Source organism: Typopeltis vanoorti, chromosome 24, assembly GCF_054136105.1.
Source record: "Typopeltis vanoorti isolate ZY-2024b chromosome 24, IOZ_Tvanoo_1.0, whole genome shotgun sequence".
In the NCBI taxonomy this organism is placed as follows: domain Eukaryota; kingdom Metazoa; phylum Arthropoda; class Arachnida; order Uropygi; family Thelyphonidae; genus Typopeltis; species Typopeltis vanoorti.
This window is the reverse complement of record NC_143572.1, coordinates 84,948,948-85,020,296: the sequence shown is the minus strand read 5'-3', so window position 1 is coordinate 85,020,296 and position 71,349 is coordinate 84,948,948. Positions and strand designations below refer to the sequence as shown.

The following is a 71,349-nucleotide window of genomic DNA, read 5'->3' as shown; positions in this document are numbered from 1 at the left end:
ATTGTAACAAGATCCTTATCCTTGTATGCTGTGGTTATCGGTTCTCTTCTTGGTAACTAAGTAATACAAGGGTGCCATCTAGAAGGATATCATTGGATTATATTCCTCTGATGGATTGTCCGTCTATTGCTTCGGTTCTTCTCATCCAAACCCCTGTCCAGACTGAATAACAGAAATCATCTTAACAGGAATGAAGCCTTTCATCTCTTATTCCACTCGAAATTCTCAACCATCATCAAAGCCGTGGTTCATAAAAAATGCATCAAAGCTGTAATAGAAAATTATCTTTGCATATTATGGATGGGTGAAGGCAAAATCTTCTGTTTCCCACTCTGCTTGTTCTAATCCTTGCAAAACACAAAACACCACAACACAAAACAGCAGCTGCAGTTGATGAACGATTACCTTAACTCCAAAGTCGTTCGACTCTATGGTATTTTCTTATAGTACTGTTTACACTTACTATGCCCTACCCTGACTGTTCCTTCAAAAATGAACCTTTTGCACAGATGACTCAACGACATGCTTTCACATACCCTTGGTTTGTTTTTACAAACATTTTTTCTATACCAAACGTTAAGAGTTAAAGTCAGGTTTTGGGTTAATTATCTGGAATGTCTCTGTAAAACAACCAAATTTTAACAGTTCGAATTTTCAATTATGTGAACGAATTGTTTTCAGATAACCCAAACAATGTCAATAGACAGCATTTGCCAATTTCTAAAATATTCAATACATGGATATCAGTTTTCGACATCTTTTTTTTCCCCATTCCTGTTATTAATTTCACAGTTGTGATTTTTTTTTAAATAAATAAACAGAATTGTATTAAAGTATAAATTTGTGGATTGAAATATCAAGTTCTAATCAGAATAACTGAGTAAAAAATTCACTGTGGAAAAACACAACAACAAAAGCACACATCTTTGTTCATTTAAGTTTACAAATGCATATTTTATTTTGCTAAAATACTATTTACAAGTCACTGAGAAAAATTCGAAACATGTAATTACCTATAAATATTTCACAATATTTAGTTTAGATTCTTAACATTTTCCAAAGAGTTCACTGAATAAAATTTTTGTTACTCACTGTTTCTTGGTTACATTACATCAAAATAGCTGGTCACACAAAAGGGTTTTTAAATTGGATACCATGGTAACCACACTTCCATACATTTGATATTGTGTCAGTCTGGAAATGACACCATGCCTCCCTAAACATTCTGTGTATTCTTTTGTCAGCAAATATATACAAACAGTTTTTGTAAAATGTTCGTAAATATCCCAAAATAAAGAATCTTTATTGAATTGGATAAAATCTTAAAAGTCTAATTTTACGACATTGATGAATTTAAATGATTAGCGATAATTTTCCCCATGATACGAATACATTGTAATTCAGTTTCCAAAAGTAGTAAAGGATTATCAATGTCGTATATTTTTGGTGAAAATCTCTCAGTTTCTTCATAACTAATAGAAAAAACTTTACTTCCATCAGCTCCAGTATCATCAAGTATTAGTTCCCCATCTTGGCATTTCAGAATATAACACTCACCGAGGTCCATTTCGTAGTCAACTCTTCTTTGCAAGTAGCTAAGGATATCAGACCACTTCCAGTGAAACTTTCCCCAAGTGGTCCTGTATAAATACATTACAATGTACGTGTCTTCTAAAATAACAATTGTTTCCATCCTTTTAGAGCTATGTGAAGAGTTTTGTCTCGTTCTATTTTCCTGAATAAAGAAAATTTCAATGACTTTTGTGGCTCACTCATTATTTTACTTTACTTTCCTGGATACCAATCACCACAACACAATACGATAGTTGCACAGTTGCACGGGATGAACGAATTGCCATAACTACAAAGACACTTGACTTGTTTGTTTTTCCTTATAGTACTGTTTACTTGACCCTTAACCCTGACCGTTCCTTCCAAAATGAAACTTTCATGCAGATGATTCACGGACATGTTTCTACATGCTGTTGGATATGGTGAAGATGTGAGATTATCTTACTTTGAGACATCATAGGGCAAATCTTATCTCTGTGGGTCGAAGGGTGTTCTATATTATTTGTCCTTATTATGTTAAGTATTTTATCCTCAAAAAGTGTTTTTGATGTTAGGCCATGTGACTATATCTCTCACTCATATATCCGAAATTGTTGGGATGGGAAAAAAAATCATTAGGTGGTGGAAGTGAAAAGGTCGTCAAGAGGGTGTCAGAGGTCTTCCCTGCAATGCTCCCCTACCCCACCATCATAACCTCATCCCCCCTCTCCCCCAGAAGATGTCAGCTCAGTCTAGTGGAGATGAGGGAGCTCATTATTTGCAGATATCTTTTAGTGATGTTACCTCCAACTGATACTGATAACTTTTGGAGAAAAAAAAATAAAAAAACGCTTTTTTTTTTACCCTAACACTTATCCTAAACAAAAAGGTGCATAGACTTTCCCACCAAGCTTAGGAAAACATAGCATGAGCAACTGTGGGAAGGAATTAAACAGAGAACCAATCGGATAGTAATCTAAATTAAGTAGTCAACTATAGAAATTGATAATACTGCGCACAACATCAAAGGGAGAATATGAGTCATGAAAAAGATGACGTTTGGAATGTATTATCAAACCCTTAAGAAAGCCCAGGAGAATTCAAATCCCTCCCAGCCAGAAAAGTTCAGAAGTAGAAACAACAATTACCAATCGCTGCCAGATATATTAGTGAAAAAAAGACAGAATGACCCAATGCGAAGGAATAAATGTTGTACCAAACGGACAGAATATCTAAGGAACAAAAGTCAAATAGTTTTTCAGGTTATTACAGAAATTTCGTTCTTTCAACCTTGTGTGTGTGTGTGTGTGTGTGTGTGTGTGTGTGTGTGTGTGTGTGTGTGTGTGTGTGTGTGTGTGTGTGTGTGTGTGTGTGTGTGTGTGTGTGTGTGTGTGTGTGTGTGTGTTCTGCTGTGGATAAAAATTCAACTATTTTGGAAAATCTATTTGCATTAAGAAGAATCATTCTTAAAAGCCAGTAAGTAAATTTAAATTATCATTAGAATTTCTAGACTATATACAAAAAAGTTATTGTAAGTGTTTAAGTCTCCGTTTATTTTTAATTTATTTTTTAAAATACCGTTTGGTTTTTTCTCTTCATGGAAACTAAAAAAACACCATTACCCAAACATTAGTAAACAAGATAACGTTAATTCGAAAAGAGGTTGTCATTTGCCAATAATCTTTTAGTGATGTCACCTCCAACTGATAGTGATAACATCGGAGCAAAAAAAAAAAAAGAAAAAAAATTGTATGCTTGAGGGACACCAGCATATAATTGAATTATTCTTCAGAAAAGTCTAATCACAGCGGCCACTACTCTACTATACTCTAAAAATTCCCATCCTTTAACAGGAAAGAAATACCTCCCCCCCAAAAAAATATACATATAAAAAAGTGTGTGTTTGAGGGACACCAGCATATAATTAAATAAGGGGTCGCCAAACTTCTTTGACCGTTGACCCCTTCAAGAGTTTTTGACGTTTTATCGATTCCCTCTATTTTACTATTACGTAATTATAATAGGACAAGCAAAAAGACGCTTATGTGAGTTTTTAGATTGTTTATTTTATAGTTACAGTGTTTATTGTATGTATAATATAGTATATGTTATTATACTGGCTTAACGTCAAAGGCATACGTTTTTGTTTTTGCCGTCCTTCTTAACATTACATATTTGATAGGAGGGATAAATAATATATAAAATTTAATTTAGATAACAAAATAATAATTCAATATTCCTATAGGTATATATAGGATGTACAAAACTACCAGCCCTGCTCAACTCTTTAACATAGAGAAATTTCGTTCGTGAATGAATTACGATTGAATTAAAATATGTATGTTGATGAATTTTAGAACATTAACGCTCACTTGTATGTCGATACGCAAAAATGAGAACTGGGATCGAATACGTGTAAGTATAAGTAAATAAGCAACCACGCACGTGTTGCAATCTCGCTCCCACTGCGCCGGAACCACCGACATCCATTTATTGGTAAATACGTCATTTTGGCCTACGTGATTGGCCTGCGTAACTATTTTCATGACCTTGCTCCATCTTACAGGTCCTATTCATGTCAATGTTCCCACGATTCACTCTTAATTGCATTGTCATTTAGGATGGAAGTAGTTAACCGAATTAAATATTACACGTACAATGATGTCTTATATTTTTCTATCGAACCCTGAGCCTGAATCGACCCCTAACAATGTTATATCGACCCCTGGGGATCGATATCGACCATTTTGGCTACCATTGAATTAAATTATTCAGAAAACCACAAAACAGTGCCGCCAATAGACTCTACTCTACTCTAAGAATTCCCACCCTTTAACAAGAAAGAAATACCCCAAAATGTATTGGAAAATTAGTACAGCCATCTATAGACAACCAAGCACAAAATATGACAACAATGAAGGATGTGTATCACCCTCTGAAAATTCCAAGATATCTTATCTCGAAAACATCGCCCACTATTCCATAGCCAAACCAAAACAACATGTGATATCACAGAGAGACATATGTTCCCCAGAAATTTTCAAACACATAACGTCAGGATTCTTCTCTCTAAATAACATCCACAATGCACTAAGTGAACCAAAAACACCACATCATGTCCCTGAGTGACGAGGGCCTCAGCGAAATTCCGAACATTCCAAACTCGATAATTACAAACATTCACGTCACGATTCGTTGTCTTATCTTGATCTGGTCAGAAGTGTCCCACCAATCACGACACGATTCCTTATACACTAATATATCTTCCTTTTCCATTCAAAACAATAATGTCACTTATTTACAACTAACAAATGATGTCACTTTTTTACAAATAACAAATGATGTCACTTATCTTCATCTGAAAACAACAAACATTCACGTTACGATTCCTTATCTTATCTTGATCTTGATCTGGTCAGAAGTGTCCTACCAATCACGACACGATTTCTTATACACTAATATATCTTCCTTTTACATTCAAAACAATAACGTCATTTATTTACAACTAACAAATGACGTCACTTATCTTCATCTGATAACAACAAACATTCACGTCGCGATCCTTTTCTCATTTTGATCTTGATCTGGTTCATAGTGTCCCACCAATCACAATACAAATCCTTATCTCTACTATCACCCAATAATTCCATACGCAAACCAAAACACAAGAACTCACGTCACTGACACAAACAACCCCCAGGGAAATTCCTAACATTCCAATCTCAAGACGTCACTCTCACAACAACGTCATCAAATCAACAACCAATTAAGTCACGATTCCTTATCTTATCTTGATCTTGATCTGGTTTAAAGTGACTACACTACTACTAACGTCAATATATGGGTTACTATGTTTTTCTCTTTAGTTCTGCTTATGTTTACCTACTCTACTTTTCCTTAAACTATTCATTTCACAAGAGAATCAAGAATCACTGATCAAGTAAATGAATAAAATTATTCACTGTCCTCGATCCTGGAAATTCCTGACATTTCACGTGGATGGTCTGGATGACACTGATGGTGAAACTAGTTGCCCTTTCAGCTTTGCTCTCTTCAGGATTAAATCAGCACGTGCTAGTCACTCCATCAAATAAACAGCAGATGGCAGCACAAGAAAGTCTTGATCACATTTCGCCATCCGTTGTGACACTGACGACGTAAAATTCGATAAAAATATTGGAACAAAAATGAAGCAATGTTGAGAAATTGTTTATGCAAATATTTCCTTTGTATGAAGTTCTTGTTAATAATGAATTGCAAACCATTTCACTCATCTCCGTCATTTGTTCAAACTGCTAGTGTTACAGTTGTTGATAACAAGAAAACTGAAGGAGGAACATCCAAATCAATGCAATACAGCTAATATCCATATTCATGTCCATATGGCGACCATTTTAATCAGAAGTAGCATATTTCAATCAGCATTTATTTCCACGTAGAACTATTCGAAATTTCCCAGTCATCATTTGCTGATTGATGTACTATTGGGGGAGAATTCAATCGCACTTAAACACCTACAACTTTTGACGCTTCAGACATTGATTTAAGACTAAAAATTCTTCAAGTTAAGTGGCTCAGAAATCCCTGTTTCCAAAGGTGAAAATATGTGAACCCTCATTTATAAGACATGTGGGAATGAGAAATGAAAGGAAAGGATTAAGAAACGAATTATTAATAATTAACATTAGTGACACGTTTGTCCTATAACTTCTTCGGTATAGCAAACGGCACTGTCCTGTAAAGTGTCGACATGAATAAGTGAATTTATGATGGCATACTTTAAATAAAAAATCTTACGAGGAGACGGAGAGTACGGAAGGAATAAATATGGTTTGATGGAGCAGAACATCACCTCGTAAAATTTATTGCGCAAGTTATGTGTATTTCTCTGGTTTGTGTATATGTCGCTCCGTTTTCTAAGAATTTTCTTTTGTTTACTGAGACTCAGTATACATTTTATGCAAAACACAATACATAATATCCGATTATTTTTGGAATTATCCACACTTTCGTGGATAATTCCAAAAATAATCCCTACATTCATTAATAATTCCTGCATTCATTAGTTTTTTGTTTTATTTATTTATTTTTTTAGTATTAGCTGTTTTTCTGTCTTATTAATCTCCCATATGCTGTTATTTTGTTGTAGGTAAACAACGTCTAATAAATACACAGAGGTATTCATTTTAATTAATGAATATTTAAATTTTTACTGTTTGTTGTTTCAGAAGACTAGAATAGAAATGTTTCCATACCGCTAAAAAAATCTTTCCAACCTCAACAGATGCTATACTGCACAAGCAAGAGAAACGATTAGCTTTGTTTATCATTAAATACAGTAAACAGATTTTTAACATCTGTACTTATTTAGAAACAATTAGTGTAGGACAACTCGAACGACACACTTAATGGAAAAAAACTCCGCTCCTGCAGTGTATGTTGCATGCATCTGTCAACCACTTTCGAATTTTCAGTTCCAGAAAACATGTGTAACAGCTGTATTTGTAATGCAGCCAGTGGATATAGAAAGCGCTCAATTTATGAAAAGCAAAATGAATATAAAACTTGAAATCAGTTTGAATTGCATTTCAGATATTCGATATCATTCAGACACTTCAATGCTAATTGTATAGAACTAAAGCTTTGTGTTTTTATGATGTACGACCCCTCGACGGGTAAGCACAGAGACGCTAAAAGCTAGCACCCAACAGGAAATAAGGGAACAACAAACACACAGGTGCAAACAAGACGTGTTAATATAATTTTAAATATGGAAAGCATAAACGTCAAATGAACGAAATCCTTTAAATGTCTAAAAGAGGATCATACTCACGCAGCACATTTAAAAATTCTATATAATTTCCTCGATTAGCTGAAATTTCAGCCTCATCATGACCTATCAAAGGAAGCTCTTGCTTAGCCAAATAACATACAACATCAATTAATCTTTTTAAAATGTCTCTATTTTTCTCTTTACCTGTTCATTATGATGAGTAACTTCAATTTTTCTTTGTCAAGGAGAATGTCAATTTGTATTCTAAACACATTAAGATTTAAAAATCATTGAAAATGTGATGGGGAGATAGAAAGGCCAACAAAAAAGTCTTGACTGCACTTCGCATCCACAGTTAACAATTCTACTCTACTCTGTTCAGGGCCGGATAACTCGGGGGTGCGATGGGTCCAATACACCTGGGTCCCACGATCGAGTGGGCACAGTCGGAAACACATTTGCAGAAACGTATTTTTTATTTTATTTTATTTTTTCTTCTTCTAAGTTTGCTTATAACTTTTCATCGACAGGACTTTAGGGCCCCCGGTAATAATAATATCTCTGTGTTTCTCTAGTATATTAGGGTTTTTGTTTAACCCTTTTGATGCAGTGTTTAAAAATTAACAAACATGATTTCGTTTTTACCCTAAAATGTCTGATTCATCATTAGTTTTTTCCTAATCTGTTACACATTTATATCATTTGGCTCGTTATCCAAACCGTTGAAAAAATATTTATTATGTTCTTTATATATGGTTAGTCTAGAGCAGGGATTAATTGAAATCCAAAATTTAAGATCAAAATTTACCACATTTTTAGACGACGCAAAAATGATAGCACGAAACTTGAATATTTCCGAAGACTTCCCTGAAAAAAAGAATTCGAACAAGAAAAAGATTATTTTCCAAACTTGCAGAAGATGAAGTTTTACTAAATCCGGTAGAGGAATTTCGATGTCACTTTTTCAACGTTGTGATTGATACTGTTATTGTACAAATAGATGAGAGATTTAAAAATATACCCAATGTTATTTCTTATTTTAAATTAATCACTGCTATAAAAACATTAGAAAAAAATGAACTAGAAAACCGCTCAAGGGATGTTGTAAAATATTATAATAAAGATGTAAATGAAGACTTAATCCAGGAAATTGATTTGTTACGAGAATTGATCTTGGACCAAAAAAATATAAGACATATTGAAATATACAATATTTAATCAAATATACAATATACAATATTGATACTGTTATTGTACAAATAGATGAGAGATTTAAAAATATAATTTAAAAATAATAAAGATTTAAAAATGTTTATTAAAGATTTAATAAACATAAAATACATAATAATAGTTATAATGAACTGTTTCTAAATGTGCTAACAGTATTGAAAATTTTCTTTACGTTCTTTTGCGTTACTGCACTATAGCAAGTGCAGAGCGTTCTTTCAGCAAATTAAAATTGATAAAGAATTATCTTCGGTCAAGTATGTGCGAAGAACGCCTAAACGCACTTGCTATATTAAGCATAGTAAAGGAAATTGCCAAAAATTGTAATTTTTCGGAAATGATTAATGACATAGCAAAAAAAAATCGCATATTTAAATAAATACATAGTAAGCAATATACGTGTTAGTAAAAATAGGCCCCTCAATATTTATTTATTATTTTTTTATGTGCTTAAATTATTTTTTTTTTATTACTTTAAACAATAATTAATTGTAAATAGTTTTTGTGCGCTAGTTGGTGAGCCAGGTTAGAATTAAAATAAATAAATATTTAACACAAACAAAAGTAAGTGTTAAATATTAATTTATTTTAATTATTTAATACTTTTGTTTCGTGTTCAGTAAACGTTACGTTAACCTGTTATATTTCGAATGTGTTTTTTTTTTTGTTTTCCCGTGCCAAAATCATTTGCAGGTAAGAGGTTTTATAATACGTTTATTTCGAATCCTTTAATTTTTACCTTTGAAAAATATTTTAGGGCCCCCAAGGGTTTATTGCATTCGTGTCTCTTTTTAGAGAAGCTCGGCCCTGACTATGGTAGTTTTGATTTCGCCTCTACAGAAAGGACAGTATGGCATCACCTGTTGGGGTGGAGATTATTACAACAATCTGCTTCCATTAATACTAATACAAAACATAATAATTAGAGCCATAACCACTACTCACTTCGCACATTCATAATATTCTACCACTACAGAAACTATTTCTCTATGGTTGTCTATTATACGTAAAAAGGAACGCTGCAAGTTTCTTGGTATATAATGTAGACCATGGATTACGGCCGGAACATGCTAGTAGTACCTAATGCAAGCAAAGAAATTTTACATAAATCCTTCGAATTCCTAGCGACAAGCAGCTACAATAAATTCCCAAATGAATTCAAATCTATAAGCTCAGCATATGCATTCGGAAAATGAAATGACTGAGAGACTACCTCATGGGACTAAATAACTTTGACAATTACTTTAAACATAACTCACATTTATATCCAATTAAGGTACCAATACACTAACTAGTTCCTTCATTTAGGAGATTAATATATTAACAGGCACATCAAATCAAACCGTGTAAGGTGAGCTCTCATAGATATGGTCACTGGACTCGCAGTGATTGTTTCGTGCTAATTTAATTCTCTAGTAACCAATATAGCTACGCCCCATGGTTATGCATAGATACATAAACTAATTTACTTTTTCACTAAAACTTATTATAACCTACGAAACTTATTATAAACTGCGAAAACTATCTGAAATGTATTTTACTCTACTTGTATACAAAAGAAAACATTTATTAACTATAACAAACTAAATAGCCAAAAATAAGTGTAATTGCCAACAGAAAATGATAGTAATATTTGAATCTTATTGTATAATATTACATTGTACATTGAATTGTACAGCTTGGAATTGTATAATATAAATATTTGTATACGTGATGGGAATGATAATAATAAACTGAAACTGAAAAACAACCTCTGGTAACTCATTCCACAAATTCACCACTCTGCAAGCACAAAATCTAGTCTTACCTTGTTAACTACATTCGTACACAATCTCGTTCTCTCCCTTCCTGCACTCTTCAGAAAAAAAGTCATCACTATCAGTCCTCTAAAACCCCTTCAATAACTTAAATGTTTCTCCCATATCCTCTTTCTTAATCTTATCAGCTAGTTTTCGGAGACCGCAGAGCTTCCATCTTTCCTGATAGGAAATATTCCACAGACTTCTAACAATCTTTGTAACTCGTCTCAGGATCCTCTTCACCCTTGCTTCATCCAAGTCCCGAGATCTGTTCGCAGTATACCAGATGTGGTCTTATTAACGCCTTATAAAGTGGAAGAATTACTTCCTTATCCCTACGCGCCAGTGTGTTCTTCAATAACGATGTCATTTGATGTCATGTTTTGGCAACCTTTGCAGTAAGCCCTCTAAACTTAAGTTCTCTGTTCACGATAACTCCCCAGTCCCTTGCCTCGAAATCTTCTTGCAGTTCAGTTCCATTATTATAGTACACAGCATGCGATCTCATCCTCCCGAAATGCATCACCTTAACACTTTGTCCCATTAAACTAACAGTCATTTACATTAGGTCACATTCGCAGTCAATTTCAATCATCCTACAAGATATTTACATCATTTGAATTGACTATCGCTCTTCGCAGTTTTGCATCATCAGAAAACAAGTGGATATTTCCTGTCAAATTGTTTTCAGTATCATTGATGTACAAATTAAAACAGCAGAAGATCTAGTACCTAACCCTATGGTACACCACTAGTCATTTGTCTCCTCATGGACTCAGCTTCTCCATAAACTATCCTTTGATATCTGTCTATGACCATCCTGTAATCCAAATCACCAGCTTTACCAATTTGTTTCCAATTTATGCAAAAGAATCCCGCGTGGAATCCTGTAAATGACTTGGAAAAGTCGAGCAGTATCACCGAGTAAGGATTAATTACCTTTATCCAGCCCTGCTGTTATTATATTACAGAAAGTAATTTCCTAAGGCAAGACTAACCTTTCAGAAAACCATGCTGTCCCTTATAAAGTATCATATTTCTGTCCACTCAGTAATGATTTCTAATTTTTGAGGCACTTCTACCCTTTTGGCTTCAATGCTTCGTCTATAATTAGCAAAATTTACCCCCCAACTTTCTGCCCTTTTCTTGCCTAAAAATACTCTATGCCTTTCTTTCTATCCCTACTATAGCAATGTGATTCTTACTTAACCAACTCTCACTAATTCCTCTAATTTCTGAGCATGTTGTCTACAAGGAGAGCGGTAGTCTCATCCATAGCGACATTCGGGCACATCATTAACGCATCGAGATGTGAACTTACAATGATTGAAGGTTAATGAGCACAGCGCTATCCTCTCGACCACACAAACTAGCTTTGAGGGAGTGCAGTAACCGTAACAAAACTTATCTCAGCACGTCTACTCATATTTTATAACAAACGAAGTAGAAGTGCTTAACTTAGTTTGCAATAGTAATAAAACTGTAAATAAAAACTGTACAAAATATCACCTCCAAAGAGCGATATTATTATTATTATTATTTATCATTTATATCATTATAAATGTTACACACACACACACACACACACACACACACACACATACGCACATATATATATATATATATATATATATATATATATATATATATATATATATATATATATATATATATATATATATATATATATATATATATATATATATATATATATATTTTGGAAAACATGGGAAGAGGCCATTTGTGGAAGCCGAGAATGAATGCAATCCAGAAATTAGTGTTTTCTCTTTTAGAGTGTGGGATGTGTTGACTCCAAAGATGGTGGCTTGCCTTTGGAGGTTGCTCGTGAAATTAGCATGAATGAATTGAAGAGAAAGTATGGAGTACTTGTGAGTAATATGTGGCCTCCCTCAGTTAAGCTCCTGATTCTTGGAGGTCTGCTATGAAATGAAGTATCGCAAACCTCAGTATGATTAAGAAAATTCTTATGTTCGTGCAATTATTAAGCGAAATCTTATGTAATTCTTGCCTATTTTACCTTAAATTTGATATTCTTCTTGGAACATGTTTCGGTCCTTCTTCGTAAGCATAACTCGTGAAAAGTAAACAAACATAAAATAGAAATTTGCATAAAATCTAGAATGTTTTATAAACGCTTGCGATGAGCAGACCCGCCTAACAGCTTCAGTCTGTTTAATTTCTAGCAAGAGATTGATGAAATTGGGTATAGAATGTTTCTTTAGAAATTGATGGCAAATATTCATTTAAAATTAGTAAAGCAGTAGCAAATATAGTATATGACATTATTTAAAATAAAGAGCCAATAGGCTTTATTTCGGCGATAAAAAAAAATCAGCTAACTCCTTTTTATTCACGTATATACAGGGAGTAGGCGAGGCCGTTGTTAGCCCTATCTAACTTTTGGAGACTGAGCAGGGAGTTCAATCTCCACTGGTACCCAATCAGAGATAGCTGGCCCAAGGCTATCACCAATTAAGCGGCGTGCAGTGAAGAGAGACGGCTCTACAAGTGCCGCCATCTCGTGGTCCCTAAACCTTACACGATATATTTAATGTCTGAAATAGTGTGGGTTCTACGGTCGATTTTCTTGAGTTTAGGGGAGAAAAAACCCGCTTGTCCGTGCCAGAGATCGACCTACTCGAGAACCGGTCGAGAAAAATTTCCTCTAGCGGCCGACGGGATTCGAAATCAAGTCTTCCTTCGTGCGGCCAAGCGCCGTGGTGTGCAAACGCCACATCCACTGAGCTACATATTAAATCCCACATTGTTTTAAAACCGAATAAGAAACTCAAAGATCGGAATCAAAGAGTTTTATACCGAATATAGTAACTATAAAAGTATCGGCGACTACTAGAATAAGCTAAAGCACGTAGTTCAAATACTCAGTACAAACTAGGGTAACTCGTAGCAAACGTGGTGAAAATTCTGATCGCTATTCTTAGTATATTCCATAATGTAAAACCCATCTCCTAGGAGATGTATGATGTTATACGTTATGGTGGGAGATCACTACCCAGACCGGTTTCGATCTTTATTGAGGTCTCATCAGTGAGTAGCTAGACGAAATATAATACTAAGGGTATTATATCTAGATAAAGATAAAGATCGAAACCGGTCTGGGTAGCGATCCTCCCCATAACTTTATACATGCCCACAAGGAGATGTGCTTTGCATTATGGGATACCCGTTTGCCTCCTGACTTCGGATAAACCCTTTGTCCGAAGTCAGGAGGCAAACGGGAGGCATTCCACTGCTGAACATTGGTCGCAGGCAAATGAGTTACCCAGCCCTGACATCAGGCAGCTACGGCATCGCATTAATTTTGAAATTTGCATGTCACGCAGTCTCTTAACTTGAAGTTATGACAGCGCAACCAAAGACAGGTTGGACTCAACAGTACATTTTTAATTATTCCATTTCAAAAATCGGAATCTTTCCCATCAGACGGCCATTTCATTAAAATGGGAGACTACTGGAGATCGCAGCGGACGAATAACTGCATAAGAGGGCAGCTTGACTTCGTTCTCAACTGGATTTGAAGTCACAGGAGGGGGATGAAAAGGAAGTTTCGCATTCAAGCATTAGGTGATGCACAGTTCTGCCAGAGGAGGAGGACAGCGGCTGGCTAGTCGGATAATGGTGCCGTTCAAGCAGTTAACTGTTTTTCCTTAAGAGGAATTATGCTGCTGCCTGTTTCTTTATTATGCAACCGTGTAGACGGCATACATTTCGTATTTTTTTAACTCTTTCAAATATTTTCCTTTATCCTTTACAATGGTGCAAACTGTAGAAGCGGCAGAGAAATTTCTCAGAAAGAACTTTAACTGTGTTGCCCCTTGATGGATGGTGATAATTTCGTATTTTTTTCTCTGATGTGCTTTTCTTTGTTTCTTTTTGGCCATTTTCTGGCTTTGCAATGTTGCGTCTTTTTGACATTGTTGGAAAAGTGAAAACGTTATAGTTAAAAAGAAAACAAAATAAAAAATCAGCTGTAATTGAAGAAAACTATGAATAACACATTTGCGTCGCCAAAGCTAGTAAGTGACTTAACTTTGTTCATTACGTCATTAAGTACATACTACTTAAATCCCCGTATACGTCCCTAATTAGCTTCCCCTCATACTGTTTAAAATAAAAATTTAAAATTTAAAATTTAAATTTAAAATAAAAGAGTAACACACTCGCGTCGCCAAGGCTAGTAAGTGACTTAGGTTTGTTCATTATGTCATTACATACTGCGTAATTCCCAGTACACATCCCAAATTGCCTTCGTCTCGCACAATTTAAAATAAAAATTCCAATAGAGAAAATGCATAAAGATAAATTCGTTAAGCGGGAATTCGTAAAGTGAGAACTATTTGTATTTTTTTTAAAATGGAAAATTGACTTTGAGCGATACATATATTTCCCTCCTAACTGGCCAGGACGTACGCTGCATACATCCAGCACAATCTGGATACGATGCGTGCTCTTTTTAAAGAACTCGGATAAGAAGTGCAGTTTGGCCTTCATGTTTATTAGAAGGTGCGATAATCCTTCATACAAAGAGAAACCTTAACCAGATTATCTCGCGATCATAGCTTGGTTCCAGTTGCTGATAACAAAAAATGCAGTTCCTTGTTGCATGCTGGGTAACTGGCCTTTTACTTATATGGGATAGACAAAAAAATATACAAATTATTTTTATTATTTTTTTCTTCTTTTATTGTACAAGTTTTAATGAGAAAACCAAATAAGGGATTCTTGCATACTTTATTCACTTGAATATTGCATTACCTTGGAAAACTCTCATTATAATAGCTCGGGTGTGCTTTCAAAATACATACACCTTTGAGCCATTTGTAAAGATGTAAAGAGGACTCTGCGTGTCAAATTCTTAGTATTCTAATATTTTGAAACCGCTCAGAAGGCGAGGGTGGGTGAGCTCAGAGACAAGAGCACCTAGCGGCTGTGATAGATTATTGTGTCAACCAATCCAGTTTAACGTTGTCATTTGTCATGAGTTGCTGTTTTTGTTTTCTGAGTTTCATCTGTTTTGCTTGCGTGAATTGTGAACTGGCGCTGTAGGCTGGTTTTTATACATAATAAACACATAGACAAGTTTTTAATAGAGAATTTTCTAAAATTTTTTATAACTTTTTTGTCAATGTTTACAATGGGAAACAGTGTTGACGATCTACTGAATGTCCCGTTTTTTGCCAGAACTTTTGTGGATTGTATGACGGTACTCGAAGGAGGTAAGCCTCGTCCTTCTCTTCTAAATTTACTGAACAAGCACAAAGATGCAAAAACGGAGAACATGAGACACTTTTCTTTTCCACAATTCAGTAGAGTAGAATGGTTAACTGTGGATGCGAAGTGCAGTCAAGACTTTTTTGTTGGCCTTGTTTATTATTCTCCAGAGAGAAAGGCGTTTGGAATAATCATGGATATTCTGACCTTAACTATTTGACCGCAGCAGTGCAAAAACATGAGCCCTCCCAATTTAATGTTCAGTGATTTTTAAATCTTAATGTGTTTAGAATACAAATTGACATTCACTTTGACAAAGAAAAATTGCAGTTACTCATCATAACGAAGAGGTAAAGAGAAAAATAGAGACATTTTAAAAAGATTAATTGATGTTGTACTTTATTTGGCTAAGCATGAGCTTATATATATATATATATATATATATATACAGTATATATATTCATTTTGCTTTTCAAAAATTGAGCGCTTTCTATATCCACTGGCTGCATTACAAACAGCTGTTACACATTAAGTTAAGTTTAAGGGAGATGGTAAATCTCGCATTATTCTATAGCTGGGTACGAAACTCGGATCGAAATCCATCGTAATCCTAGTTTCACGCCGAAAAACTATCGGCGAGCCCAAGTGTAAGTAATCATTTGGGTAGTACAACACCAGGGCAACTCGGAGCAAAGGTGGAGCAAATTCCGTCACTGTCCTTAATATTCTCTCATAATGTAAAACACAGGTCTTCGGAGATGTATTACTGTTTTACATTATGAGAAGTGGTCACTACCCAGACCGGTTTCAACCCATTTTGGTGTCTCATCAGTGAGTAGGTAGACTTGGAAGATCAAGGTTTTAAATGAACCGAACTTCATATACCTCTACTAACGAATTGCTAAAGTAGTGTACTTATATATTGTTATTACTACTATCTCCCTTAAACTTAATTTATGTCGCCGGTATTTCGTAATTAACTACTACTCAAATTGAATCAAAGACAACACTAAAAAAAATATAAATAAAAAATAGATAGAAAATCAAGTTAGAGAGATATTTACTAAATTTGGGATTTTCATTTCTGTGACTAATACATATAGTTAATATACAAGTGAGGGCAAGAATTATTACCATCCTTGTTAGGAATACAAAATAAATTATGAGGTAAAATTAGCTGCGCAGGGCAAAGGGAATCCCCAAAATTTTTCTCTTTCTTGTGGGTAAGAGGAAAAGTTATTATAGAAAGATATCTTTAAGCAATGCTACTGGAACGAGAGTAACCCAACGCAAAGAAATAATTCCATTTGGGAGTGGATATTTTGCAAAGGTTTTTTGTCAATTTGCACTAACTCAGTTCCCAATGTGACACACATTCATGTGAGCTTTGGGAGACGACGTGATGGAAATATAGGAAATGGAAGCGCATGCAATGCAAAATCTCAACTGGAATTCTGCCATTTGAGGTTTTTCACCTGATGGCTTTTCACCACATGTTTCGGTTGAATAGGCTGTGCAGTTAACGTATTAGATCTGGTACAGTTCCAGGAGAGTGGGTGGGAGGTACTATACTGCCATTATTTTAAGCCAAATCAACACCAGAGTCTGAAAATTACAGATCTTTTAGTGAAGAGGTGATTAAAGTTTAAACGGTTAGTTAAAGCCCGAACTCAACAATTGTTATATCAGAATATGACATGTAATAGTGGGCATTATGTCTGTGTACATTGAATGGATTTGGTGTAAGGTAAAATGGATAGGAAGATGGTTGGCGGAGACAAAGCAAAGAGCAATATATGGTGGTGTGTCGCAAAAGCTCCAACTTTAATATTTCAGTGAGCAACTCATCCCTGTTTATTTTCTCCATTAAAATACTGAAGGTAATTTAATGAGTGATAATGCTTGATAATGCTAATTTGAGGATGACATGAGTATGTAAAACAAACATAGATCTTTCAAGATGACTTGAATAAGACGAAATCGTATTAATATTACAATGGCTGATCTATCAATGTGGAGATGTGAACTTTCGGTTGAATAGGGTTCAACCTGTACACTATATTAATGAAATTTCATTTCTGGACATTGATCACACTGCAGTTATGTGGTTGGTGACTGAGAGGACAAAGAATTTCAGAGACGCATATTACAAAAATTCGCAAAACAGGAGAGAAGATTATTTAGATGCTTTCAAAGAAGAATGATGAACTATTTTTCTAAAGAAGAATAGTTCATTATTGTTCTTTAGAAAAGTTTGAAATGCTCGCCTCTGGCGAAATGTTTGAAGATTGTCACACATATCAAAATGAGATGGAAAAAAAAAAAAATCGCTGGACTTCGAAGTTGTGAGTAAAGTCTACGGATTTATCAAATCACCACTGTCAGAAACGAGCGAAAACCTAGTACAGGAAGTTCTCACTTTAAGAATTTTTTGGAATGGGAATTTATATTCTAAATTTAGTGCGTAGAAGGACGTAATGATCTTAAGAACGTAATGATCAGGTCTATTCCTCAAAGAACGCCTAAACGTCACTTAATAATAGACATTAATCCGAATACACATACGCGCCTCAGGTCCTAACTGGCGAATGCATGCAGTATGTAAGAACGAAAGTCGGTGGTGTAAGGTTCCCCTGTTACGCGATGTCCTTGGCGAGCTCCCAACTCATCCATTGCTTCTGCCAACTCAATACCACACATAAAGAAACCTTGCAGTTTTTGATATATGTTATTAAAAGTCAGTATTTAATACGACCTATTTAGTGCATATCCACCTTTAATGAACGCTCATGTTAAAACCTGTTTTTATTTTATTTTTTCTACTCACTTCAGCGCCCTTGAAGAAGGCGCCGCTATGCGATACATTTCCTGCTTACCGTGTGATGCAGAGCTTGCACACAAAACATAATTTCATCGCATAAAGGTACCTTTTTTCCAGTCTTCTTGACACACAAGAGTCTTTGCTTACACCCTCGCCACCTTTTACTTGGAAGTTGAGCGGCTTTCTCTTAGGCACACGTAACTGAAAACCCAATTTCTGAAGTTGTCTCAACATCGTAGATTTAGACACATTCGCTCCTCGTTCTTTCCATCTGCTGTGAAAATACATTACCCATCGGAAGCGGTTTTTCCTCGACATTCTTCAATCTCCTCTAATCTCTTGATGTAGTGATTACCTTTCGATCGCTGCAACAGCAGTTGAAAGGTAATAACGGTGCGAAATTGGAAATTTCGTTTTTACTTTTAGTAATAACGAAAGGTAATAAAGAAAGATTTGAAAACTCCGATGATTAGAATACTTTCTCAATATTCTAGTCACGCTTGCTTGACAACATTTCAATTCCTTAGGTTAAAACTGTGCAGTTTGGTCTTTGCGTAGAGACCGTACGTAACTTCTTAGCTTCCAATATGTCACTCGTTCCATCCATGTTCAACGAATGATTAACTGAAATCCACACAGGAACGATTCCTCAAGCACGAGTCAGTCCTGCAACTACTGAAATATATGCTATTCCTACGCTCTCCTCAAAACCGATCGAAGAAATCTGGAATATTTTAATACTTGAATCACATTAAAAATTAATCTAATTTTTTGAATATTTTCAAATAAGTTTCTTTTAATCAAAATTACATTTTTATGTGATTAAACGGTTATATAATCTACAAAGTAAGTAGATTCAGATGATGCAAAGTCATCTCATCTCATCTTCCTTTTTTATTATTTTTTTTTAATTACGCTAATTCATATTTTGTAATAATTATTCTTTGCAATAAATTAGAATTGCAAATAATTCAAGACATTTTCTTTGATTATTCTAATTTTTTTTTATTAGAAGGCGCGTAATCTACAGGTGGCTTTCAAGTAGTGACTGTTATCTCAGTAACGATCACTACTTAACGTAGTTGAGAGAATGCAGTCCAGTATCTGTCATGCTGATATGGTTATTCAGTAAGCATTGAAGAAGTGTTTTAACATTCATGTGCAGTGCAAACTGGAGTTTTAACTTTAGCAGTTTGTGTTTTGTCTTTGCGGCCAGTAGGACAGTCTTCTTCACTTCCAGAGTCGTAAATAGACAGTTGAGTCACTCATGGCTGTAAGATGATATTCTTTGTTTGCTTTCTCCAATCATCTTGGTCTCTTGTTCTTGATGTCAGTTGAGAATGGAAGGAATTTGCCTATTTTTTTGCTGTTATCAGTCCATTTTAATCGAGGTCGGACCGTAATCCTTAATCATGGAACGATTCCTCAAATGTTTGCTTTGGAATGACATCAGTCCTCTCCACATATCCGAACCATTTCATCTGTCTTCTGATAATTGTCAGAAAAATTTCCCTTTTTCCAGTCTGTTGGCTCAATCAGTTTTCGAACATTTTCATTGGTTTCGTGACCTGTATTGGGAATTCTGAAAAGTCTTCTGTAAGTTTTCGTTTCAAAACACAGGCGTCTCCTCTCATCTTCCTTCATAAAGTCCAGGGCTCACAACCATACAAGAGGATAGAATTCACCAAAAAGTCAATTAGTCTTAGTCTGGTTGTGATTGCTATTCAGTTATCTTTCTACGATGGTTTTAACTTCGGTAGGGCCACAGTTGCCATAGCAATTCGGTATTTCATGTCGGTTTTTTCGAACGACCGTTTTGATCAGTGTGCTTCCTAGATAAGTGAACTTGTTTACATTCTCAATTTGTATCTTTAAGGGTTCAATGACTGATTTTGAGGTTATCGTTGTTTTTTGCAGGTTTATGTATAATCCATATTTTTTTAATGTTCCAACAACGCGGTTGGTTATTTCTTGTAATTCTTCTCCACTTTCTGCCAGATCGATATCGTCTGCAAAACGTAAATTGTTTATTCTTAGTCTGCCAGCTACTATTCCATTGTCATATTCATGAAGAGCCTCATTTTTGATATATTCCATTAAACAATTAAAAGAGGAGACAAGATGTATCCCTGTCTTATCCCCCTTTCCTGCTGTTGTTTCTCAGCTGTCATTACTTTCTTATTTCCTACTCTGACGGTTTTGAAAAGGGACGAGGGTAATATGGCTACCTAAAATTGTTTTGGCAGAAATTTTTCATGGTTACTAGATATTAGCATGTACAAAATTCACCTATGAGTGCTCACAGAAAAAAAAAAAAAAAAAAAAATCAGTGAGCTGAAAATTTTATTTTCCTAGTGCCCTGTACGAAAAAACTGAGCTCTTCACTTTTTCGAAACAGCTTTTTTGTTCTCTTTTCATCGTCAAGTGCGAAGCCATCGATTTAATTAAAACATGTGAGAACCGATCGAATACCATAAAAAAAATGAAAGAAAATCGCAGGTATTCAATCAGGAAAACAGTGTATCCATTCTTTCAAGAGAATTTTATTTCTAAATTAGCAACAAAAATTATGGAAAAAAATATTGAGCCATTCAAGAGACTGGAAGATCCCTGCTTGGTGTCAGCAAGTTCATGATACTGCAAATTTCTTCGGCGCATAGCAGTAAACAATGTTTACAAGAGTTCAATTTTTGTGATATTAAAACCCATTCGTTGGCAGTTTTTATAAATTTATGATGAATTCCCTTCAGTCCACGTAATGATACTTTTAAAACTCAAGTGACACTTGGAAAATCAGTGCTACTCACAACGAATACTTTTATGTTGTGCTTAAAAGGGCGACTTCGATAACTGCAATAATAAAATTGTTCATATCGAGGCAAAATGTTCACCCACAACTTATTAGCTGTGTTGAATTCTTCAGAGGGCCACCACAGGTTCCTTTCGCAAAAATGTTTTCCTGCACGCTGTGTAAGCGAAAGGGTTCTGAACAGTATGTACTCTTAGAGGTCTTGAGACGAACTCCCAGAAAATCTCGTTTTAAATTTCATACGAAAAAGGTTTCGCTCTGGTGTGAAAATTTTCGTGTCATTTCAAATGAGACGACTCGAGAAATTTTTTGTGTGCGATTTTGCTTGTGAAGGAGTAATCTCTTCTGTGCATATTCATGTGATTTTTAAGACAGCCTTATTCAGAAAATTGTTTCCCACATTTTACACGAAAAAACCTCTTTAGTCATATAGCGCTTTTGGTGCTATTTAAGGGACTGTATAGCCGAAAAACTAGTTACACACAGGACAAGTAAAAGGTTTCTTCCAGTATGCACTCGTAGATGTCTTTCCAGATTCGAACGGTCTGAAAACCTCTTTACAAATTTCGATTGGAAACGGTTTCTCTCTGGTGATAACTCTTTCGTGTATTTTCAGGTTAAACGAGTCGAGGAATTTTTCATGAAAAATTTCGCATGCAAAGACGCAACCTGTGGGTGCATTTTATGAGTTTTTTTTTTAAGATAGCATGATTAAAAAATTGTTTGCAACATACTTTACAGGTAAAAACTTTTCACCAATCAGATGATAGGGTTTTTGGTGCTTTAGGATTCTATAGCTGAAAACCTACACCTACACACGAGAGAAGTAAAAGGATTCTCTACAGTATGAACTCTTAGATGTTTTTTCAGACTCCAGCAGTTCAGAAAAACCTTTTGTCGCAAATTTCGCATAGAAAAGGTTTCTCACCAATGTGCTCTTAGATGACTTTTCAGACACGAACTGAATGAAAACTTCTGGTTGCAAATTTCACAGAGAAAAGTTTCTCACCAGTATGAACTCTTTGATGATTTTTCAGACTCGAACTGAATGAAAACTTCTGGTTGCAAATTTCGCATAGAAAAGGTTTCTCACCATTATGCACCCTTAGATGAATTTTCAGATTCCATCTGACAGAAAACATCTTTTTGCAAATTTCACAAAGAAAAGGTTTCTCGCCAGTATGCAATCTTAAATGAGTTTTCAGACCAGAACTGCATGAAAACCTCTTGCTGCAAATTTCGCATAGAAAAGGTTTCTCGCCAGTATGAACTCTTAGATGACTTTTCAGACTCGAACTGAATGAAAATTTCTTGTTGCAAATTTCGCATAGAAAAGGTTTCTCACCAGTATGCACTCTTAGATGCTTTTTTAGATTCGAACTGACTGAAAACATCTTGTTGATATTTCGCAAAGAAAAGGTTTGTTGCCAGTATGCAATCTTAGATGACTTTTCAGACTCGAACTGCCTGAAAACCTCTTGCTGCAAATTTCGCAAAGAAAAGGTTTCTCACCAGCATGCAATCTTTGATGACGTTTCAGACTAGAACTGTCTGAAAACATTTTGTTGTAAACTTCACAAAGTAAAGGTTTCTCACCAGTATGCAATCTTAGATGACTCAGACTCGAACTGCCTGAAAACTTCTTTCTGCAAATTTCGCAAAGTGAAGCTTTCTCACCAATATGAAATCTTAGATGACTTTTCAGACTTGAACTGCCTGAAAACTTCTTGTTGCAAATTTCACATGGAAAATATTTCTCAAAAGTGTGAACTCTTAGATGACCTTTCAGAAGCACAACTTTGTGTATCTTCAAATAATCTTCTGCTGGAATAAAAAATAATCTTCAACTGGAAAACAGTCTGTTGCATTTTACATGTCAACAGATTTTCATTGCAGTTCACTGTACCCTTCTGCCTCTTCAGGTGTGTAAATGAGGAAAAGGTCTTGCTGTAATTTTCACATGAAAATAGTTTCTCGACTGAGTGTTTTCAGATGGCCTCGAAGATTTGCTGAATCAAAGAAATTCTTCTGACATGTCATACACAAGGAATATTTTCCCTTCTTCCACATGCATTTTCTACAGCCTTTTTATGCTGACATGAGGATGAAAGTTTTTGCCACAATTTTAGCATGGCTCTTTACCTCTGAAGTCTATTATTGCTCTGATTTGTCTCGTGCCTTTTAAGTTGATATGATCGCTTAAAGGATTTGTGGAACACTTTGCAGTTTTTTTATCCGACTGATTATTGTGCATTTCCTGATGTCAATTCATACTACTCTGATACACAAACTGCGTCTTGGATGATCAGATACGAAATACTTTTCCCGATTTTCTTCTCAGTTAAGATATTTCAATAGGAAATGCAACTGAGCCGTTTTTGCAGGAAGAGATTTATTCATTGTTTTTTGAATTTGGGTCGTCAATTCGATTCTCATTTGATGCTTTTCCATTACGTCACTAGAAGAGCAACCTCTTCTGAAATATTTGTTATTTCGCAAATCCAGCATTAAATATATACTACAACTTAATAGTCTTCATACAATGCGGCTTATGAGCATCGTTTTAATGCATTAGTAGACAAAATGTCTCATGGGAGTATTCCTATTCACAATCTGTAAAGAGAAATTATGTAATTAATATTAAATTCTCAACATATTATCTAATATTTAATCGCAATTAATGTATGAATTTTATTCTAGAAATTTAATATTTGTAATGAATAGTGAAAACAAAAATAACGATAAAACATTCAATGGAAAATAACAGAGTATCGCTCTTAAAATGATGATTGTGTTAACAAACCTGAATTCGTTTGCCAAACGCATCATCACAAATTAATAAGCTAAGCAGAGAGCTACGGGGTTGAATATATCCTGAGCAATAACTCTGAGGATGAAGATAGATATGAACGTATTTGTTGCACACATGGAAACTGTGAAATAATGGTCTAAGTTTAAAAACGGCTTTTCAATCCGAGTGAATTTCTTAAAAATACTATTTTATTCAGTTGGTTGTGTGTCAATTATTATTAGACAAACAATTGTGATTCACAGCTGTAGGTAGCATGAAAACGGCCATTCTTCTGTTGATATTATTCTTTGTTCTTCTTTCTTTGGATTTCCTTCTTTACATCATTCTAAGTGATAATCCCTGTGGAAATGCAAAGATTCCTCCTCCAGATCACCCTATTTCTGGCTTTCCTCTTCCAACTAATGTAAACATTTCCTCTAAGAAGGTGTATCTCGGCTGTCCCCTTCTTTTCTCGTGTTTCACCCCTCCCAACACGTCTATAATCCATTCATTGTCTCCTCATGTGTGCCACAAGATGACTGTCTTATTTCTTGCAAAATTTATTCGTCAGTTTTATTTTCTCCATGTCTTTACTAATCTTAGTTGTATTAAATGATATTTTCTTCAATACTTATTTTGCCATAGTAATTTTTCTTCATATTTTCAGTGTACATCTTCGGTCATCTTGGTTAATTCCTCCAAGATATGAGTGATGTTACTTGGTCATTATTTTTAACTGAAATCACAATTATTTTACATTCCTTTCTATTTATTTTTGACACTGTTACCATTATTTTAGTTTTTGTATCATTTTGTAGAGTTAATGATCAGATGAAACCTCATCCACTTTCTTTAACGACTATTTTAAATCACGTTGATTCTGAGCTAATACAGCTACAACTTTCCTAGAAATCGAATACTTACTAGCCCTAATCCATCAAGCGGGAATCTGGGAAGACGAAATCCTGCAGACGCAACACAATTCTTACAATTTCAGAAGGTATTTATTTCGTCTGTTGCATATCAGTGTTCCAGATAGGAAATTCATTGATCTCTCTTTAAATTTCTTCATGTGCTTTTCTGGTCAATTATTTCTTGTTCGGTAAGTTCACTATTCATGTTTATTTCACTGTATAAGTCTTCAAGATATTCCTTCTTTCTACTATATCTCTGTTACCAGTAACTTTCCTCTTTTTTTTTTATCTTGTCCTTTACTTTTTTTGTTTCGGGACGGACTTGAGGTGTGAGTAGCAATTATTCGAGATTGCTTATAACCATTTTTTCTCATTTTAGTTTATATTTAACTTTTTTTATGTTACTTTGCACAATTCTCCTTTGTTGTTTTCTTGAAGCTTTCTTTAATTTTGCTTGGTAGTCTTCGATAGCGTTCCTTGCTTTTCATAATTTTCTTTCACTTGCCTTTTTTCGTTCTTCTGTTAACTGAAGTAACTTATTTGTAATAATAAAAGGGATTCGCAGTGGTAATTTTGTAAATCTTAACACTTTTTGTGCTGATCTTTTATTTATTTCTATAGGTTTTGACCTGCAAAAGAAAACTAAATATAATTTATTACTTCATTATATTTTGCTCAATATGTCAAAAACTTCGTTCAGGGAGAAGACAGAAAAACTGATAAAAACATTTAAATTCTCAATACAAGAATGATTCATATATCATGTGTATAATATCTCATGTGTGGGTCGCAGCTATCCAGTAGAAGAAAACAGTAATAGAGTTCAGTGACATAGGAATAGATATACCATTAAGAAATATTAATAAATCATTTAGAAATAATTACATAAAACATTAAAAATTACAACCAATTAACAGAAATCACTTCTCGCAACTTAGAAACAGGTATAGTCTTTCCAATTAAGATTAGGACGGTGGCATAGAGCTTAACTTGAATAAAAAAAAAAATAGACAATCAAATTTCAAACCTACTGTAGTGTAGCATCTTTTTACGGTTCCAGTGAACTGTCTATCTAGTGTCGATTGCATGAGAAGCAAGGCCTGAACGTTCAAATCCAAACATCTTATATACGCTTGATGGTCTTCGATTCTAATAGTATCAAAACAGCCAATCTGTCCACAGCAGCAAATATGACAAGAACAGAGTGTTTCATAAACACCAGGCAAAGATAAAGGTGATAATATGTCTTTGATAGGTTGTACAAAAACTACAACTTACTGGCTAGTTGTTTGAAGGTGGTGCACAAATTATATCTGTGAAATTTCCTTTCCGTTTGTTCAGATGATCCTTTAAGGAAGGGAATTAGAATCCTTTTAACATTAGATTGTAATCTGGAAAGGGAATGATAACTATTATATAATTTCTCTCCCAAGAGCTCACTGTATCTATTAAGTAATAGTGCTTCCCCCTGGTGGATAGATGCAATCGACAACGTGATTTTATACGCATGTTGCACGACTCATACTTGTATTCAGAATTTAAATGTGACCAGCTTTTCTGTCTTCTCCATGATAGAAAAAAAATGTACATAGAAATATTCAACATGTCTCTATTAAACAATTTGCAAATTAATTTTATTTATTTCCTTGTTTACGTCGACTTGTCCACTGTTATTTGCAAGCAATCTCTTTAAAAAGAAATTTTTTTTATGTGCGGGTTGCAGTATTTCAATATTCTATTTTATTCTCTGCTTATTCAATGTATTTTCTCATTTTATTTATTTTTTTGCAATAACGAATGTTTAGTCACTTTCTATTTCAGCTACTGGGTGACTATAGTATGATTTGAGTTGGTTTTTGTATCAATTCTTTGAACATCTCTTGGCGATTTCCATGCATAGCGTCTTCGTTTCGGTATTTCCAAAAAACGTATCAAACTATAAGGTTTATAGTTTGTATATTATTAATAGAAATGTAGAAGTCGTTCTCCTCTTGCATTCTTCCAAATCCTTCTTTTATTTCACATTCAGTGTCCTCTGCAACCACCCCATTAAAGCCATAACCAACAATTGCAGTGTACTGAGGTATAAATAAGCATGAAGCGAGGACCACTTACATTCTGTGAAATGGTCAAGTATTCTGAAATACATTCGAAGTTCTAATACGAATCATCGCACTATGACTGAAAAGAATATTTGTAAAAAAAGAGTTTCGTTAGAAACCTTTATATGTTAAGAGAAATGCTTTTGGCTTTTGAGCGAATCGTAGTTTATTCAACATCTGGTATGGATTTGCTTTTAAATAATGGTAATACCTTACTTTCCTTCCACTCTATCAGATCAAACACGCAAATTGCACATCACAGTCAAAGGAAACATGAGGCGATAAGCTATCAGGTGCAAAATCTGAAATGGCAGAATTCCGGTTGAGATTTTGCAATATTGCAAGCACCTCCAGTTCCTCTATTTCCAGCTATTCGTTTCTCCAAGCTCACAAATATGTGTGTCACATCAGGAACTGAATTAGGTGCAAAATATCCACTCCCGAATGGGATTATTTCTTTGGTTCGGTTACCCTCATAGCAGCGGCATTTCTTAAAGATATCTTTCCATAATAGCATTTCCTTACCAACAACAAAGATTAAAATATTTGGAATTCCCTTTGCCTTGCGCAGCTAATTGTACCTCACAATTTCTTTTGTATTCTTAACCAGGTTGGTAATCATTCTTGCATGTACTTCTTTATTAACTATATGTATTAGCCAAAGAATTTAAAATCAAAAGATACAATAAATGTCTAATATTCAATGCATCTAAAATTATTTTAAACATCGTTAACAAACAAATTGAAAGAGCCATAAGTGGTGAATTGAGTGAACAACAGAAAGACTTCAGAAGAGGAATGGGAACTATTAATGCTATCCTGGAACTAAAACTGCTAATAGAAAGATCACTTGAAAGAAATAGGAACATTTACATATGCTTCATGGACTTTCAGAAGGCTTTTGACAGGGTAAAACATAAAACGTTCAATATATCAGATAAATTAGACATAGACGATCATGTACTCAAGATTATCAAAATGATCTACACCAAATAGAAAATGCAGCTGTTTAACAATGAGACTTCTGTAGTGAAAATAAAAAGGAGTTAGAAAAGATTAATCAAATCTATTTCATATCTATAGTGACACACTGATGAAAAAGATTGAAAAACAAAAAATAGGAATTAGTATTAATGGTATAAAATACAACAATCTTAGATATGCAGATGGTATCATTCAAATAGCAGAAAACAGAAACAAATTAATGAAATTATTGCAGCTACTAATTGAAGAAGGTAAAGAATTTGGATTAGATAAAAATGCAGAAAAGACCAAATTCATGAAAATCTCAAAAGAAAGCAGATCCGAGCCAGAAATATTCATAAACAATATGAAAATTGAACATAACAGAATACAAATATTTAGGCACCTACTTTACTGCAGATGGAAAGCAAGATAAAGAAATAAAAATAAGAACAGCCATAGCTAAAGATGCATTCTGGTAAAATAAAGATCTGCTCAGAAGTTTTGTGAGAAGTGAGACAAAGAAAAGAATGATAAGAACATTAGTGTGGCCAATTTTCACATATGGAAGTGAGACCTGGATATTCAAGAAGAGTGTAAGACAACAGATAATGGCTTTTGAAATGTGGTGCTATAGGAGAGCTCTGAAAATCCCATGGACAGAACAGAACATGTGACAAATACAGATGTCCTACAGAGAATGAGAACACATTATTACAGAAAACGATCAAGAGAAAGATGAGTTTGGCAGGACATGTACTGAGAGATTCAGAAGGACAGAGGATACTAACAGTCTTAGAAGGAAAATTATTGGAAAAGGATCAAGAGGCAAAAACGAAGGACATGGCTTGAAGATATAGGATCATGGACAGGATCACATGGCTATGCAGAAACAAAAAGGAAAGCCACCAACAGAGAGAACTGGAAGGACATGGTGCTGCACCTTCTCACTGAGGAAGCTACATGATGATGATGATAATAAATGTCTCTTTAAACTTGATTTTCTATCTATTATTTATTTAGTGTTGTTTTATTCGATTTCAATAGTAGTTAATTATGAAATTTTAATCTAATATATCATCAGGTATTTATATCAAAATAATCAATAATGAGAAACTTAAAAGAACAGTATTTAAGATCTTCTCGAATCAACATCTGTCAGGATGCCAGAATTATGGAATTGATGCTACAACCAAAACACTACTTAGGCAATTTTTCCTTACACTGCTGTGGTTTATGTTGTTCCAGTCTGGTACTGACGAACACGTGTGTTAAATTTATCTGAGCTTGGAAAAGCTGAGACTATCCCATGCCATTGTTAAACCTCCATACTCCTGAAAAATCTATTATCTGAATCGTCGGATATTCATCGAAATTCATCCCTGGTATGAACCAAAAATGCGGACAGACATCAAAATGCCTAAAAAAAAATCGTAACTAATGCATACAATATTAAACCACAAACAGAACTATACCCAGAGAAATATGAATCGCTGAAACGTCATTCAGAAACAAAAGGTATGACAAAAATTTTCTAGAGTCAGATCGAATCATTAATAGAAGGGCGTCATAAACTAAATAACTAACAAATTTTATTGACACAGTTGGTGACATCCTAGCTTCTCAATTACCACTGTCACATTCTGTGCGGCCTCTGTCACCAATCATTGCGCTCTTAGATTGGTATAATCAACTACACCCATTCTTTAGACAAAATTGACGTTTTACGGAACGGCTTAAAGTCACCACTCCATCCTCGTTTCCAAGAAAATCTCCCTAGAAATGAATAGATTATTTCAAATTATAAAGAGCAATTTGATATTTCCAATGAAATTATCCCAGTTCTTGTTTAATACGAACCTAATACGCATACTGATTTATGTGGAGATTTCAGAATATGGTAGTGCTGTTATTCGATATTATTGTATTTAAAATGAAAATGTCTGATCTTTTGTCCTCTGAGAACTCAATTTTTCTTCAAAATGAGATATATTATTTAAAGAAAAAATAAAACACAAAAGGACGAGTTCATTCAAACGATGGCATTCTAGCGAGTTTCATTTCGATTTGCCATTTGTTAGAAGAAAGCAATCGTGTTACTTTTAGCATATGTCACCACGCATGCCTGTGCAGAGCGCAACTTGTCAGCTACGTAATACGATGGTTTTCTCAATACTAATTTGACAATGAAAATATATTCAATGCAGATTTGATAAATGCGTACACGATTAAAACTCACTATATTGTAAGGTAATATGCTTTTGAAGTGTGAGTGTTGTGAAGCCGTGTCCATTCAGTTTGAGAAAGCAGATGGACTTTTAGAGTTGTAAAAGGGCTACTTTTAATTATTAAAATCATTAGAATGTGAAACGATTAATATTGAATAAGAAATTCAGTACAATAAACGTTACTCAATTTTAAAATGTGAAAATAGATGTTATTTAAATATGATTTGATATTTAAAAAAAAAAAAAAAAGACTCCACATAATATTACGGGGAACAGGTCAAATATCCTCAAAGTATTCAAAATCATTTTAAATAGCATCATTTAAAACCATTCGTACTTTTCAGAGTATTTCTTTAAAATAATCTGCTGACTGTTATTCTTGCTTTGCGTTATGATGCCCCATTCCTGTCAGGTAAATGAAATAAAAGAGGTTCTCTACTTTCGAACATGTTGCGGATTTGTTCAATGCCAATACATGTATCACGTTGTATTTCTCTTAAGTTCTGCTTGTTCTACTTTTCCTTAAATTATTCATTTCACAAAAGAATCAAGAATCACTAACCAAGTCAATGAATGAAATGATGAAATATCCTTGATCTTGGAAATTATTGAATTTCAAGTGGATGTCTCTAAGATACTGATGGCGAAAATAGTTGCACTTCCAGCTTAATCTCTTTATTATCAAATCTAGCCACTCCATGAAATAAACAGCAGATGGCAGCACAAGAAAGTCTTGATCACATTTCGCCATCCGTTGTGATACTGACGACGAAAATTCGTTAAAAATAATGGAACAAAAATGAAGCAATGTTGAGAAATTGTTTATGCAAATATTTTATTTGTATGAAGTTCTTGTTCATAACGAATTTTAAACCATTTCACTTCTCTCCGTCATTTTTTCAAGCTGCTAGTGTTACAGTTGTTGATAACAAGAAATCCGAAGGAGTAATATTCAAATGAATGCAATACAGCTAATCATGTCCATATGGCATCCGTTTAAATCAGCATTTATTATACAACACATACAACTATTCGAAACTTTCCAGCCCTCATCTGCTTATTGATGTAATATTCGTAGAATTCAATCGCGACACTTAAACGCCTACATCTTTCAATGCTTCAGACGTTGGTGAAAGAAAGAAAATTCTTCATATTAAATTGCTCAGAAATCCCTGTCTCCAATTTATTAGCCATCTTAAATGGAAACGTACACATTATTCCCTCTGACAATATCAGATGGTACTAATTGGTGAATTCTCAATCTTTTCACACGGTTTGGAATTCAGATCTTTACCATTGTATTTTCAGATGTTGCATTACGCTGGAATCTTTCATTAGATTAGTGGCAGTCCTACGGGGAAAGGAAAAGAGAAACGAGTTCGAATCTTACAGAGAACATGGGTTTGAACCCGAACGTTTGGGAGATGATTTTCATTTGCCGATACAAGATCTCTGCAGGGCTAACTGAGGGGTTGTGATGTAGCTTCAAAATTTTCCATTTCCGCTATCTAGAACACTGGGTTACAAAATCAATCAAAACCCAACAGAATAATAATAATAATAAACAAACAGGAAAAGATAACTGGGTAACGCAAGGTAAGAAATTACTACAAGTTTAATTTCACGTTACGTGGGCAATATAAAAAAGTGTGAATACTTCAAATCGTGGAATCATAAACTGGAAAGAGGAAATAGCAGGATAGAATAAATTGACGGTATTTCTCGAATATTCGAGATAACACAGTTTCATGCTGTTAGTGATGGTGGTAATGCTGCAGAAACGGTCATAAATTCGGTAACCACGTTGGATAATGAGAGGGTAGACATTATACCACCTTTTAGATGGTTGCAGGAAACATATGAGATTAAAGGAGCTGTGTCCACCCTTCAGACAGAAGGCTATAAAATACTTGAAAATCAACTTGAAGGAATATTATGAGTAAAAAAAAAAAAAATTCAATGGAAGAAATCAAAAGGTAGTGGCTAATATTTGATTAAGACAGCAAGAACTCATTATAAAACAGGAGTCGGTGTGAAGTGGATGAACAGAGAAAATACCCAAAGCAATAAAACCACGTAGTAATATTTGGCAGTCATCTTATTATTTCTACATAAGCATTCTGTGGGATTTGGAGAGGATACCCCATGGAATACTTGTACACAAATTAGAACAAATGGGGATGAATAATAAATTGGTGGTATGGTAAGACAATAGCTCATGGACAGATACCAAAAAGTAGTGTATGGAGAAGCAGATGACCAGTGGTGTATCTCAAGGCTCTGAGTTTGAACCATTATTGTTTAATTTGTACATAAATGACACAGGAAATGTCTTGAAGAAAGATATTCAGTTGCTTGCTGATGATTCAAAGTTGGATAGCACAATAATTAACCAAGCTGATGTAGAGAGCGTGAAAGGATGATTTAAAGAACCTGGCAAATGGACAAATGTTAATGGATGTGAGTTCAATGTGGAAAGGTGTCAAGTTATGCATTTTGGGATTAAAAAATTACAAGCAGTGTAACTGACGGAATTCTACTCCGAAAGAATAACAAGGCTAGGAATTTGGGGGTGTTGGTAAACAGGTAGTTGAATTTCAGAGGTCATCGTAAACCACAGAAATAGTGCGAGTTCTATGGTAGTTTTCCTTCCAGAATATCCTGGAATGAAAAAAAAAAAAATCCTACTTGCCTGTGCTGAAGGCCAACCAGCTGGAGAACCACCTTAAAAAAAAAAGGATAGAAAATCCTACTCAGCTCTTATAATCATCCAGTGCATTCATTGCCGGCTCTAGGTGCTCTGTCGCACGGATTAATTTTAAGTTGTGCGCCACTTGCCCCCCCCCCCTTTTTAATGTACTTAATGTTTAGTGGCTAAAATATCCAAACATATATTTTTATGTAAAATGGTGTACTTTGAAAAACACATATATTATCCTCCCCCCATGGCCAGAAGTCTATATCCATCCAGCAAAATTAGATGCATACTGTCTTTTGAAAGAACATGGATAAATTTGGACGTCGTATTTATTTCAATGCATGAAAAGCCTTGATACTGAAGAGAAAACCTAACCAGATTATCTCGTGATCATAGCTGTCTGAGTTGCCTATAACAAAAAATACAGTTCCATGTTCTATGCTTTGTAACTGGACTATTAGTTGTATTGGAGAGACTACAAATATAGAAATTATTTTATTTTTGTTTTCTCCTCTTATTGTACAATTTTTAATGCCAGAACAAAATCAGAGATCCTTGCATACGTTATTCAATTAAATACTGCATCACCTTGAAACATCACTGTGATAAGCTGCTTCCATCCAAGGTTTAGCAGTGTGGCATGCATATTTCCGTACATCGTAGTAGCGCAAGATGAAATAAAAAGTATTATTCAAACCTTATTTAATGCAATAAATTTTGCTTGATATAGCATTTTTTTTTCAGAATATTTTAAAACAACTGTTTTAAACAAGCACAGAATAGGGCAGGTAGCCCCCCCCACCCCCAAAAAAGCTGAACGCTTCAGCAAACACCTGCACTATTTTTTTTATTTTAAATTTAAGTTTTTGATAATAAAATTGAAATTATGGTTATTACAAATTATGAAATTATTTCAAATAAATTTTATCAGACACTGTAAGAAAAATCAGAATTTCTATTTAGGACTTTAAAACAAACCAAGACTGCTGATGTATTATGCACTACTGCTCTAGACCCTTTAGTATCACTTCTAAAGAAGGTGGCTAACTTTCCCAGCAGCTTTTAGCCTTTACCTACTATAAAGGAGATTACTGTTAAGACAAAAGTTATTTTCATTTCCAAGCAGTAAAGATCGCCATATTTGGAACTTTTTAAGAAAAAAAAATAACACTATTGAACTTTCTTTTTTTGTTGCATAGATGTAAACAGTTTCTAAATGGTGCAAATATAGAATAGAATTTCTAAAACTTTGAATAATGTCAACAAACAGGTGAACAAATGACTGTAGGGTGCAAAATAAAAAGTTAGTAATTAGAAGTATCTGCTTCGTTGGGTACATCAATATTACTGGCTTACTTCTTTTATCAAAAATGATACAATGAAATAATATATATTGAATACTGTCTGAGAAAACTTTCAAACCACTGGAAAAAAAAATTGAGTAGTTATTTGATTAATAAATAACTTAAGGAATTCACAACGTATACTAGAATTTAATTTAAATTAAACTTTAATATATATAATTCCAATATATATTTACAATATATCGGCAACGTCATGCTGCCATCTTCATGGGAACTTAAGATAAAGACTTGTGCACAGGCACAACAAATGAGAACGAAACGAGAAAGGTACTGTTTTTCCTAAAGTCTTGATGTTCTGCCTAGCAGGCTATATTAGGTGTTCTTGGCCATTAGGCTGAATTTCTCCTGATGTACGTCTCCCAAATTTGGGGTAGTCTCAAGCATCCAAATTTGTTGAGGTTTGGCATGTTTCTTAGGGCTGAGGCTGATTCCATGAATAGTCTTTCAAATTCGAACTTGATGCGGTGTATTATTGTGACTTTCTTCCAACATATTCTGTGGCATGTATATAGAAAATACGTTCTATGGACACAATTAAAGCAATATCCAAATAATGCAACTTTAAAAGTGGCTGTACTGGTGAAACCAGATATAGTCCTTGTGTTGTGAAATTCTGATATTCACTGTCCTGCCTGTTTGGTCAAAGTAGGACAGCTTACAGCTGCAAGGGACCTGGTATACACCAGGTAGGTCCAGGGAGGATGGGTTGGTTTTTAGTGGAGCAGATAAGGATGCCAATATTCTATATGGTCTGTAACAAGAGGTCAAGCCATGTTTTTTTAGGATTTTGGTAATTTTTTTGACGTGCCCCAGATGCAGGGAATGGTGATTAATTTAGAGTAATCTTTGTCGTGAAGGGGAGGGAAGGTTGTGGTTTACTGGTTTTCAGTATTTTTTGGATTTTTTTTTTTCAGGCGACTAGTGTGTCTAGGAAAGGGAGGCTATTGTTTTCCTCTTTTTGATTCTGGGGTGTTGGTTGTTTAAGTGTTAAGGAGAGAGGTGTATCAGAGCCATGTGGCCAAAGAGTGAACACATCTGTGTAGCGAAGCCATATGGTAGGTTTTTGAGGGGCAGAGTTTAAGGCTTTCCTCTTCAAGTCTCCATAAAGAAGTTGGCCAAGGGTGGGGAAAGTGGAGAACCCACGGCTGTCCCCTCTATCTGTTTGTAGAATTTTGCCGCGAAAAGAAATAGCATGAGTTCATTGTAAACTGAAATAGGACTGAGATATCGGAAGGAAATTTGGCTTGAACAAGCTCTAAGGTTTACTTGAGTGGGACATTTGTGAATAAGGAGGAGACTTCAAAGCTGACCATTATGTCAGTACGTTGAAGTGTAAATTTTTCTACACTGGCTTAGAAGTGAGCTCAGTTTTTTTTATGTATGATGGTGTGTTGCCAGTATAGTGTGTGAGCACTTTGGCTAAATGTTTAGCTAAGTTTACAGTGACACTGCTAGACCTGGCTAAGGCCTTTGACAGGATACCAAATGGAAGTCTAATCTGTAAACTGCAACATATGGAAATGGATATAAGTTTGGTGACATGGAGAGGAGGGTGGTTGATGGAGATATACCAGAGAGTAGTTTACTCAGGAATAGAGTCCAAAAGATGGCCTGTGACTTGTGGTGTGCCGCAGGGTTCTGTTATTGGACCACTGCTGTTTAATTTGTTCATAAATAATATAGAGAAGGATCTGAGAGGAATGGTTCATTTGTTTGCTGAATGATACTAAGTTGGATAGGGCATTAGTGAATACATAAGATGTCAAAATTTTGCAGAATGATTTGGATAGATTGGAGGTATGGGCTAAGGACAATGGATGTTAATTTAATGTGGCAAAATGTAAGGTTATGGATTTTGGGGTGAAAAGATTAGCAGCAGTATATCACATTGGTGGAACTGTACTCCAGGAGATTGATCAGGCCGGGGACTTGGGAGAGTTGGTGAATAAGGAGTTGAAGTCTAGGGGGCACATCGCAAAAGTGGCTAAATCAGCTCATCCAATCACATGGATGCTGAAGAATACTTTGACGAGCAGAGATAAGCAAGTTATTGTTCCTCTGTATTGAGCCTTGATAAGGCCCCATCTTGATTACTGTGCCCAGATATGGTCACCTAGGTTTCTTCTTAATCTGGGCACATTCACACAGTATCTATCATATTTTGGCTTGAACCCATTCACTGTCATAGCACCCACAACAGACTCTGGCAGCTTATTCCACTCATTCACCGCTCTAAAAGTAAAAAACACATCTCTTACACCTTACTAACTACACACTTTCCCGCTTCCATGGATGTTCCGTAGTTCCACCACCAGTCCTGTTCTCAAAAATATCCTCTGAATTAATCCTATAAACCCCTTCAACAATTTGAATGTCTTAACCATATCTCCCCTTTTTCTGCCTATCAAACAATTTCTGCAACCAACAAATCTTCAACCATACCTGATTGAAGATTTGTGGGTTGCATTTCTGCAACCCACAAATCTTCGAATGTCGTGAATGTCGAATAGTTTTGATGGGCATGATATTTAGGGCCTCCCTCGATGAGTCTAAGGACTCCTTGGAGTCGCTCATAATAATAATAATAATTTGTATGTGGGGGGAATCAATGTCATCCATTATGGGACATAATGGCACATTCTGTTTATGTATATTTGGGAGCCCGTATATATGGAGGGGGAAGGGTCTAGAGTTAAATGGTTTTAGTTTGTTAGTAAGTTCCACAGCCCCCCCCCCTCACTTCTTGGCCTGTGGAGTTTTCTAATTTGTCAGTTGGTGGGGTTGTATTCAATAGGGAGGTAAGTAGTTCGACTAATAATAAAGCCTTAAGCTTACCTGTGCAGTCAGTTTAGTTGAGTATTTTATATTTTATTTACATAAATATAACGGATGTGTCTGCCATACAGGCAGATACATTCACCAACAACCCCACCTCCCCCACACACACGACAATATGGAGTTATCAAGACTCTATACAACAGGGCTAAACTAATCGATTCAAATGACAATGCCCTAATCACTCAACTAAATCACATCCTTAATTCATTCTCAGCCAATGGCTATCCCCCCAAAAAAATATTGATACCAGTAAACCACAACCCCCTCCCCCCCAGACAACAAAGATTACTTTAAGCCATCACCATTCCCTAGAAAAAATCCAGGGCACCTCAGAATAAATTACCAAAATCCTAAAAAAACATGACTTGACCTCTTGTTACAGACCACATAGAAAATTGGCATCCTTATCTGCTCCACTAAAGACCAACTCATCCTCCCTAGACTTACCTGGTGTATACCAGGTCACTTGCAGCTGTAAGCTGTCCTACATTGGCCAAAGGCAGGATAGCGAATACCAGAATATCAGAACACAAGGACTACATCCGGTTTCACCAGTACAGCTGCTCTAGACTTGCAGACCATGCTCTGGATGCATGCCACAGAATACGGTGGAAGAAAGCCACAAGAATACACTGCAGCAAGTTCAAATTTGAAAGACTATTAATGGAATCAGCCTCAGCCGAAACATGCCAAACCTCAACCAATTTGGATGCTTGAGACTACCCCAAATTTTATTACTATTATTACTGGCAACTCCAGGGAGTCATTAGACTCATCGAGGGAGGCCCCAAATCATATTCATCACAACTATTCGACATTCATACAGTATCTATCATACCTCGCCTTAAACTCATTCACTGTCACAGCATCCACCACAAACTCAGGGAGCAAATTTGGGAGACATACATCAGGAGATCTATATTAGAATCCTCAATGTCTATCATGAGCAGTGACATGAACTCTTAACTCATAGCTATATTCCAGTGGGCAAGATTGTAAGCTTTAATGCCACCTAAACTCAGTTCTGTCTGATCTCTCACAGGAAAGAGCGTGCATCATTCCCTCTTACCTTCAGTAATATTGAGATATCCATACATGATCAGATTTTTCTTCTTGGACTGAATTGTACATCCACCCTTTCCTGGCACAACAACATTTTAACTACAGCTTCTGCAGCCTCCAAAATAGTTAGTGTTTTTTTTTTTACACAACACAATACTCTACAACCGTCCTCTCATAAATGTTCAGTTTCTGCCGTGTGCCTCTACTAGATACTTTCATGCACAGTGTAATGCTGAATTGACATTATTATTCCTCAGTCTTTTTCAAAATCATTAGAACAGCCACTGCTGATAAATATTCTTTTACAGTCCATCTCGACACTCAACAAACCAACTTCACTGCCTCTTCTTTCATTCCATCTGCTTCTATCCTTTGGAAAAATCTTGCTCACTATGACTTCTCCAAAGATTAAAATCCTCAGCTGTTCACACAATATGCGAAAAGTTGCCTCCTTTCTTCTATTCCTCTTGCCGATACATGCTGCTGATGTGCTGCATCTTTAGGCCTTTCATTTGTGGATCAGATATAAAAAATTCCATTGGATTTAAATTTAATTGGCGATTCTAATTGGCAACCAATTCACACATCGGATTCCACTCATTCGCCACTCATGGCAAAACAATCTAAACCTTACATCTGTACTAACTACAGTTACTCAACTTCCAACTGTGATCTCTTGCTTCTCTGCCTTAGGAATTTCTTCCACAAACCTGAAAGCATCTCCAGAAGAATTGCCATGGAATGTTCTCAACCACTTCTACATCCTGAAGCACTGATCAAATCTGAACACAAAATTCCATATTTGCATGCATTAAAGCTTCATAAAGAGGATAATAATTATTCGTGCTAGTCAAAATGCTTTAAAGCACCCATTTGATTTGATATGTGGTTTTCCCGATTTTTCTAAGATTATCTCTGAAAGTCGGAACCACATCAGACATGATCTCCTTATCCTCTTCGAATTGATGACGATATCAATGTTGTTATTAATTCTAAGAATTGAAATTTCATCAGTGTAATATGCAGATTGAAACTTTTTCAATTCAAAAATAACTCTACCTTTTGATATATTTAACAACCACTCTCCTTTGCCCACAATGACGTTTATTCAAGTAATCTTGAATGATTTTTATGCCTATTTTATTCGACAGCATTACTATAACTGAATATCTATGACTGACTGTGGTATCTCCGCTATTATTAATGTAGTAAATAAACAATAATAGATTAATCAAGAAGAGCACTGGATACACCACTGTATCCAGTGCTTAATATTTGATGTACACTATTCTTTGATTTCGCCCACAAATTCAACATCATTTGCATCAGCTTACTTAACATATTAACATTTGATAACCTACCAAATGCTTGAGCAAAGAACCACAGTAGTGTAGTTTATGATTTCTCTTTTACAAATAACTTTTCTCGATTAGTGAATAATGAATTTAATATAACGAACTTTACTCATTTTTTTTTGTAGATCAACCTTATCTATTTGCATAACAGTTTTCTTTCTTTCTTTTTTTTTTTTTAAAAATGAGCATTTAAAATTACAGGGTTGATTTTAGACACCTCAAAAATAAAAAAAAGATATTAGGAACTATTTTAAATACCATTATTAAAAATTATTTGTAATTTACTGTGTTATACAATAGTAAAATACATAAAGTAAAGTGAATAATATGGTGTATTTCTGTTCCACTCCCCTGTTTGGGGGAGTGCGATGGGGTCGAACAATGAATTAATCAAATTTCAGTAGATTTATATGGGAAATATTATCTCACAATTCAACATTAGTTTTGGCGACAGATTAGTGTCGAATTGCGAGGCACCACTGCAATCTGTAGGAAATGCCTTAGGAATCTTCACTCTACAAAGTTCCTGCCTTTCTAAAACAACCTAGCAACTTAAATCTAATGCAAACCATTCAAATGCGACCATTGTCTGCTTACATTCAACACGATAAGCAGACAATGGTCGCATCAATGGATGCTAAAGTAACTAGAAAAAATGAATCAGCTAAAAAAATTAGTTAACACCTTTTTATTCCCGTATAGGGATCAGACAAGGATGTTTCTACCATATCTAACTTAAAAAAAAAAAAAAACATTTTAATATTAGCCTTTATTAAATGTGTATATGCACTAAATATACTGTAATAAATAGTGTGCCTGTTAATAACATTTTTAGCAAACAATACAAGTTATTTTTCGCTATGAACAGTATAGAGATGGCAAAGCCCTAGACGAGCAGGGCGCATATCAGTGAGATCGATTCAGGGACCAACTTTTTTTTCCATCTGGTAAAAATAAGGTTTTTATTGCATTCCACCAAATTTGGTAAATGCCAAGATATTTCAGGTTGCCATATTTTCGTTTCGGCATACTAAGCAAGGAACGGAACAACTGAAGAACAGTGAAAGAAGTCTGGATGTTGTATTTTTTAAGAAGTTTGGCCAATTTAGACGAAACGGAGCTGATATACGGTAGGAATATGTAGCCTTTTGCACTATTTCTATTTTCAGTGGCGAGGAGGTGGATTGAAAAGTAACTTATTAACTGTTTCTTCTGAATAAACATTTTGCCGAAAGGTAGTAAGAAGAAACTGAAGCTCTTTGTTAGTATCTTCTTCACACAGGAGTGAGGGAGCATGTTTACCTAGCGTAGAGATAATACCGTATTTGAGGTGGATAGAGATGGGACTGTGCTTTGAGATATCTGATGGTGTCAGTTGGTTTTCAGTAAATTGAGATTTTCAGTTTCTCAGAAATGCGAGTAGGTCTGACATCCAGGCATGGGGGAGAGAGCCATCAATTCCAATTCAACAGTAAATCTGATTTTCAGGTGTTCACTGACATACACAGTCATCCCATGACTTACGTCCATGTTCCCATAATGGAATAAATAACATTTTCAACTATACTTTCGGATTAAGAAGATGACATCGATATTTCTCTTCTACAATTTTGATTTCAAAGGAAAGGAGGAGATAGTTTTTCTTCTAAAGATTCCAAATACAGATTAGCTAGTATGGATGATAATGGGTTACCATGGCTAAACCAGATTTTTGTTTATTTATACAAACAAAAATGAAACAAAATACAAAGAGCTTCAGTTTCTTCTTACTACCTTTCAGCAAAATCGTTATTCAAAACAAACAGTTAATAAGTTACTTTTCAATCCAACTCCTCGCCATACTAAAGAGAGAACTAGTGAAAAAGGCTACTGTCCCTGCCCATATATCAGCTCCGTTTCAACTAAATAATCCAAAGGTCTTAAAAAATACAACTCCAGACTTCTTTCACTCCTCTTCAGAAAAACTTCGTTCCTCACTCAGTAGGCAGCAAACAAAACATGGCAATATGAAATATTCTAGCGTTTACCAAATTTGGTGCAACTTCTTTAATAAACCTCAGTAAGGCCAGAAGGAAAAATCCATTGAATTAAGTCTAGAAAATCATAACAGACGTCACACAAGGGAGAACCAGAGCTAGTACTCGGTCGAACTATGTCCTGAATTCTGCTGACACTAATAAGGAAAACCTCATTCATCCAGTCTCATGGGAGAAATCTGAAAATATCTTTTGCTTCTACAGTGAACTAGAAAAATTTGCGAAATCCAAAGAAGAAATTGTCCTCAATCAAATACATCTTAACACCAACCTCAGTAATAATTTCTAAGACTGCCATTCAAATTGGTGTTCACAAGGTGTTGAATGCATCCCACACCCAACAAAGAGGAGATACCCAGATCAGCTTCAAATGTCAATACGCTGATGCTTTAATGTATAGATTTTAATTCTTTCACGATTTTTCGCTGATTTTTCTCTGATTTTAAAAGAAGTCTTCTATGAAGAAGAAATTAATTAACAGTATTTTTCACTTCTTATGTCTATGTTTTCAGTCATTTTAATATCTTCTTAAAAATATGTCTCTCAGCCAAGTAAATCCGTTATGCCATATATATAATGCCTGATGTGTGTATAAAAAGAAATTCAGCAGACATACACAGTCATCCCACGACTTACATCCGTGATCCCATAATGGAATAAATAACATTTTCAACTATACTTTTGAACAAGATGCAAGCGAGCATAAAGTACACAGGTTTCTAATTAGCAACAATGCATCCTGCAGTGTGGTGACAGCACATGTTTTCAACAGCTACTTTTTTTGATTTTGTGTTGAAGAAATATATTATTTGTGTATTTATCGTTAAATATTTTGTGCAACAAAATATTTAACGATAATGTCTCTCAGCAGAGACATATTTATCCCTATACACCCAATTGAAAAACATATTGAAGAATCACAGAGAAAGAGACAAGCAATTGATCTTGAAACAAAGTTCCAAGTTCAACAATAGAGGACCTGACGACATCACGCATAGAGGACCTGAACCAAAAGCACATACCTCTTATCACTATGACCATAACCGCTAAGGCACTAAATCTCTTCAATGTGTTGAAGAAGAAAGCAGAATCCGATTACGACTACGAATTCAATGCTTTTTCTGGTTGATTTACGAGATTCAAGCAGCGATTTGCACTGCATAATGTGAAAATGTATGGTGAACCTGCAAGTGTCGATGAGTAGACTGCGAAGGAGCTTGTGGACAAATTGGATAAAATTATCATGGAGGAAAATTATTTGTCACAACAAATTTTTAATGTGGGGTGCTTAAGGGTCAAAGCTGTATAACTGAGAGGAGACCTACACATAGCCTTTAAAGGAATGCGGAGAACCGACCAGGGCTTCTGACCTAATGTCCAATCCTCACCTTCTCGTGGTGCACCCTGTTGAGTATCTACTTGGATACTGAACGGACGAGGATGGGCTGGCAATTTGGGATTTAGCCGACCAAATTGTATTCTTATTGGTTAAACCAAAATATAGAATGATGGTACAACATGACAAAATTTCATGCCGGCTGGGGCGTCACCCGGTTAAACAAGGCCCCCGTTGTTTTCGCCAGGGAACCAGGGCGAACAGCGAAAAGTCAGCTACTGGAACAAATCTGAAAATAAACCCCAACTCAACGTCACCAGAGTTAAAGATCGGTACAATCAACGTAAGAAGCCTTAATGGCAAAGAAATGGAGCTAGCTGAGGAATTAGATAAGTACCAGATCGATATAATAGGGGTGACTGAAACAAAAAAGACCAAAACTGGTGAGATCTTTCTGAGCAATAAATACAAAATGTTATATTCAGGCAATGACAATCAAGGAAAAGAAGGAGTAGCCATAGTATTCAACAGAAAATACGAGGCTAATCTTCTTGAATGGCAGTCAGTCTCAAGTAGAGTAATGTGGGCAAATATGAGAATGGGGAACTGGACAATGAGACTTATTTGTGCCTATGGTCCCACAGAAGGTTCTACTAAGGTAGAAGTGGAGGAATTTTTTGAGGCTTTAGAAAAAGCAACTGACACAATGAAAAATGAAAAGCTGGTCCTTGTTGGGGATCTAAATAGCAGAGTAGGAAATGATTGTGAGACATACAAAAATATTTTGGGAAAATTTGGAGAAAAGAGCAAAGCTAATAATAATGGCAAATATCTGTTGGATTTCTGCTCAGGACATGGACTGGTTATTACTAACACCATGTTCCAACATAAAAATGTGCACAAATTCACATGGAGAGAAGAGGCAAGGAATAAGAAAAGTCTCATTGACTATGTTATTGTTGATAGTGATGTTTTCTCCCTGGTGCAGGACACCAGAGTGTACAGAGGATTTGAAATTGGAAGTGATCACTATTTAGTCTTGAGCAGGATAAAATTGAATTTCATATCGAAAAGAATAACATGTAAGAAAGTTTTAAAGCGAATAAAAGTTGAGCAGCTCTCAGATGTGAGCTGTAGACTAAAATACACAAAGATTATTGAAGGAAAAATGAAAGAGTTTGAGAACAGGAATCAAACCTTGGAGACTCAGTGGCAAACTCTGAAGAAAACATTGATTGATTCTGCCAGAGAGGCATGTAGTGAGGTTGTTTGTAAGGATAAAAAAATCAGAACTCCTTGGTGGACACAGGAGGTCAAAGAGGCAGTGAAGGAAAAGAAGAAAGCATACCAAAAGTTCCTGTCAAATAAGTCAGCTTGTGCTCTTAGAGAATATAGAGACAAATGCAAGAATGCTAAACACTCTGTAAAACTAGCTAAACAAAAGTCATGGGAGGACTTTGGCAAGAATATAGAAAATAAATATCAAGAAGGTGGCAAAATATTCTGGAGGTTGTTGAAGAAGCTTAAGAATGGAGGAAAGAGTGCTATAAAAGGAATTAGAGATGATAAAGGTGACATGAAAACGGGAGAAAAAGATATCCTTGAAGTATGGAGTAATTACTTTGAAAAACTGCTAAATGAAACAAGCAGTGATAACAGCACAGTGGTAAAAAACACTGACCAGGCATTCAGTCAGGAATACATATCCATACTTGAAGTAGAAAAAGCCATCAAAGGCTTGAAATGTGGAAAGGCAGCAGGAGTAGATGATATTCGACCAGAAATGCTGAAGTATGGTGGTATAAGAGTCTTACAGTGGCTGCACTGCATAGTTCAGAAAGCCTGGACAGAGGGACGAATTCCCGATGATTGGAGTAGAGCTCTCATAGTACCCATATATAAAAAGGGAAATAAAACTGCATGTGAGAATTACAGAGGTATTTCCCTACTTAGTGTTCCTGGCAAGATCTATGCAAGTATACTTGAGAAACGGTTGAGAAGAATTGTGGAAGAAAAGCTTGGCGAAGAACAAGCTGGATTCAGGCCAAATAGAGGCTGTCAGGATCAGATCTTCACTTTACGACAAATAGTCGAGAAAGCATGGGAATATAACAAAGATCTGTATTTAAGTTTTGTCGATCTGGAAAAGGCATATGACAAGGTGCCAAGAGAGAAGCTATTCAATACGCTGCAGTTATATGGTGTCAATGGGACATTATATCAAGCAATACTTAGTCTTTATTTGAGTTGTAAGTCAGCAGTTCGAATTGAAGGAAGTACAGGAAGATGGTTTAATGTTAAATCTGGTGTGAGACAAGGATGTACATTATCCCCTCTGTTATTATCTATATGGATCACATTATGAAGGAAAGTGGTATTAAACATGATATCAAAATTGGAGATGTTAATGTCAGCTCTTTGCTTTATGCGGATGATGTTATACTTCTAAATAAATCCGCTACAAGTCTGCAAGATTCTCTGACTAAATTGAATAGCTCTTGTAATAGATATGGTATGAAGGTCAGCAATAAAAAGACAAAGACAATGAAAATAGGCAGAATCATTGAAAATGTCAACTGTGTTGTGAATGGAGAACCTGTGGAACAAGTAAAACATTTCAGCTATTTAGGCACGATTTTTACTGAAGATGGTAAATTAAATATAGAAATAGACAACAGAATCAGCAAAGCTGGTATGGTGGGAAGTCAATTGAATAAATTCATATGGAATAAGAGAGAAATTAGTCGGAACACTAAATTAGCTGTATACAAGACAGTGTTCAAACCAGTTTTAACTTATGGATCTGAGAGCTGGGTCAGAAGTAAAACACTTGACCAAAGACTAGAGACTGCAGATATGAGAGTCCTGAGAAAGATTATAGGCGTGAACAGATGGCATCAATGGCAGTATCATATTAAAAACGAGGATATTAGGAAAGAACTTGACATTGTCAGCATCCAGGAATGCGTGCAGAGCTAATCTCAGGTGGTATGGTCACTTAAACAGAATGGGCGAGGAAAGATTAGCAAAACAAGTGTTCTCTGCCAGGTTGGCAGGAAAACGACCGAGAGAGGAAGACCAAGATATAGGTGGATTGATACGGTACAAAGTGCTTTAGACGATAGAAATATAAGATCTGATAATATTGGAGTGTTGACAAGTAACAGACTGATTTGGAGGAAAATTGTAGATAGGAAATTAATAATGATGTAATTTTTTTCATGTAGTACTATCATATCCTGTACACCCCTTGAGGGTACATGGCAGGAATTTGATGATGATGATGATGATGATGATGACAAATTTTTAATATGGATAAGACCTTGTTTTGGAAAAAAATGCTAGAGCAGACAATTCATCCACAAAAAGCTAAAATCTATTCCTGGTTTCAAAGCTCTTAAATACAGTGTTACTATTTTGTTAGGGGGTAAATGTGGCTGGATATAAACTGAAACCATTTGTGATATGGCACTATGAGAATCCACGAGCCTTCAAAAACGTTAGGAATCATACGCTTCCAGTTCATTAGCAGAGATATAAGAAGTCGTGAATGACTCAAAAATTGTTTGCAGATACCTTAGTCAACTGAAATGTGAGTAAAATGGAAAGCGATTGTGAGAAAGAAAATATAGAATTTAAAATTTTATGAATTCTATATAATGCTCCAGATCATTTGTCTTATAATGGTGATCATCACCAAGTTAAAGGTCATGTTTCTCCCTAAAAACACCACTTCATTGATCCAACCAATGGATCAGGAAGTTCTTTTTAGTGTTTGAAAATTTTCACACACTGTATTCAATATATGACATCATTTTACCGTTTGATAAAAGAAGTAAGCCAGTAACATTTTAATACCTGACAGAGCAATTGCTTCTAATTCCTGACTTTTTATTTTCACTCTGCAATCATTTGTTCTGCTGTTTGTGGACATTATTGTAAGTTTTAGAAATTTTATTCTATATTTTCATCATTAAAAAGCTATTTACATCTATGCAACATATAAAAAAAAAAAGTTCACTTAGTATTATTTTTTTTTTTTTTAACTTAAAAAATTCCAAATGTGACAACTTGTAATGCTGCTGGAAATAACTTGTCTTAATAATATTCTCCTCAGCTGCAGGTAAAGGCTAAAAGCTGCTGCGAAAGAAAGACCAATTTAGAAGTGACACTAAAGAGCCTGAAGTAGTGTTGCATAATACATCAGCAGTCGTGTTTCATTTTCAATTCTTTCCGAAATAGGAAATACTGATATTTCTTTTACAGCCCAATGGAATATTTATTTCAAAATAATTTCTTAATTCGAAATAATCACAATTTCAATTTTATTATCAAAAACTGATAAATTATTTGATGCAGTTATTTAAGAAAGAAGAAAATATTTGAATTAAAAAAAAAAAAATTTCTGCATGTGTAGCAGAAGCGTTCAGCTTTTTTTTTTGGAGGTGGGGGAGGGGGAGGAGGATCTGCCCTATTCTGCACTTGTGTAACACAATTGTTTTAAAATATTCTGGAAAAAAAAATGTTATCAAGCAAAAGTTATTGCAATAAATAAGTTCTGAACATTACTTTTTATTTAATCTTGCACTTTACGATGTATGAATTTGGAATTTAGCCGACCAAATTGTATTCTTGTTGGCTTAAATCAATATAGAAAATGATGGTACAACATGACAAAATTTCATGCCGGCTGAGGCATCGTCCGGTTAAACAAGGCCCCCGTTATTTTCGCCAGGGAACGGAAACCAGGGTGAACAGCGAAAAGTCAGCTACTGTAACAAATCCTAAAACACATCTAAACTCTACATCCCCAGAGTTAAAGATCGGTACTATCAACATAAGAAGCCTCAAAGGCAAAGAAATGGAGCTAGCTGAAGAATTAGAGAAGTACCAGATCGACATAATAGTGGTTACTGAAACAAAAAAGACAAAAACTGGCAAGATCTTTCTGAGCAATAAATACAAAATGTTATATTCAGGAAATGATAATCAAGGAAAAGAAGGGATAGCAATAGTATTCAACACAAAATACGAGGCTAATCTTCTTGAATGGAAGGCAGTCTCAAGTAGAGTGATGTGGGCAAATATCAGAATGGGGAATTGGACAATGGGACTTATTTGTGCCTATGGTCCCACAGAAGGTTCTACTAAGGTAGAGGTGGAGGATTTTTTGATGCTTTAGAAAAAGAAACTGACACAACGAAAAAGGAAAAGTTGGTCCTTGTTGGGGATCTAAATAGCAGAGTAGGAAATGATTGTCAGACATACAAAAATATCTTGGGAAAATTTGGAGAAAAGCCAATAATAATGGCAAATACCTGCTGGATTTCTGATCAGGACATGGATTGGTTATTACTAACACCATGTTCCAACATAAAAATGTGTAAAAATTCACATGGAGAGAAGAGGCAAGGAATAAGAAAAGTCTCATTGACTATGTTATTGTTGATAGTGATGTTTTCTCCATGGTGCAGGACACCAGAGTGTACAGAGGATTTGAAATTGGAAGCGATCACTATTTAGTATTGAGCAGGATAAAACTGAATTTCATATTGAAAAGAATAACATGTAAGAAAGTTACTTAAATATAAAGAGCCAATAGCTTCATTTCGGCGATATAAACATTATTTAAATTAAGGGGATATTAAATCCCACATTATTTGTGACCTCCCACCATAATGTAATAACAGCATACATTTCCAAGGAAATATGTTTTTACATTATGGAAAATACCAAGAATAGTGATCGGAACTTTACCACCTTTGCTGCGAGTTGCCCGAGATTGTACTACAACTACTTGCATTAGCTCATGCTAGTAATCGCCGAAACTTTTATAGTTTACTATATATTCGGCATGAAATTCTGATTCCAATCTTTGAGTTTCTTATTCGGTTTTAAAACAATGTGGGATTTAATATCCCATTAATTTAAATAATGTAATAAAGTTTTGAAGTGAATAAAAGTGCAGCTCTCAGATGTGTATTTTACACAAAGATTATTGAATAAAAAATTAAGGGTGCAGAGGAAAACAATATCAATCCACGATATTGACTTCTGAAAAAAACTTAATTAAATTTTCCTTGTTGTGAAAATGCAAGTAAACATAGCATAACAAAATAAAAAAAATAATAAATATGGTACATTCGTGTAATTAAGCATAATTAATTTAAACAATAATTAAAAATTAAAAAACAAATAGCAAATAGGTTGAATTCACAAAAATTGGAATGAAGTTGTTTTTCCCCTGTGCCCTTCAAATGAAAGAGTTTGAGAACAGGAACCAAACCTTGGAGATTCAGTGGCAAGTCTTCAAGAAAATCCTGATTGATTCAGCCAGAGAGGCATTGGTGAGGTTGTCTGCAAGGATAGACAAATCAGAACTCCATGGCGGACACAGGAAGTTAAAGAGGCAGCGAAGAAAAAGAAGAAAGCATATCAAACGTTCCTGGCAAATAAGTCAGTTTTTGCCCTTAAAGAATACAGAGACAAATGTAAGAAAGCGAAACACTGTGTAAAACTAGCTAAACAAAAGTCATGGGAGGACTTTGGCAAGAATATAGAAAATAAATATCAAGAAGGTATCAAAATATTCTGGAGGTTGTTGAAGAAGCTTAGGAATGGAGGAAAGAGTGCTGTAAAAGGAGTTAGAGATGATAAAGGTGACATGAAAATGGAAGAAAAAGATATCCTTAAAGTATGGAGTAATTACTTTGAAAAACTGCTAAATGAAACAAGCAGTGATGACAGCACAGTGGTAAAAAGCACTGACCAGGCATGCAGTCAGGAATACATATCCATACTAGAAGTGGAAAAAGCCATCAAAGACTTAAAATGTGGAAAGGCAGCAGGAGTAGATGATATTCGACCAGAAATGTTGAAGTATGGTGGTATAAAGTCTTACAGTGGCTGCACTGCATAGTTCAGAAAACCTGGACAGAGGGATGAATTTCCGATGATTGGAGTAGAGCTCTAATAGTACCCATATATAAAAAGGGAAATAAAACTGAATGTGAGAATTACAGAGGTATTTCCCTACTGAGTGTTCCTGGCAAGATCTATGCAAGTATACTTGAGAAACGGTTGAGAAGAATTATGGAAGAAAAGCTTAGTGAAGAACAAGCTGAATTCAGGCCAAATATAGGCTGTCAGGCTCAGATCATCACTTTAAGACAAATAGTTGAGAAAGCATAGGAATATAACAAAGATCTGTATTTAAGTGTTGATCAGGAAAAGGCATATGACAAGGTGCCAAAAGAGAAGCTATTCAATACGCTACCGTTATATGGTATCAATGGGGCATTATATCAAGCAATACTTAGTCTGTATATGAGTTGAAAGTCGGCAATTAGAATTGAAGGAAGTGCAGGAAGATGGTTTAATGTTAAATCTGGTGTGAGACAAGGATGTACATTATCCCTTCTGTTATTCATTATCTATATAGATCACATTATGAAGTGTTCAAACCAATTATAACTTATCGACCTGAGAGCTGGGTCAGAAGTAAAACACTTGACCAAAGAGTAGAGACCGCAGATATGAGTCCTGAGAAAGATTAGAGGCATGAACAGATGGCATCGATGGCAATATCATATTAAAAACGAGGATATTAGGAATGAACTTGACATATTGTCAACATCCAGGAATGTTTAGCAGAGCTAATCTCAGGTGGTATGATCACTTAAACAGAGTGGGCGAGGAAAGATTGGTAAAACGAGTGTTCTCTACCAGGAAAACGATCCAGAGGAAGACCAAGATATAGGTGGATGGATACAGTACAAAGTTCCTTAGACGATAGAAATATAAGATCTGATAATGTTGGAGTCTTGACAAGTAACAGACTGATTTGGGGGAAAATTGTAGATAGGAATTTAGTAACGATGTAAATTTTTCATGTAGTACTATCATATCCTGTACACCCCATAAGGGTACATATCAGGAATTTTATTATGATGATGATGAAAATATACATGTCACGTTCTTATGCCTACAGATTGAGATCTACCACTGCTGATTGAAAACAAATCTTTCTGCTTTTATGAACAAGACATTAAACTGCATCACATTCTTATTTCAAGTCTAATTGTAATATATAGCAAAACTGTAATCAGTAGTATTTCAAATGAACTTGTAAAACGAAACAAATTGATATTATCATTATTTCTAGTGCTCATTTCAATAACAAAAATGGCGTTTCTTTACCATTGTAAAATAACATATTGTGAATGAAAGCAACAAAAATAGGTATATGAAGAATTTATGAGACATACACATCCTATACGCAGTAGATTAAAATTTTGTTTGTTTGGAAGTATTCCAACAAATTGAATTATAAATATCTACTTTGCTCTAATTTCATACCTATAACTCTGCTTCTAATGAAACAAAAGTCATAAACAGTTCAATTAACAGTAAAGAAGGTTGACACAACAAAAGATACAACAGGTCTCGCCACTAGTTTCTTCTATTTTCGAAATGTTCGGTTTCTTTTTGGACAGAGGGTGTAGGTAATAATATGGAAATCTTTAATCGTATCAAATGTATTATATACTTTTCACAGAATGTTCACAAAAGTTGCATTTTGCGATGGATTCCTGCTCGTGTAGGCACTGATTACAATGAAGCAGCTGATAAATTAGCAAAAGAGGCCAGAGAACTAAACCAAGAAACTCACATAACTCTTGGTGATGCCAATGCACTAGCAAAAGCTAAACTAATTCCACTGAAATCAGTAATACAACATCAAATTCCCGAAATCAATGCTGACAGAAAGACCTCCACCACGATAGCAAGACTATGAAAAGGACATTATAGAGGAATGAAGATCAATATGGATGATATGAAAACATACAGAAACTGCAACAACTGCCCCAATATTGAACTGATACCCACTCACATCTTTACCTGTCCAGCAATTACAGCATCCTTGCAAGAAATAGATCCTATTCCTGAACAACAGCTCTATACAAACAAAATCATCGACATAATCAAAGCAGTACAAGGAGCACATGGAAACATCTAAGACCCTTCGAAGGACAAGACAACAACAGAATGTTCACTTCACATTTGATATGATACTTGGTAAAAGTTTATCGAAACTCATCAAATGCTTCAAAAAGCATACAGTGAAGAATAGTTATCCCGTACTCAAAGTTTACGAGTGGTTTAAGCGATTGCAAAGTGGTCGCGAGACGCTTGAGGCCATCAAAAATCCGTGCTGTCCAAAAACTGGAGTGAGCGAAGATAAATCCAAAAATTGCATAATTTCATCAGAGAAATTGTCAGCGAGATTGATTGAAAATGAACCGGGGATTGCAAAATCAACTGTGCACAACATTTTGACCGAGTTTGGGCCTTCGTGAATTGAATTCGTGATTTGTTCCCCACAAGTTCACCGATGACCAAAAAATGTATAGAATTGAACACTGCAAGGATCTCATTAAAACCGCTCGTAAGGAGTAACTTCCTTGAAACGATTGTTACTGGTGACAAAATGTGGTGTTTTGAGTATAAGCCCAAAACAATGCTCGAGAGCGCTGAGTGAAGAACACTAGAAGAGGGGCATCTGAAAAAAAAATCGCTTCGAGAAGTCAAAAGTAAAGACAATGCTGATTTGTTTCTATGATTCAAAGGGCATTATCCACAAAGAATTCATTTAACCTAGCCAATCGGTCAATGATGACTTTTATCTCGAATTTTTTAAGTGATTGATAGTGAGAATTCGTCGCATACGGCATGAGTATCGTGATGACCGACCGTTCTTCAAAACACACTGTCACTGTTGGCACTATAACTCAACTTCTAATGAAAAAAAATGTCAAAAAGTTGACACAACCCTAATAAAGGTTGCCACTTTCGCCAACAAAAATATACAACAGGTGCACCACTAGTTTATTCTATTTTCGAAAAATTCGGTTTCATTTTGGACAGAGGGTGTATAAAGCAAGGTCGTCAAAGTGCATCCTTCAGACAATCGACGAAACTTGATTTTGAATAATAATGAAAATAACATAATCTGGAAAGTTGACAACCAATTTTTTTTTTAATAATTTACTTTAAATAATTATCTTGAATTACGTTCTTCGAGAACAAATACAATGTATTGTCGACTACACAAAATCAGAACATAAAAATAAAAATGACATATTTTCAAGGTAATCCAATATTCAAGTGAATAAAGTATGCAAGGATTTCTTATTTTGTCCTGGCATTAAAAATTGTATAATAAAAGGAATGAGTAAAAATAATTTCTAAATTTTTTGTCTATCCTACATAAGTTAAAGTCCAGTTACCCAGCATGGAACAAGGAATTGCGTTTCTTGTTATTGGCAAATGAGATGCAGCGATAATCACGAATTCTCTTCAGCTTGTAAGGTTTATTGCAAGTTTAAACGAACATGACGTCCACACTGCACTTCTTATACCTGCTCTTTCAACAGAGCATGCATTGTATTCAGATTTTGCTGGATATATATATAAATAGACGTCTGGCCTGTTGGGAGGTTAACATGTGTACTTTTCAAAGTACACACTTTTTCATTAAAAATGAATAAAATAAAACTATACAAGTAGTTCTCACATTATGAATTCCAGCTTATCGAAATTTTATATTTCAGCATTTTTTTGGATTGGAATTTTTATTTTAAATTTTGCGAGGTGAAGACAATTCAGGCCAGGTATGGGCAATTTCACAGTATATAATGATGTACCTCTCTAAATCCTACCCACACCTCATTGTGGTGGAGAGGTGAATGGATGATGTAGGTGAAGTATGTCGGAAGCTTGGTCTTCCATTGGATTTAAAACAATATTGTTAGAGAAACGCGATAAATATGAATCGGATGGGAAAATTGGATATTGATCAGAAACAGAAAAGGAAAAGAATACGATACGGAATAATAAAATTAGCAGCAATGAATGTAAGAGCAATTAATGGAAAAGAGGAAGAACTTATTCAAGAAAAATCCAAAAGAAACATTGAAATATGCAGCATAACAGAAACAAACAAAAAAAAAAAAGAAAAAAAGGAAATGGAATAATGAACATATAAGGCTATTTCATATTTATGTACAGCAGGGTAAAAAAAAAAACAAAATACAGCTGAAGCTGGAGTAGGAATAGTAATACATAAAGAGTTAATATTAATGGTCAGGATAAAAACAGATAGAGATAAATATAATTACAATATTTGCTCCAGAAGAAGGAAGAAAATAAATAAAACAGAATTTTTTTTATGAGGATCTGGTTTTATTTCTTTACAACAAATAGTAAAAAAATAAAACCAAATGAATAATTAATTATAATGGGACACTTAAAAATAATAATAGGAAAAATACCAATACATGGAATTATGCAAAGATTTAATGAAGAATCAATAATCCAGGAACAGTGAAACAATTCTGAGCAAATAAAAGTTAAAAATAAAGAACACATTTTATCAGCATAAAATGACATTTTAAAACACAAGAGGACAGAAATCAATAACAGATAATATTATATTCAATAAAGTAATACACCCATCAGAAATAGAACACATAAGAGTGTTAACATCAGAAGAAATTGGAAGTGAACATAACGTGTTAATATGTAAACTAAGACTTCACAAGCAATGGGTGAAAATAAAATTTAAAGAAAATCAGCACAAACAGTATACTACAATAGATTAAAATAAAAGTTCCGAGATAAATCACTAAGCAGTGAACAACATGTAGAAGATAATTGGAAGATTTTTAATACAAATTTAACTGAAATAGCAATAGAAGTATTAGGGTTAAAAAAAAAATAATAAAAATAAAAAAATTAAAGAATATGGCCTCCATGGTTTAACGAAGAAAAAAGAATGAAAGAAAAATATCTATAAATGTAAACAACAGATAATTGGAACTAACCAAAGAAACTAAATAATCAAGTTAATCAAAAGAAATTAGAAAGTAAAAATCAATTTTGAGAATTATATACAAAAGAATTTGAATATGATTTATATAGTATACAGAAACAAATGTGAAGATGTATTAATACACAAAAGAAAGAAGCAGAATATATTCCAATATTAAAAGTAGAAATAGAAGAATTAGAAAATTATTAAAACCTTTATAAATAAATAGTTGAAATAAAAGTAGAACTAAGTATACAAACAAACCAAGAAAAAATAAACACAAGAGAGATAAAAATTGAAAAAACATTAAATTGAAAATGCAAATAAAAAAATGAAGAGTAGGAATTCACCAGGTCTAGGTAATATCAATAATGAATTATTAAAAATGGTAAAAGAAATTATAACTCAGAGTTTAGATATACTATACGATTAAATAATATAAAAAAGGAGATTCCTGTAGAATGAAAAAAAAAAAAGTAAATTAATACCCATATTTAAGAAAGGACATTAAAACAAACAAAGAAAAAAAAAAAACAGAAAATTATATTCTCTTCTGCTCGTGGTGGGTTGAGTTCCTCAGAGACGAATCTTTGCCATTTCTTTGGCTGCTGTCTTTTTATGAAGTTCTATTATGGAGTTTAAGTGGGTGCTTTCTTTAATGTTGTCAATCCATTTCTTTCTTGGTCTTATTTCTACCATTTAATAATATGTTTGATAGCTTTTCTGGGTTCATTCTTGTAATATGTCCAAACCAGCTTAATTGGCTCTTTTTAGTGCAGTAGTTATTGTTTCTTTAAAGTTAAGTTCTTCTCTGACCTTTTCATTTTTTTTTTCTGTCCAGTTTGTTCTATTGCTTTTTCTTAGACATTTCATTTCAAAAGCATTGAGTTTATCCATTTCTTTTTTTCTTAAGATATCATCAGCATACTTTAAATTTGTAATATTTCTTCCATTTACCATTATGCCTTCATCTACTACTTCTTTTTAGGTACAGGTCGAATAAATATAGTGACAATGGACAGCCATGCATAACTCTTTGTTAAATTGCTATTTTATCTGTTTCTATGTTTTTGTATTTCACTATTGTTTGTGTTTCTGAATAGTATTTCTTGATACAATTTAATAGGTATTTGCCAAACCAACTGTTTTTAGAATTTTAATAAGTTTGCTTCTGTTTATTGAGTCAAAAGATTGTCTGAAGTTGATAAAACAACAGTAGAGTTTTTATTTTTGTCTCAAATAAGATCTGGAAATCTGTTTAATGTGAAAATTGCATCAATTGTGCTTCTGCTATTTCTAAATCCCATTTACTCTTCTTCTATCTGTTCTTCAGGGGAATGTTTAACTCTGTTTTGAAGAATCCTGATGAATATTTTATAGCACTGGCTTAAAAGGGTGATAAGTCTATAGTTAGTGCAGGATCTGACATTCCTTTTTTTGTGGATGGATATGATCTGGCCTGTTTTCCATTCTGTTGGTAAATTTCCTTTCTATAGTATTTTGTTGAACAATTTCCTTAGGTAATTTATTATGCTCTCTCCCCTTTTTCTAGAAGTTCTTTTTGATTGTTATCTATGGCTGGTGCTTATCATTTTTCATTCGTTTGATTGCTCTATGCATTTCTTCATTTAGGATGTCTTTTGTGTCAGAAGTTTCTTCACAGTTGAAGGAACTTGGTCTAAGTTTTCTTCAGCTGCAAATGTTTCTTTAAAATGATTAGTCCATATTTCTTTTATTGCTTCAATGCTGCTTGTAGTGGTTCCATCTTGTTGCAATATTGAAACTGGGTTGGGTGAGTATGTTCTGCTTATCTCTTTAACTATCTCAAATGGTCTTGGGTCATGTTTCACACAATCCTACTTTTTCCTCTAAGTATGTGATGATTTTTGTTGATTTCTTTTTTCAAATTTTTGTATAATATTCTATTTTCTTCATTATCTTCTTTTAAGAGGTCAGTTTTGGATATTCTTATTCTCTCGCATAAGTCCAAAATCTCTGGTGTACATCAATCTTTATTCACTCGTCTGGTAGCTCAGATGTTTCTTGCCGTTTCTTTAATAATTTCTTTACCTTTTTTCCAAGACTCTGCGACTGTATCTAAAGCAAGATTATTTAATTTTTTTTCCAATGATCTGCAACAGTTAGATCTGGTCAAACTATCATTTAATTTTGAGAAGTCTATCTTCTTTAAATTTTTGGTGGTTTTTTTTTTTTTAATGTGGTTCAATCTTTTTTTAATATTTTGATATTTTAGAAGGAACGTTTCCATTTCTTATTATTGATTATATAGTCCATACAGTTTCTGATTTGATGGTTTGGTGATGTCCAAATGTGTTTGTGTTGTGGCCTGTGTTGGAATATGGTATTTGTGATTAACAGTTAATTTCTTTTGCAAAAATTAATCAAGTCCTGTTCTCTTTCATTCATCTATCCATGACCAAATGTTCCCATTACTTGTAATTTATCTTCAGAATTCTGAACAATCTTTGAATTAAAATTTCCTATAATAATCAGGATATCTCTGGTACTTGTTTCCCTTATTTCTCTTTGCAGTTTTTCAAGAAATTGACTATATTCCACCTCTTCATGTGATTGGACTAGGGTATAAACGTATTATTTTTATGAGTATTCCTCTTTCTTCTGCTTTGGATATTAGGGAAATGATACTAGAGGAAATTTTTCTTACTTCAACTATTGAGTTTAGGAACCATTTTTTTTAATGATTAGTGCTACACCTTCTCTGTGATGATTATCTTTCCTTCTTGAGTAAAATAAGGCTGCATTTTTTTATGTTGATTTTTTCCTCGGTCCAGTGGGTCTCTGCAAATCCAACTATTTCCCATTTGAACAGTTCTAGTTCTCTCTTAATCAGTTTTAATTTACCAGGTTTATACAATGTTCTGATGTTGATGGTTGAAATATTATATATGCTGTTTGCATTCCACATAGTCTTCTTGCCTACTCTATGTAGACTTCAGTTAGGAGTGGTGGCTTTCCATTACATGGTAGCATTATTTCTGCTTCTATTTGCTGGTCAATTCATCTTAAAGAGTATAGGCAATTAATGTAGCTGGCTTGCCATTTTGCTGCTGCATATCTGTTGGTCTGCTGGACCAACAGGTATGCAGAAAATTATAGATGGATAAATTTATTAAATACTTCGTTAAAATTATTAACATGAATTCTAAATAATAAAATAACAAAGGAAATTAATCTATTAGATGAACAACAAGGATTTAGAGAAGACAGATTGTACAGACACAATATTTATAATTCAACAACTGATCAAGAAAACAATAGAATATAATACAAAATTATTTATATGCTTTATAGACCTGGAAGTGCATTTCATAGAATATGAATTCAAGATGTAATAGATATATTGCAGAGAAGAAAAGTATCAGAAAACATAACACAAATAATTAAAGAAATATATGATAACAACAGTTGTATAATAAAAACACAAGGAAAAACAAGTAAAGAAATACAAAATAATGGCATTAGACAAGGAGACTCCTTAAGTCAAACATTATTCAACATGATAATGGATAGAATAAAACAAAACCTTAAAAAATACAGGAGTGGAAATAAAAATAGAATAATAAGAACTATATGTTATGCAGATGATGTGATAATAATTGCAGAAAATCAAATCCAATTAGAAACATTACTGTCTGCATTTAATAAAGCAACAAAATTATATAATATGAAGATATTAAAAAACAAAACAAAATGTATGACAATATCACAAGAACCACAAAGATGTAAATTAGAATTGGAAGGAACACATTACAAGTATTTAAGTATACAACTGAAGTGGGAAGGAAGGCCACATCCAGAAGTCAGAGAACAAGATGAAAAAGCTGCAATAATATCAGGATGCTTGAAAAAGTATTTATAAAGCAGTAATCAGGCCTATTATGACGTATAATGCAGAAACAAGACTAGACACTAAGAAAACAAGCCAATGTTAAACACAGGTGAAATGAATATATTAAGAAAAATAGTAAACAAAACTAGACTAGATAAAATAAAAAATACAGATAAGAAAACAATATCAAAAACCACCAATAAACAATTGTGCGTTAGTAGTCGTTCTATGCAAAACTTCCATTTCGTCCCCTTATTACCGGTGCGTCACATCCGGTTGCCATCGGCGACGATGTATCCGCCAACGCAGATATGCGTCCGCTGCGATTTCCAGTAGACTCCCTTGTTAATGAAATGACCGTTTGGAAGGAAAGAGTCCGATTTTATAAATGGAATAGTTCAAAATGTGCTATTGACTCGTAATTTTCTTTGCTTGCGCTGTCATAACTAACAGTTAAGAAAGTGCATGATATGCAAATTTTGAAATTTAATACGATTCCGTAGCTGCACTGGAGTCAGGGCTGTGTGACACATTTGCCTGCGACCGCTGTTAAACAGAGGAATGCGTATCGCTTTAGACAAAGGACTTGACAATTGTGAGTTTGGTTGATCACTAAATTTTCATGTAATACATCGATCAGGTTTCTGTCTTCTGATAATTTTTGTACTGACTTTCACTCAGTTTTGCGCAGTAAAAATGATATTTGTTACAATTAGAGTTTACTAACCTTATAAAGTCTTGTTCTCATCGGCTAGTTCCTCGCATACTTTGCGGCATATCGCTAGTTCCTAAGATTATCACCCGCAATGTACGTAGGTCGGAAAGTTAGAGCAATTCTCCGGGTGAAGATCTTTTTCATTGACTGCTTGGATATTATAAAAGCCACAAAATTATCAGTGATATCACCTCGTAGTGATAAGGTATATGACAAATCAAAATTTACTTACTAATTCGTAATTAAGCACCTTAAGATTAAGTGAATTAGGAGGCTACTTACTGATACTTTGCCACCTAGAGTGCAAATTGAGGACTTCGCTACACTACTGAACAAATAACATCGAATTGTATCTCCGAGTGAGCCTGTGTAGCTCAATGGGTGTGGCTTTTGCACACCACGGCGCTTGGACGCACGAAGGAAGACTTTGTTTCGAGTCTAGTTGGCGACTAGAGGAAATCTTTCCAAGCCTTTTTTCGCCCAGTTCCCGAGTTAGTCGATCTCTGGCACAGGAAAGCGGGATTTTCCTCCCAGAAACTCGGATTTTTCGTCCTGTAAACTCAAGAAAATCGACCGTAGAACCCACATTATTTTAGACATTAAATATATTGTGTTAGGGTTAGGGACCACGAGATGGCGGCACATTTGAGCCGTCTCTCTTCACTGTGTACCGCTTAATTTGTGATAGCCTTGGGTCATCTATCTCTAATTGGGTATCAGTGGAGATTGAACTGCCCACTCAGTCTCCAAAAGTTAGATAGGGCTAAATGGCCTCGCTTACTTCCCGTATACGGGAATAAAAAGGCGTTAGTCGATTTTTTTTTTTTGGTATCTCCAATAGGTTGAAAAACAGTAATATAATATAAAATTACTTTGTTGATATTCAAGGATTAATTGTGTGGCATAGTATGTTAGTTCTGGTAAATGCAAAAGTGATGCCCTTGGGGCAAAAAGACCTGTGCAATGAGTAGTTTGCCTATGGGGTTCTTGTATGAAAAGTTCTGTTTTGATTTCCATGACAGCAAGTGGACATCGCATCACCGTTTATATTGCTTTTTAGGCCATCGATATTTGGTGAAGTTAATGTGCAAAGAAATTTTTTTTGTAAGAATTAGTGTTGGGTTATTTGCTTGGAATTTTAATGTTACTTTTGTGGAAGAATTTTTTGAGATCTGCAGTAAAATCAAATTTCTTTGGGATGTGGTCTGTTGCATAGATGTTGTCCAGAACAATGTAATAAACAAGCGGATGTGATTTCTTACTTGCACGTATAACGAGCATTTCATCCCATTTCGAAAAATGCTGTAATCGCAAATTATGTAAAGATTATTTATGTAAAGAATTTCCATAAACAACTCACAATCGTGTACCCTTCTTTTCCTGAATTTTGACGGTCTGTTTCGCTATGGTTCGAGTAATGTAAAAATGATTCCTTGTTCGACATCCTACGCATGGGATATGCACTGGTAAATGAGGAAGTTTCGGACCATCCCGAAGAATAAAAATGATAGTATAATTGTTTACATCACCTGCTTCTTCAAGACCTTCCATTTCAAATATCAACACTTCCAAGACAGCAAAATTAATTGCCTCACCACTATACATAAAATAAATACCATAGTTGAAATTCATTGGCTCAAAATTTCTTTACCAAATCAACCTGTCCTTTTCATATGCTATTTTATTGCTCTCAAAACACCTCAAACACTTTAACCTCTTCAGCTATCTCTGTCTAAAACTGAACTTTCTGCAGTCGAAATATTGCAGTAGTAAGGTCATGCTTGTTGGGTATTTCAAAGTAAAAAATTCATATTGGTTCCACTTCTTCAGTTTCATCGATCAATCAAAAAGGAGATGTTGAGGTGTTTGTCATGAGCAATGACCTATCTCAGATCGCTATTCTTCCTACCGGAGTACCTGGCAACCCTGTTCAGTGTGCAAGCACACTTGACTTCTTCGTAACACGATCCCTATCCTTGTATGCTGTGGTTATTGGTTCTGTTCTTGGTAACTAAGTAATACAAGGGTGCCATTTAGAAGGATCTCAATGGATAATATTCCTCCAATGGATTGTCCATCTATTGCTTCAGTTCTTTTCATCCAAACCCCTGCCCAGACAAGATAACAGAAATCATCTTAACAGGATTGAAGCCTTTCATTTCTTATTCCACTCGAAATTCTCACCCACCATCAAAGCCGTGGTTCGCAAAAAATTGCATATATGCTGCAAGAGAAAAGTATCTTTGCATATTATGGATGGGTGAAGGCAAAATCTTCTGTTGCCCACTCTGCCTGTTCTAATCCTTTCAACAGTCGTAAAAGATTCATCACTAATTTGAAGTCAGACTTTGAAAGTGCCAAATTCTGTAAATTCTCCTCATGCCCAAATGTCAGTCGGTCCTTTTTGTCTGTTACCAAGGGCATTGGGAGAAACCTCTTCCACCCAGGTTCTTATCACTCTCATACATTGATAGTACAGAAGTTATATCACATAAAGACAAAAGTGACTTACTGGAATCAGTCTTCTTTTCCAATTCTTGCATTAATGATCTGGAGGAAGGTCATTTGCTTTCCACGATATAGGCGCTCTTTGTGGCTTCCAGAGTCTTCCAGAAAATGAAATCCGAATAATTCTTAATAACATGAAGACATACAAAGCATCTGGTCTCTGATACTATCCAAACTATTGTGCTAAAAATTGTCTCCCAGAACTAACACTAATTCTCTGTTGCAACTTGTATCTATCATATTCAGCTCTCATCTACCTTGAAACATAGAAACAGGTTTACATTCATCCTATCCCAAAGAAGAATGATTAAAGACAACCAAAGATCCAATTAGTCTCACTTATATTGTCTCTGAAAAAATGGAGGTTATCAACAACCAACTTTTGAACCATTTAGAAACATATCAACTAATTATGGCCAATAGTATGAATTTCTCAACACTCCATCTACAGCTGACCATCTCACCTCAAGAGGTGATTGCGTCCATCAATCACCTCTGGACTCAGACCATAGTTATATTTTCAGAAACTGATATTTTTGCTCTCAACATTCCAAATGCATTTTCTCGGGTTTGGTGAAAGAGTCTATGTAACCGATATCCATCTTATGGTCTGCCTTATTCACTCTGCAACTGGATCATTAACTTTCCCAATTTTTGCTCACTACATATCATAGTGGATGGTTTATGCTCATCGTGCTACAAAACAATGTAGGATTTCGACAGGATTCTGTTCTTTCCCCTTTCTCTTCCTTTTTATATATCAATGATCTGTTTTTTTCTAATCCTGTGGATAGGATTGGAAAAGGATTGGAATACCCTTGTAGTAATATAGTATTAGAATCCTCAGTGTCATGACCAATGACCTGAACTCAGTTCTAATAGTTTTTCCAGTTGGGCAAGGACAACATTGTAAGTGTCAATGCCATCAAATATCAAATCTTTCTGATCAATCGCAAGAAAGAACTTGCATTCCTGACCTCTTGCCTTCAGTAATATTGAAATACCCAAACATGATCAGAGTTCTCTTCTTGCACTGATCTGTACGTGCAAGGAGGGAAGCTGAACGCATTTCAACTATAGCTTCTACATTCTCGAAAATATTTGTATTTGTAGACAAAAGACATTACTTTGAACCCCCACACATCCTGACTCTATGCAAATCCAAAATCCACCCTGTCATGGAATACTGCTCCTCTATTTGGAGTGGTACACCAAGCTTCTCTCTAAGATTGCTCGATTCTATACAGAAAAGGGCAATTCAACTAATTAATGATAATTTCTCGAATACCCACTTCAAATCCTCTCTCATATAAGTTCAGTTTATGTCTTGTGCCTCTTCTGCAGACACTTTTTTGCACAGTGTAATGCAGAATTGACACGAATTCCTCCAGCTTACTTCAAAATCATTAGAACAACGACAACTGGTAAAAAATATTGAAGACCATCTTCAAACTCATCGAACCAACTTCACTACTTTCTCTGTTATTCCATCTGTTTCTCTCCTTTGGAAAAACCTTGACCACTATGATTTCCTCAAAGAATAAAAACTTAGCTGTTCAAGCAACATGTGAACAGATTCCTCCTATCTTCTACTCCTCTTGCCCGCACATGGCCCTGAAGTGCTGTATGTCTTCTGGCCATTCGTATCTGGATCAGATATAAAATATTCTAGTTGATGTAAATTTAATTGGCGGTTCTCATTGAAACCACCTCAAGCAGCCGATTTGACTCATTCGTCACTCTCATAGCAAAGAATTTGAACCTTACACCCGTACTAACTACACCGTTACTGAATTTCCAACTGTGATCTCTTGTTCCTCTCTTAGGAATTTCTTCTACAAACCTGAAAGCACCTTGAAAGGAACTGCGATTGAATGCTCCCAACCACTTTTGCATCATGAAGAAACCCACTGAAAAAAATCTGAACAAAAAGTTCTAGATTTGGATTTACGCACCAAATCTTTATAAAGGGGATGTGAACTTTTTCGCTACTAGGTGGCAGGCTTTGAAGCACCCAATTCATCTGATGTGTGCTCTTTTCAATTTTTGTAAGAGGAGCTGTAAAATTCGGAGACATGTCAGCCATGATCTCATCCAATCGATGAGGATATGGAAATCGTAACAGCCTCTGATTTACTTTTAACCAACAAATCTCTTTCTCTCTCGCTCGTTACTCCAGATATAGAAACAAAAACGTTTAATCTTGTTGCTAACAGTAGTAGTCTTCTAATGTCAAAGAAGATTTACTCTTACAATTTATAAAGCTACAGTTTCTCCAAGGAAGAAAGGTGAGTCATGAAGTGCAACAAGTGCCTGAACCATCTATCTTCGGATAGAAATCACATAACTTGTAGGAAATGTGTTAGGAATCTTCACTTTACATCTTACAATCTTTCCGATATACCCTCACAACGTAAATCCAATGCAAAAAATGTGGAATGGAAGTGCCTATTCTCCCGTGAGAACAAAGAAACGCTGCCACCTACGATGGTGCAACGGTATTCATGAAACTGCACCTACACAAAACTTTACAGATGAAGTTCTATAATCAGGTGTTGCAATTAACTACCCCCCCTACAGCATAACGAAACTAAGGCCTTAAATCGGATTCCCAGGAAGGGCAAAACATGAGACTTGCCACGATACGCATCAGTCATTGTACGTGTTAAAAGCAAATCCATAAGACACATTCTCATAAAAGCCAGCAGACTGAAAAAACAGTTGTCAAGGAACATGAACGAATTGCAGAACAATACACCAGTCTTAATACTTGAGAATGTTAACACAGTTCAACCAAAATATATTTTACCAAGTCAGAAAATCGAAAACAGAAAAAAAAATATCAATTATTCTGGATCTGAGATGCTAAGATGTTCTTCAGGATATCAAAAATTTCAAAGTCAATACAAATCAAAATCTTGGAAGACAAAGACAGGTTGCAAGAGTATAACAATAAATTTCTAATTAGATAAAAAAAAAAGACTTCAGCACAAAAACAACAACAAAAAATTAACGTGTACCATCAAGCGGATGTAAATAAACTAGAATATTTCAGCATTTGTACTTTTGAATACCTCGATACATGGAAACAACGCAGTTTAAACGACAGGTCTCTCCATCCCCTATATTAAAATTAGAAGCATCAATGATGTTATTAATATATCGGTCATTACAGACGTATTCGTTACTAATGATGAAGCAACAGCTTTTCAAATTCCAGACTGGAATATTATTATTTCTCACAGATAAATTAACAGAAATTGAAACTGTTTATCAGTTTGTGCATGCTGAAATCCTTTACATTGAAATAATTAATACTGCCAATCGAACACACGCCTTAATACTAAATGCTATTTACAGGCCAACAAATTTAATCGTGATAAAATTCTGCACGAACTCAATTACTGACTTTCATGCTAAGAATTATGCTGAACTGAATCATTATCAACAACCATGGGTCCAATGCCCATAGCACTTCCTCTCAAATACCAATATTTTCTTTTCAGATTCTCCCAGGAATACCCAGGCCTCGCATTCATAGAGCATGCAGCTAAAAATATATGTTTCTACAATGCGCAGTTTAGTTTGCATCTTTATAGCTCTGCTCTTCCATATTTTGTCTATGGCTTTCCAAATAGTTGTTGCGCTTGCTATTCTAATTTTTATCTCTCTTTTGGGGTCCAATTCTTGTGCCATCTGGCATCCAAGATTTATGAAGTCTTCCACATTTTCCAGTTGAAATCTATCGTAACACTCTTCAGTAACTCCTGTTGTCCGTATATCATTGTTTTAGTTTTTTCGAAGTTGGCATTTAGTCCATATCTTTTTCCTTCTGTATATATTGTTTGCAATGTGTGTTCCAGCCTTGCTGCATTTTCTTCAATCAGGACGATGTCATCTGCAAACCAGAGGTACTTTATTCTCATGCCATTTATCGAAATGCCTCCACCTTCTTCTTTAATCTTATCTAGTGTTCTTTCCAGATGTGTGATGAAGATGATTGGTGATATTGGGTCCCCCTTAGCTTGTGCCTTGACTAGTGGCAAACCAATCTCCAGTCTCACCTGCTATTCTGATTTTTGCTTGTGCTTGGCTGTTTATATCTTTCAGTTTGTTGTCTAGAGGTGGATCAATTTGTTATCCACACCATAGGATTCCAAGACAGCCCATGTTATATTTTGGTCAATATTATCAAATGCTTTTTGGATATCCACGAAACAGCAGTATATCTTTTTGTTCTTTCTTCGAGCTTTCTCTGCTATTAGTCTTAGTGCGAGTATCTATAGCACTGTACTTCGAACTTTTCTAAATCCGGTTTGCTCATCCAGAAGGTGTGCCATAATATGCCTCTTCAGGCGTTCTGTTATGATTTTCATCAGCACATTTCCAAGATGACTCATTAATGCAATAGTTCTGTAAATGGCGCTTTCTAAAGCACTGCCTTTCTTATGAGGAACAACCAAGACCGAGTTTTTCCACTCTTTGGCGGACACCCTGATCTCCATATTTCATTACATAAAGTATGTATTTTTTTACAACTAATTCTTCCCCCTATTTTAGCATCTCGATTATTATGTTTTCATTTCCAGGAATCTTGTTGTTCTTCAGATGATTTATAGCCTTATTCACCTCCACTTCCAAGATGTCATCTTCAAAGATCTCTGCTGGTGGAGAGATTGCTTTTAGTTCTTTGATTACTTCTGTTGCAGTATCATTTAGTTGATTTTTATATAGTTCGCTGCAATAACTTGTCCATCTGTGTATGATTTCTGTCTTGTCCATCAATACTTTATTATTTCCATATTTGATTGCTACTGATCTTGGTTGCCACTTCCTATTGACATTTCTTATAACTATGTAGACCTCTCTAGTTTTGTGTTCTCCTTAGCACTGTTCAATGTCTTTGCACTGGTCCTCTAACCATTTGGCTTTATCAGATCTTGCTGCTTTCCGTAATTCATTGCATTTTTGATGGTATAGCTCACTGCTGCCTCTGAATTATCTCTTTTAAGTTTCAATTCTCTTTTCTCTTGTACCAATTTTAGGGTTTCCAGAGTTATCCATTTCTTGTTGATCTTTTTTCTTTCAGGAATAACCTCATCTACTGCTTTTTTCAGCACTGTAGTCTGTCGTTCTGCTCTTGTATTTATATTTTGTTTTTCACTTCGGGGTTTAAGCTTAGTTTCCATTATGTTCTGATATGCTGCTCTTAGCCTATCTCTTCAATTAATTTTGAGATGTCTCTTACTTTTTGGAACTTTCCTTTTTACTTTTGTTTCAGCTTTAGTCTTATATTCGTAATCACTAAGCTGTGGTCCGAATCAATATCAGCTCCTTGGAATGATCACTGTTGAACTGAGGTTCTGCATTTCTGGTCTATTAATATCATGTCGGTCATATTCCTGTGTTTGCAATCGAAGGAGCGCCACATCCATTTACGACAATCTTTTTGTTGGAATTTGGTATTGCAAATCATCAGGATGTTATCGTTGGCAAATTTCAGAAGCGTCTCTCCACGTTCATTTCTTTCTAGATATCCAAATTTTCCTATAACCTTTTCCCATCCCGTGTTATTTTTGAATATGTTTGCATTCCAGTCTCCTCCAATGATGAGTATATCCTGCTTCGGCACCTCATCAATTTCTAGTTGTAGATCTGTGTGAAATATCTCAATGTTTTCATCTGCACTCTCTGCAGTGGGCGCTGGAACTGAGTTGGAACTTAATCATATATATATATTTTTTCCGTTGATGTGAATCGCAGGCCTCCAGTAAGTAAGGTGATCTCGGACTAGGCGACAAAATTTAACTTTCACCTAAGTAGGGTGGTTGGAAAGCAGATACGTTAACCATTCTGTCAATCAGCAAGGCATGCTCTGCATGTTACTGGAAAATGAAACATTTTATATTTATATTTAGATTATATGATTAAAGTAGTTGTCGCAGTAGGTAATAATATATTTTTCAATTAATTTATTATTCTTATTTAACTTTTACTCGTTTATTTTAACAAAACATGATACTACTGTTGCTATTTTTGTATTTGGATCTCTGAATATAGTTATGTCTGTGGTTTTATATTGTAAAATAGCATGGAAAGGTTACAGCTCATCAAAGCCGTATCCATTATATATCATACTCAGATAAGTTTAACACGAACGTGTTCCTCCATACCAGACTGGAACAACATAAACCACATCGATGTAAGCGATAATTGCCTAAGTATTCTTTCGGTTGTAGCATCAGTTCCATAATTTTGGTATCATGACTACTGTTCCACGTACAGATGTTGATTCGGGTTCTTAATTACGGGAAGTAATTAAGTAATTAAGATAAGTAATTAAGTAAAAAAGGAATAGTAATTAAGATCGGGAAGATCTTAATTACTATTCCTTTCAGTTTTTACTTTTAAGTTTGTCATTATTGATTATTTTGATATAAATATCTGACGATATATTAGATTAAAATTTCGCAATTAACTACTATTGAAAGTGAATAAAGCAAAAACTAAAAAGAAAAAAATAATAAAAATAAATAGATAGAAAATCAAGTTAGAGAGATATTTACTGAATTTGGGATTTTGATTTCTGTGAATAATACATATTGCTAATAAACAAGTGCGGCAAGAATGATTACCAACCTTGTTAGGAATACAAAAGAAATTATGAGGTAAAATTAGCTGGGCAGGGCAAAGAGAATCCCGAATATTTTTCTCTTTCTTGTGGGTAAGAGAAAAAGTTATTATGGAAAGATATCCTTAAATAATGCTGCTGGAACGACAGTAACCCAACGCAAAGAAATAATTCCATTCGGGAGTGGATATTTTGCAAAGGATTTTCGTCAATTGCACTAACTTAGTTCCCGATGTGACACGCATTCATGTGAGCTTTGGGAGACGACGTGATGGAAATATAGGAAATGGAGGCGCATGCAATATTGCAAAATCTGAACTGGAATTCTGCCATTTGAGGTTGAGCGGCTTTCCCTTAGGCACACGTAACCGAATTCGTAATTTCTGAAGTTGTCTCAACATCGTAGATTTAGACACGTTCGAACCTCGTTCTTTCCATCTGCTGTGAAAGTACTTTACACATCGGAAGCGGTTTTTCCTCGATATTCTTCAATCTCCTCTAATCTCTTGATGTAGTTATTACCTTTCGATCGCTGCAACAGCAAACGAAAGGTAATAACTAACGGTTTGAAACTGGAATTTTCCTTTTTACTTTTAGTAATAACTAAAGATAATAACGAAAGTTTTGAAAACTCCGTTGATTAGAATACTGTCTGAATACTTTACTCACGCTTGCTTGACAACATTTGAATTCCTTAGTTTAAAACTGTGGTGTTTGGCCTTTGCTTAGTGACACCATACGAAACTTCTTAGCTTCGAATATGCCACTCGTTCCACCCATGTTTAGCAAATGATTAACTGAAATCCACACGGAAACGATTCCTGCAACACGAGTCAGTCCTGCAACTACTGAAATATATGCTATTCCTACGCTCTCCTCTAAACCGATTGAAGAAATTTGGAATATTTTAATACTTTGAATCACAATAAAAATTATTAAAAATTTGTGAATGTTTTCAAGTAAGTTTATTTTAATTAAAATTACATTTTTATGTGAGTAAATGGTTATATAATCTACAAAGTAAGTAGATTCAGACGATGCGAATTCATCTTAACTCATCTTCCTTTTTTTATTATTTTTTAAAAATATGCTAATTCATATTTTGTAATAATTATTCTTTGAAATAAATTGGAATTGCAAATCATTCAACACATTTTCTTTGATAATTCTAATTTTTTTCATTAGAAGGTGTGGAATCTACGGGTAGCTATTAAGTAGTGACTGTTAGGTTTATAACAATCACTACTTAATGTAGTTGAGAGAATGCAGTCCAGTATGTGACATGCTGATATGGTTATTCAATAAGCATTGAAGTAGTATTTTAACATCAATGTGCAGTGCAACTACAGTTTTAACTATAGTAGTTTGTGTTTTGTCTTTGCGGCCAGTATGACATTCTTCTTCACTTCAAGAGTCCTAAATCGACAGTTGGGTCACTCATGGCTGTAAGATGATATTCTTTGTTAGCCTCTTATAATCATCTTGGCCTCTTGTTCTTGATGTCAGTTGAGAAAGGGAGGAATTTGTCTATTTTTTTTGATGTTATCAGTCCATTTTAATCGAGATCGGACCGTAATCCTTAATCGTGCAACGATTCCTCAAGTGCTTGCTTTGGAATGCCATTAGCTCTCTCCACATATCCGAACCATTTCATCTGTCTTCTTCTGATGACTGTCAGAAAATTTTCCCCTTTTTCCCAGTCTGTTGGATCAATCAGTTTTCGGACATTTTCATGGTTTCGTGAGCTGTATGGGGAATTCTGAAAGGTCTTCTGTAAGTTTTCGTTTCAAAAGACAGGAGTCTCCTCTCATCTTCCGTTAAAGTCCAGGCCTCACAACCATACAAGAGGATAGAATTCACCAAAGTGTCAATTAGTCTTATTCTGGTTGCGATTGCTATTCAGTTATCTCTTCACGATGGTTTTAACTTCGGTAGGGCCACAGTTGTCATAGCAATTCGGTATTTAATATCGGTTTCGAACGACCATCTTGACCAGTGTGCTTTATAGAGACGTGAACGTGTTTATATTCTCAATTTGAATCTTTAAGAGTTCAATGACTGATTTTGAGGTTATCATTGTTTTTTGCAGGTTTATGTATAATCCATATTTTTTTTTAATGTTCCAAAAACGCCGTTGGTTATCCCTTGTAATTCTTCTCCACTTTCTAACAGAAGATCAATCTTCTTCTTCTTCTTCTGCAGCTTCTCCCACTTAAGTGGGGTCACTGTTTATTATGAGTCTCCTCCACACCTTGCTCCTTCCCCCTGATGCTATTAGAGTATTCGAGGGCTAGGGGTGAGTCTTTCCTATCTTGCTAAGTCATTTCGTCTGATGCAGCCACTGAAGGAAGCAAGCTAGCCTCAATAGGTGCCGGTCCCAAGCCCGGATAAATGCAAGGGTTGATGTCAGGAAGGGCATCCGGTCGTAAAACTTCAGTGCCAACTCAAACTATGATTATGAGTCTGGCAGAAGATCAATATCGTCTGCAAAACGTAAGTTGTTTATTCGTAGACTGCAAATACTATTCAATTGTCATATTAATGAAGAGCTTCATCTTTGATATATTCCATTAAACAATTAAAAGAAGAGGAGACAAGACGCATCCCTGTCTTATCCCCTTTCTGCCTGGAACGGTTCACTGCAGTAATTTTTAATTTCAATTCTTATATCAGATGAGGAATAAAGAGCTTTATTAATCTTAATGATTTTTTGTCTATACCAGGGATCACCAAACTTCTTGGACTGTCGACCCCGCCAAGAGTTTCTTGACTTTTTATCGACCCCTCTATTTTACCATTACGTAATTATAATAATAATACAAGCAAAAAAGA

At 34.9% G+C, this 71,349-nt stretch overlaps 1 protein-coding gene across 2 annotated transcripts; it reads right to left on the bottom strand.

Annotated features, from left to right (window-relative positions):
* Nucleotides 1-20,951: 20,951 nt before the first annotated feature.
* LOC150093513 (uncharacterized) lies at nt 20,952-59,508 on the bottom strand. Of its 2 annotated transcripts, none has more exons than XM_090413568.1 (2): nt 59,391-59,508; nt 20,952-23,846 (listed from the first exon to the last, which is right to left on the bottom strand). In XM_090413568.1, exon 2 carries the CDS (start codon nt 22,625-22,627, stop codon nt 22,184-22,186), a length of 444 nt encoding a protein of 147 aa, XP_090269694.1. In that variant the 5' UTR covers nt 22,628-23,846; nt 59,391-59,508; the 3' UTR covers nt 20,952-22,183. The 2 variants fall into 2 exon arrangements, with proteins under 2 accessions (XP_090269694.1, XP_090269695.1); XM_090413569.1 differs by lacking the exon at nt 59,391-59,508 and adding an exon at nt 53,497-53,521.
* Nucleotides 59,509-71,349: the final 11,841 nt, after the last annotated feature.

Coding starts and splice junctions, on each gene's coding strand:
- LOC150093513 (XM_090413568.1), bottom strand. CDS start 22,627: ATGTTTTCAGTCAGTTCGAATCTAAAAAAGCATCTAAGAGTGCATACT.